Source organism: Haemaphysalis longicornis, unplaced genomic scaffold (genome assembly GCF_048455015.1).
Source record: "Haemaphysalis longicornis isolate Haplotype H1 unplaced genomic scaffold, Haemaphysalis longicornis Haplotype H1 scaffold_1, whole genome shotgun sequence".
Classification (NCBI taxonomy): Eukaryota; Metazoa; Arthropoda; class Arachnida; order Ixodida; family Ixodidae; genus Haemaphysalis; species Haemaphysalis longicornis.
The window spans coordinates 418,278,163-418,350,251 of NW_027526203.1; the positions used below are offsets into that span (position 1 = coordinate 418,278,163).

A 72,089-nucleotide genomic window follows, 5' to 3' on the forward strand; every position below is an offset into this window, starting at 1 on the left:
CTCAGCCCGTTAAGGAGTACCACAAGTGCGCGCTGTTGTCACGTTGGGCTGTCTTGTCGCTGTGCTCTTTCGCCGCGCTGCTATTTGACGCGTGCTCTGATATCGGTGCCTTCCTGTCGTGTGCTGCTATGTCGTTTTCTATTTTAAAGCTAACTCGTGTGTTTTAACGAAACCAGACGCCCCACTTCAAGGCGCGATCGTTTACCATGTTCATAAACGATGGCTTCCGTAGGCGGCCGCCAAACGCACAAACTAGCACGTCCGGCGTCATAAGGAAAGTGCTGGGAAGTGGCTGGTGAATAAAAAGCCTTCGGTCTGTTTTTCTTGCTATGCAGCCTGTTTGAAGTTTAGGATAAAATTGCCGTGGTTGTCATTCCGACGTAACAATTTTTTCGAGTGAACCAAACTTATCTTCGTGCTCGCTTTAATGAGGAGCCTGCACTCTAAGAAAAAAGGGTGTGGTAGTTTCTCCCTTAATGGTGAAACAGGAATGTATCATATATTGCTCCCTAAAAGGTAGAAAGATTCTCCCTTTAAGAGGGAGGAGCGCGTTTCTCCCTTTAGGAGTGGAGGAAGATTTCCCCCTTTCGTGAGCTAATGGAGGAGCGTTCCTCCCCTGGCAGCGTCACCCGAGCAAGGCTTGTCATGCGAGAAAGGCCTAGCGAGCTGATCGGTTTGAGGATCGAGGAAGTACAAATACGTAGGTTACTGTGGTTGTGTGCGCTTAAAATGCGCTATAATAACCAAGACATTACCTACCGAGCACCAGAACTGCGGTTAGCAAGCGATGTCGCCAATCGTATATGCGCGACTTGCATTCGTCTCGCTGGGCGCCCCGCCTACGCGTTCAGAGCGAACGCGCCGCCGTAAACACAGTAGAAATCATACCGATTGCTTTCAAAATGCCGCCTTTATTTCTGAAAGGCTTGTAACCCCGCCGTTCACCGCACACGAGATCACAAGCATCCAATACGGCCGTTTGAGAACAACCAGTTGTTGTTAGTCGCCTTACCTTGCTACAACCGATGCATCAAAACGCGGATCGTCTGCAGTCGTAAATCTCAGCGCAAATGCAATGCAGGCAACAGGAAAAACGTATCCGTCGCTGTCGCATCCTCGACAATGCTCGCCCTCTAGCGTGCTCGAAGTAAAACAATCGTAAACGTTTTAAAATGACCGATAGATGACGCAAAAAAAAAAACAGTAGGGGTGGGGAGGGGTAGCTACTAAGCATAACCATCAGTGGGCACTTACCATAGAGTTTCTCACTACTCTATGGCAGTTACATCAAGGCGTTTCCTTGGTTTCCTTTATGGATAACGTATGTTATTATAGCCAACATCACGGAGGCCGCATGTGGGCGGGCACATATTAGGAAGAAACATAGCACAACACAGCGACATACACTCATTAAAGGCACTGCCAACGTACACACGTATACACCAACACGTATAGTACACTTTTCACGTGTCCGCATGATCACAAGCCACAACTAAACATTGAAATGGCGACAAAGTATTTATAACCCTGATCGCCGAGAATGCAGGTAGGAACAGTGAGATCGTTGCTTGAGGTGGGTTTTGTTATTTCATCAAATGTAACCCGTGCAATTGCAAACTTTTATTAATTTGAGGTTTTGTAAGAAGCAGTAAAATAGCTCAAAGAAGAAAAAACGTTTCACGATACAGTACGGCAGGTATGTTTGGGTAATGACACTCATTGCCTCGCCTTCGCTCTTTTAGCATAGAGCGCACCGCTGGTCTGGCAACCATTCAGCCAAAATGTTACCGAATGGGGGCCTTTTGTTGTTGGTTACTGATGCGTCAATATGCTGCGGTCCGTGCTCGTTGACGAAAAAAGGGGCAGTTTGCTATCATCGCTGACCTCTTTTACCCTTGGGCGTGAGTATAAAACGTCCACAAATGCAGTGGTAACGTTGAACAGGGCGCAGGCGAGTCGCCCACAGCAAGCATGCAGCGGTGCCCACAGAATGTGCTTCAAACACACGGCTGGCGAGCCGTGCGTTAGCGTGGCGGGCACATGGTAATAATAAAAAGAAAGACAGCGAGAAAACAAGCAAGCAGCACACCGCAGGGGCGGTGTTGCTCGTAGCCGTCGTATGCGCCCGATCGGCGAAAGCCACCGTGTAACGATGAACGGTTTCGTTTTCGGCGTCGGCGCCGACAGCAGATTGCAGACGACCGTGGAGAATATTTCCTCCCCCGTTTTGGTATTTCGTAGAGGCCGTGCAGAGCGCGCTACGTGTAACGAGCTAAAGGGAGAATCTCGCTGGTCCGGGGGAGAAAACCCTCGATTTCCTCCCTTTTTCTACCCTTTTTTCTTAGAGTGTGCCATTATCTGGTTAGGAAGGAGGAGGTAATGGTGTTGATGATGACTATGACGATGCGTCGTGCTTTACGTGCACACAGAGAATTTTTTTCTTGGAGCCAGGCGAAATTCATGAGCAACATTCCGTTTCCACGTAGGTACACGCCCGGAACTGCCGGCGTGATGCAGAACGTTAATTAAACGTGGTAATAAGCCGCACCTTTCACCAAAAGATACGAAACCACCCTATACTTACAAAAACATCAGGTAGAATTGGTCTAAGAATATTTTTTAGAAAAAAAACTTGTCAGAAGTTGTAAGAACCGCTGGGGCTTGAACCCAGGCTGCCAGCGTCAGAACCAGCTATTCTACCTCGAGGCCACAGAGGCGTAACTGCGGGCTCTTTCAGAGTTGATCAAGAGAGTGGCGGAAGTGTTCAAAGTGAATCAGTAGGTGGCACTAGGTTCTACACTAACTTCCTGGCTTGCAAACACATGGGAACGGAATGTCCGTTTCGAAAGAGTACGTTTTATGCATTCGTAGCGCAAGGAGCGTGGCGTGGCCCTGGAACTTCCGGAGACCCTTTCATCTCACCCAAGCAATAGCGTCTGGCGCTCGAAACTGGCGCTCTTGAAAGGTGTTAAAGGGAAGCTGAAGCGCTTTCCAAAAAAATTGAGTTAGATTAACAGTTGTATAGTTTCTTGCGCGCTGATTCCGAATATCACATTGAAATTTATCGTACATGAGTCCAAGTGGCATTTATCTTGCAAAAAGCGCGGCCCCGTTTGAAAGACGCGCGCTTTTCGTCTTTTGACGCCCCTGATTGGTTGCGCCCGTCATGACGTCAAAGGAGGACACCCTTCGGCCGCGCGGGTTGTCGGAAGCATTGGGAACGATCGTACGGTTGCCTTTGCGGCAATTTACCTTGCAGTTTAATTTTCGCACATGACTGGAAGTTTGTTTTATAATTTCCCGTGCTGTTGGTTCAATTATCTCGGAGCTTAAATTTGCTTTACACGACAGAGAACCCCAAAGCAGTGACTGTGACGTCGACTAGTGGGTTCCATCAAAATATTTTTGAATTAGGCAACCAGCATAGGGGGATTTTATACCTTATGTTAATATTAGGTACTGCCTTAACTCTTTCTTATTATACACAAAACCATTTATGCCGAAGATTAATGGGCGTTTTATAAACAATCTACCAGCGAAAAGCACGTACGTGCACTGCGCGAAAAAATAGCGTTCATGCGCTGTAAACGTATATGAGAGACACATCTTGCCGGTACACGCATAAACCAACAAGCAGACTCTGCTTCCGCATTTCCTTTGTTCGTTGTCGCCCACCCCAGCCCCGTTACTCATCCCCGTACACAGACCCACACGCGCGCGCCATTTCGGCAGCGGCTCTACGGCGCCTCCGCGATTGCTAGCTGCACTTCGATGAGTGGCGTCTTACTGCTTCACATGCATTTGTTCTGAAAACACTGCAGCATACTAGTGCCTGCTCAGCATTATTGGCTGTAGTGGGGCTTGATTTTCGCTTGTGCATTGCGCATTCTGCTACAATATTACGGCCACCTCGTTATAATTAACAGACCAGTCGGACAAGGCAGTTACGTTGTAGTTACGTTACTTTAAGTAACAATCACCAAACGTTTGTGATAATGAATCGTTGGCCTGTTTCAGCAGTTCTAGATTTAAGCATTTACCGCGCTAGTCGGACAGAGGCCGTATATTTACTCTTCGCTCCTATTTTTTTTAGTATCATCATTATATATATATCACCGACTATCACTGGAGCACACTTGAGGTTCAGTGACAACAAGTGCTTGCCAGGTTATAATATGCAGCCACACGGAATCTTGGGCAAAAAATTAGGCCCCCGCAGTCAACACAAATTATGGCACGGTGGTGGTTCGGAGTGGTGTTTTTTTTTTAATTCCAGACAAACATCACCTTATCGTGACATGTATACTTGCTAAATAAGTAATCTGGTTGTCTTGGTTCTTTTACTTTGTAGGAATATACTGTTTACCTCTTAGCCGGGAGAGAACTTCTATCAGGATTGGCCCCTTGTTTTAGTTTCGCCAAAAAATTGTTTTTTGAACACTGCCCTGAGCCCATAGGGAAAGAAAACCGACGCGTTTAACGAAACAAGTATTTCCTGAACAAATGTGACTTGGTTTCTGGAATGGAACGAAACATCCCCGGCCAATGTACAGCAGTATTCCCCATCCTTCCTAAATCTAGAATCTAATGTGAACATTCACGTCCGTCGCATAAAAAAAAACGCATTAGAGCGGTTTACAAAGTATTTAACGTAGTGTAGTATATTCTCTGTCATCAAGCACAGCCACCTCGGCTGTCGCTTCCGTATGTTATCAAGCATCCCGGAGTGGCATTATTCTGCTTAGGAATACGGCATGATAACGTATGCCTCGTTTGGCGTTCGTGCATACTTTTTGAACACGAAAATTGTACAAATGAGTGCTATCAACCACAAAACAAAAAGTATCATTCACAAGGAAACACGGCGAAAAGAGCATGGCCGAGGCGGCCGATCCGGCCGGAAGTCCAAGTATGACGTTTTTCAGCCGGTTTTCGCCCGCGCTCTTCGGTCTTCCGGCATCGCGCGGCGAGATGGGGGCGGGGCATCGGGCCACTTTTGTTTGCTCATTGCGCCGCTTCTATTGCATGTATTGCGAAAATATTTCGTACACATGAACTATTCAATGTGTACTTGCTGCTAGTCAACTTTTATTTTAATTCTAAAACCGCTTCACCTTCCCTTTAACACTCAAAATCGCCTCGCAAGCATGAAAACGCTTCCGCCATATGAACTAAAAAATTACCTTAGGTGCGTATTCGGAAGAACCGTTTCGAACTGGTTTGTTTGCGAGTCCTGCTTGACAAGTTTTGACAATCCACACGTTGTGTTGCATAAAACATCAAACGTCCACGGCTATTTGGCGAAATATCCCCCCCCATGCATCCACGGAGCGTGAAACTGTAATCTGGAAATTGCAACACTTTAGGAATGGGCAAAACCACAAGGTACTCCAAGGTGTTTTAGGTTTGCTTACTGTTGTAAAACGCGAGTGATTGTTTTGATCTATTTCACTTGTGTTATATGTCGCCTTTCATTTGTACCCACTTGTGCATTTTCCAGGCTAACCTCACCAGTACCATACAAGACTATTCTCTCTCTCTCTCCAAGAGATGGCACCGTCAATAAATCATTAAATAAATAAATTAGTCATGGACGGCTGCCACTGTTATTTGCCACATAAAGCAGTGTACTCTATTGCTATAATCTGGTAGCTTCAACGCTAAATTTTACGGAGGCTTTCATTAGAAAGTAAACCAATTTTGGTCTCTTTGAACAGGATAACAAAACAGGGGGGTCGATACGACCTGATTATTGATACTATGATTACACCTGTTAAGCAGCAACTCCTACAGCCAAGACTGCTGGAGAACGTGTCATGATATCCGTGGCTATATTAGTGTGCGGGGGCTCGAATAAAAAAGCTAGAAGCAACGTGCTTAGAGCAATCCTATGTCCACACAGGTGAGGTGAAAAAACAAATTGCGTCTTACCGCCTCACAATTGGCAAGTATTTCGGATGGCAAGGGGAGGGGTGAGGTCACAAGGGGCTGAATATTGAAGTTTCCGGGTTGCTCACCATAATATATTTGCAACAGCCCTCGCCACCTGCCAACTGCAGGCGCCGCCGTCAGCATGCAAAAGAAGACAAGAACAGACGGAACTGTTACATGAGCTTACGGCCGCATGTTATTGATCGCTCCGAGAGAGAATGCACAGTGGCGCGCCTTGGAGGAGCTTCCCGGGCACAGAGAGTAGCACGGTGATTCAGCGGACCACGAAGACGGCGCCAAGGAGGGCGAACATACGCCGCAGCAGGAAGACGCGGTGCCTGCAGGCGAGGATCCAGACCCACACGATGAACAGGAGGAGGCCCACGAGCTTGCACATGGCGAAGGCCCGGGAGATGGGCGGCGCGTTGTCGGGGAAGATGTCCGGGAGGGGCGGGTACGCCTCCCTGTCGGTCTCGCGGTCGCGCACGATGGCCATCACCATGGCCGCGCTCCAGGCAACGGAGAGAAAGTAGAGCACGCCAACGCCCATCTTCCGGATCTCGGGCTTGAAGTCGCGCGCCCTGGGCCCTGTGGAGGCGGCGGCGCCCGCCGAGTGGCCGTCGTCGGATTCCTCGTCATCCTCGGAGTCGGAGGAAACGTCGGGCGACGACTCGGGGCCGTCTGAAGATCCGCTTTCGTTGTCCATCGAATTTCGAGGGCTACTGGTCTGCGCGTCGGTGAACGCAGGCAGCGGCTCGCTGGCGCCCAGAAGCTGCCGGACGGCGGCCATGTTCTGCCGTTGCAGCTCTCGGATGCAGATCATGATGTTCTTGATGTCCCCAAGCAGCCTGAGCTCGAGCGGGGGCTTCCGCAGATCCGCCTCCGAAATGGTCAGCAGGGCGCGCCCATCGATCAGATGCTCGCCGAACGTCACCTCGTACTTGTCCAAGCCGACGGCACGCAGCCACTCACCGACGTCGCCGACCGTCCAATCCTGCACGGGTACGTCCGTAATCATCGTGACTCTGCGCGAAATCGTCTGTCCTGAAGGATTTCCCGAGTGCGAGCGGTGGCACCTACCCGCCGACGACGTATCGCGCGATTGCACTGCTTCACCTACTTCATTGTCTTTGCCTACTTCATCGTCTTCTCGCAGCCAGGACCACGACACCGCGCGTCACTGACCATTCCCTCTTGTAACTATATACGGACACGGTGGCTACACGCAACCACTAATGTAATGCGAGGCAGAATATTTTTTTGTGGGCGAGTGTGCAAGTGTCCCTCCAGGGTATTCCCCTTGGATACCAACCACCCATTAACGCTAGAGACATGCTCTTCTCACCTGTGTGTGACTTTCTCCTTACAGTTAACGACGAAAAAATGGTTGGCACCAACTATTTTTCAGTACCCTTGAGAAGTAAAAGTATGAACTTTGGTGCACTGGGCTGAACTAATACATCAGAAGAAGGCCCTTGACAGGGGATTGAAGATGCTCAGCTGAACAGATGCATAAACTGAAGAAAAAATACTGGTTACATTACAGTGACAATTTCATTGCGTTTTTTTTTTGTAGCTTTATCCCTATCAGCGGACAACAGAATTACATTCCTTACGAAAAGAAGTATCTACTTTCCAAGCGCGACCAGAGAACGCTTCGTCCTTGCTTTTTAAGGGGGACTAACCTGTTAACATTCCTATGGGACTTGCTACTTTGCGACCCATCGTGCACCAATACCAAAATCTTTATAACTGCATACCAATGTTCACAACGTCCTAGTTCGCTTATATTAGAGATACGTCACTTTTGTACTGAAATAAAGAAAATAAAACTCTTGCTTGCTTGACAGCTAACGCCATCTAGTGAAAACTGGATAAACCAAAAATGCGTTTCTTGTTTATTTTTCGTCTCGGTAAAGAAGCGATGATAGGTCGGCAGGCTCACTCATGAGTGCACTCCCTCCCCCCCTTCTCGCCACTCATGAGTGAGTGGTGAGTAAGCCTCGTCATTGTTTTGGACTGGCGAGTTGGAGTGCGAGTGTGAGTGCGAGTGAGCGCGAGCCCCACGCGCCGTCAGCCCCGCTGTGAGCCCTACTATAGGGACCGGAACCTGGAGTTTGCCGCGCGACACTAGCGCCATTTTTTTCCCGTAGTGGCGGAAAACGGAAGTTATGGACTAAAAAAAAAAGAACGTGCCGCAGCTGTGAGCGCGATGCCCACAGCTGCGGCACGTGATTTTTTTTTTTTACGCGTGAGCGCTTTTTTGGCTTGCCGCGAGTGTTTCCCGAGGCAGTAGGGCTCGAACGTTAATTACCTCATTTATGTTAATTAGTTAATTATTGATTAGTCAGATTGGGTTAGAAGTCAAAGTGATGTCAATAGGGGTTGTGAGGTATCAAATTAAAGGTCTCGATTAGTGGAATCACGTGGTAATAGTCATGAGGTAATCACGTAAGTCATAGATCGGGTTAAAAGTAAAAGTGATGCGATAAGGGCTTGTGAGGTATCAAAATAAAGGTCTCGATTAGGGGAATCACGAGGGAGAAATTAAAAACTGCTTACTGGTTATGGTCACGAGATAGTCACGTGAGTCACGAAGTGGGTTAAAAGTCAAAGTGGTGTCACTAGGGAGTGTGGGGTATCAAATTAAAGGTCTCGATGAGGGGAATCACGGGGGACAAATTACAAATTGCGTCCTGGTCATAGTCATGAGATAGTCATGTGAGTCATACATTGGGTTAAAAGTCAAAGTGGTGCCACTAGGGCTTGTGAGGTATCAAATTAAAGGTCTCGATGAGTGGAATCATGGGGCACAAAGTAAAATTCGCTTACTGGTCATAGTCATGAGACAGTCATGTGAGTCATGGATTAGGTTAAAAGTCAAAATGGTGCCACTAGGGCTTGTGAGGTATCAAATTAAAGGTCTCGATGAGTGGAATCATGGGGTACAAAGTAAAATTCGGTTCCTGGTCATAGTCATGAGACAGTCATGTGAGTCATGGATTAGGTTAAAAGGCAGTGTGAGGTCACTAGGGCTTGTGAGGTATCAAATTAAAGCTCTTAATGAGTGGAATCACGTGGGGCAAGTTAAAATTTGCTTCCTGGTCATAGTCATGAGATAGTCATGTGAGTCATACATTGGGTTAAAAGTCAAAGTGTAGCCACTAGGGCTTGTGAGGTATCAAATTAAAGGTCTCGCTGAGTAGAATAATTGGGGACAAGTTAAAAATTGCTTCCTGGTCATAGTCATGAGACAGTCATGTGAGTCATGGATTAGGTTAAAAGTCAAAATGGTGCCACTAGGGCTTGTGAGGTATCAAATTAAAGGTCTCGATGAGTGGAATCATGGGGCGCAAAGTAAAATTCGCTTACTGGTCATTGTCATGAGACAGTCATGTGAGTCATGGATTAGGTTAAAAGGCAATGTGAGGTCACTAGGGCTTGTGAGGTATCAAATTAAAGCTCTTAATGAGTGGAATCACGTGGGACAAGTTAAAATTGCTTCCTGGTCATAGTCATGAGATAGTCATGTGAGTCATACATTGGGTTAAAAGTCAAAGTGGTGCCACTAGGGCTTGTGAGGTATCAAATTAAAGGTCTCGCTGAGTAGAATAATGGGGGACAAGTTAAAAATTGCTTCCTGGTCATAGTCATGAGACAGTCATGTGAGTTATGGATTAGGTTAAAAGTCAAAATGGTGCCACTAGGGCTTGTGAGGTATCAAATTAAAGGTCTCGATGAGTGGAATCATGGGGCACAAAGTAAAATTCGCTTCCTGGTCATAGTCATGAGACAGTCATGTGAGTCATGGATTGGTTTAAAAGGCAATGTGAGGTCACTAGGGCTTGTGAGGTATCAAATTAAAGGTCTTAATGAGTGGAATCACGTGGGACAATTTAAAAATTGCTTCCTGATCATAGTCATGAGATAGTCATGTGAGTCATACATTGGGTTAAAAGTCAAAGTGGTGCCACTAGGGCTTGTGAGGTATCAAATTAAAGGTCTCGCTGAGTAGAATAATGGGGACAAGTTAAAAATTGCTTCCTGGTCATAGTCATGAGACAGTCATGTGAGTCATGGATTAGGTTAAAAGTCAATGTGGTGCCACTAGGGCTCGTGAGGTATCAAAATAAAGGTCTCGATGAGGGGAATCATGGACAAATTAGAAATTTCATCCTGGTTATAGTCACGAGCTAGTCACGTGAGTTATAGATTGGGTTAAAAGTGAAAGTGGTGCCACTAGGGCTTCTGAGGTATCAAATTAAAGGTGTCGATTAGGACAATTACGTGGGACAAATTAAATTTTGCTTCCTGCCTATATTCATGGGATAGTGACGTGAGTCATAGACTGGGGTAAAAGTCAAAGTGATGCCCTAGAGCTTGTTATCGCCCTCCCGAATGTAAAAAGCAAGTTGCACATTCGAGATGGGGGCTGATGGGGTGTTGAAAAGTGTGCTAGGAATGTGTGTTCGCGCTGGTAGTGAAAGCGACAATAGCATATCTGCACAAGATCCCGGCATCCCAAAGTCTAAAGTCGGTCATGAGTCGTTCGGGGAAAATTCGTTTTTTAAGCTCGCCGCGAGCAGACTTGTTCAGTTTGTGCTTCCTTCAAGCTCCCCTATTCTAAGGGAAGATTTTGTGCGTCTTCAATATTACTGGGGACTTTCTGACCCGTTTCGGAATGAGAACAGAATGAGCTCTGCATGCTGAGTGGTCGACGCAGCTCCGGTGCTTCCGAATAGGACGTTATCTACCGGGGCCCGATCGCGAAAGGAAGCCACATCTCTTACCGCACATTGGGCAGGGGTCGTTTGCTTTCGCGAAAAAAAAGGCTGTTTGGTCAATAAACACCTTTTCCTGATTTAGCGTCAAGAAAACTATAAAGGAATGCTACCAACAAATGTTTTGAAAAGCTCTTCAGCAGCCCTTTAAAAGCATGTCGAGCTTTTAATATGTTTGGAATCGTGTTTTTTCGATTTCCGATATTTTTCTAAAAAAACATGAAAAGAAAATTTTTTTCACGCCTTCACTATTTGATGAAAATTACAACTCTACTGTGGTGGCATCTCCTTGCAATTCGAAATGAAGCTTTTGTCTTATATATAAAAAATAAATATATTCATTTGTTTTGTTTGTTTATTGCTACTTTGTTACTTGCAATTGTGGCTGATATGCCATGTGAAGCAACGTACGTAGCACCAACACAATAATTTACCAGGATGGTAAACATATCTATGGTGCTTTACTTTTTTATGGTAGTAAACAAATATACACATGACGAACCAGCGCGCTTCGGAAGCCTTTTACATCCCCTGGCAGTCTTACAGCAGTAACTGAAAATAGCACCCGCTGCAGTGGCTCAGTTATGCTGCTGAGCCCAAGGACGCAGGTATGATCCCGTTCGCAATCTCTGCTTTTCTTATGGAGGAGAAAAAAAGGCGATCGTATGTCGAGATTTCGTCGCGCGTTAAAGGTGCGCAGGTGCTCAAAAGTAATCCAGAGCCCTCGTGGCCCAGGTGCACAGCCGCGGCGTGTAAACTCTCATAACTTGAATTTAAAAAGGCCCTATATCTCCGTCATTTGCTGCAAATGCCATCAAAAGACAGTAGTCGTCTGCCAACCGAGCCTGTAAAACCCCCTTGTGTCCCCCCCACCCTGGTCTCTTCCGCTCCCCCTCCACCACCATAGATGCAGTCGAAGTTTGCTCAATTTGATCCTACTCTCCTGCGTTCGCTGCATCTGTTCAGAGCTCTTTTTTCTATGGCTCTTTGGCGCGAATTAACAGCCCCCCAAAAAATGCAACACACAGCGCCTCAAGAAAGCAAGCAGTGCTTGCTCCAAAGTAGTGGATAGGAAGCGTCGTGCTGCTAGGGGGAAAAGAAACTCGAGCCACCGTCGGGAAAAGAGTTGTCAATCATGAAGCTGAGGAATTTGAAAAGCGGTGAAGTAAAAATATAATATTTTCCAGCAGTCCCATGACGGCACCTGATTGCAGCGCCAGACTTTCCTGTAGTGAAATTTGTTATAAACGACTTCATGCTCTAGAGAGTATGTTGCAAGCCACCGACAGAACGAGTAACGCCAGTCACGTGATGCGCCGTCCAGAATGACTGTCCCCAAGAATACTCGTGGCGACGTCACCCACTTCTTAGGGAATGCGCGGTGCAACAGCGCCATGATGCGCCCTGCAAGACGTTTCGAAGGGTTACTCTTCTAACGTGACAGCACTATACTGTCTTTTCTGCTCCTTAAAAGTGTAATGAATAAATCGACATGCATGTATTCCAATATACAGATACCTGTTTGTGTCGTCTCGGTACAACTATTCACAACTATCTGAACACTGGCACCACGATTTGTAAACTATTCCACCATAAAAATAAGGAAAGTTTAGGAGAGGCTGTGACCACCTCTTTCGTGCAACCAGTAACGCCATCTTAGGAGTGTTCACTTGTTCTTGTATTTTGAGCCCATTCTCCCTTTGGTTCTCCTTAAGTCGCTTCTCGCTTCGTCTTCTCCAACTGTGCCTCTGAACCTGTGGAAGCAATTTTGTAGCTTCGGCAGCAACGAAAATTGATCACTTGGATTGTTTCAGCTTGTCCCGCAAAACGACATATTGCCGCACTAGCGACGCCGCAGCTGCGAATTCGTTTGTCAATTCGCACCATATAGAGCCGGCTTATGGCACCCTACTTGCATTTACGCTTAGGGCAATAGATCCATTTTTGCCACAAGTGTGGTTCCAGAACATGAATACTCATCCGCCCACTTTCATTCCAATACCGTATCAATTCGAGGCGCAGACAAAGAAGTGGCTATGATTATCATTGTAACGATCGTCCTTCTGCAGCTCCGCTAGACATCTTGTACCTCATCACATAGCTTAGCTTTGAAACTCACTTCATTCGACTGTTACAGTATATATGCCCAAATCCGAGTAACGGTTTTGCAGTGGCTCAGAAAAATCAGCCCGCATTTAGAAAGATCCCCGTACAAATATTTTCCGGGGTGGGCTGACAGCAACACATGTGAAGTTCCCACTGCGTTCCCTCCTCACCCTTGTGTTACTTCACCATCGCGCCCCGCTTGGGCCAACTACAGTATGCAACCGGCCAGCGCGGACGGTGTGCAAGCCGTGTATTGGCACGAGGTGTTCTGCGAAGGCCGCATTACCTTGGTTACACAAGCGGCTGCCATAGAAATGCTGCACCTTATCAATATTATTTTATTTTATGAGCAATAATATGGATTACGATCGAAACTGTGTAGCATATGTTATACAACTCCCAGACGGCAGATCAAATTATCTTTCGAGCGAATGACATTTGCTTTATGTCAATGTTTCAGTGCTACGACAACACCGAAGGACGTTTGAGATGAATGATTTTTAGCGGCGAACCGTGGTTCGGGAGCTCATTCAGCGGCGAATAAAGTGGCCTCGGCAGCAGTGCCGCATGTACAGTGACGAAAGTTCACTAATACACCAAAAAATACGGTTTCTAAAAAGTGTCAGCAAACATATTTCCCCTTCATATTGTGTTTAAAATAAAGAAAGGCAAACAAGTACTATGTAAAGATAAAATCGCGCCCACAATGTGCGCTGTACCCTAATACGGATTCTTCGCGGACTTATGTCGGCTTGTAATATCAACTGATGTCACCTAAACTGGTGATCTTTCTAACTTTATTTAAAGATATTCCTTCGTTATCTTTTCAAAAAATAGATTGTATGAAAACATTCTAGATGGAGACCTTTCATTTGATCTCCCCCAAGCCCCAGTAGCGTCACACTCATGTTTAACCCAACCTATGACTCACGTGACTATCTCATGAGTATAACAAGGAAGCAATTTTTAATTTGTCACATGTGATTCCCCTCATCGAGACCTTTAATTTGATACCTCACAAGCCCTACTGGCACCACTTTGACTTTTAAACCAATTTGTGACTCACGTTACCATCTCATGACTATAACCAGTAAGCGACTTTTAATTTGTCCATGATTCATCTCATCGAGGCCTTTATTTTGATACCTCACGAGCCCTAGTGGAACCACTTTGACTTTTACCCAATTTGTGACTCACGTGACTATCTCATGACTATAACAAGAAAGCAATTTTTAATTTGTCCCACGTGATTCCCCTCATCGAGACCTTTAATTTGATTCCTCACAAGCCCTAGTGGCACCACTTTGACTTTTAACCCAATCTATGACTCATATGACTGTCTCATGACTATGACCAGGAAGCAATTTTTAACTTGTCCCACGTGATTCCACTCATTAAGACCTTTAATTTGATACCTCACAAGCCCTAGTGACCTCACATTGCCTTTAACCTAATTCCTGACTCACACGACTGTCTCATGACTATGACCAGGAAGCGAATTTTACTTTGTGCCCGATGATTCCACTCATCGAGACCTTTAATTTGATACCTCACAAGCCATAGTGGCACCATTTCGACTTTTACCCCAATCTATGACTCATATGATTGTCTCATGACTATGACCAGGAAGCAATTTTTAACTTGTCCCACGTGATTCCACTCATTAAGACCTTTAATTTGATACCTCACAACCCCTAGTGGCCTCACATTGACTTTTAACCTAATCCATGATGATGATGGATTGATTTTATTGGCGCAAGGCCGACATGGGCAAAGAGCGCCAAACACAAAGTGATTTGATAGGAGAGAACACGAAATAAAATCAGTTAAAAACAATGAGCACAGCTGGTGTAAAGGGCCAGGGTGAAGAACAAGAGTGGTTAAAAATTAAATAAGGTGGCTGGTTAATAGGACCGGGGGTAAAGCTATGGGTGATAAGAGATGAGTTGTAAGAAATGAACTTCAGATAGGAACCTTAAGGTTCGCTGAACAGAGAACATGGCTTCATCTCCTAAGAAGTATGACGGGTGTGGTGGAATATGTCGTGTGTGTAGTTGTGGGAAGTGTTTTCGTCGTGTAATGTCGAGTGCCTTACATTGTATGAGGATGTGGATCACGGATAGGGCCTCTCCGCACCTGCTGCACAGAGGTCTTGGAGACCCCGCGAGAAGGTGTGAGTGCGTTGCATGAGTGTGCCCTATCCGTAATCTAGCCAAGGCGACTTCAGTGTATCTATTACGTGTGTCGGTGGTGTATGGCCCCAAGTGTGGTTTTATTACGTGTAACTTGTTGTCTGTTTGTTCACTCCAGTGCGTTTGCCATGTTTTGCGAAGTTGTTGTCTGATGTGTGGTTTCACGTCGGTGTAGGGTAATGTGGTTATGTCTACTGTATTCGAGAGTGTAGCAGCAGCAGCCATTCGGTCCGCTGCTTCGTTCCCGGCTATACCACTGTGGCCAGGGACCCAGCAAAGAACCAGTTCAAACTTGCGTACATACACCGACATAATACCCTTGACTATTAGATTTACAACGTGATTTTTCGAAGACTTTGTTGACGACAACGCCCGCACGACACTGAGGGAGTCTGTATATATAATGGATTGTGGGATGTGACTTTGAAGTATATGATTGACAACAAGAAGTACACCGTAAGCCTCTGCCGTAAATATACTAGTATGACTATTCAGAGTTTTGGTGACACTAAGGCCGGGCCCATGCGCCGCGCAGGACACAGAGGTGGAAGTCTTAGAGGCATCCGTATAAAATTCAGAGCACTCATACTTCTGGTGCAAATACAAGAAATGCTGCAGAATTGCACATGTGGGAGCTCGGTTTTTATCTACATGTGTGAATGATGTGTCGCATGAGACAGGGCGGAGATGCCATGGTGCTATGAAATCTGTTACAGAACTTTGGATGGTATTGAAAAAGGAGACAGCAAGCTCTGACGCTTCCTCTCTAACTCTGTAAGAGAAGGGCGCAGAGAACGATGGTCGATTTAAAAGGAGTTCAGTCATGGAGGTATCATGAAAAACTGATTTAAAAGGATGGTGAGGCATGGATGAAATTTTAAAAGCATAAAGGAGGTCTGTGTATTCTCGCTGACGTTGTAGGTTCCATTTGTTGCACTCTACATACAGGCTTTCGACTGGACTAGTCCGAAAGGCGCCACACGACAAGCGGAGCCCTAGATGAAGCACAGGGTCCAGCATTCTGAGGGATGTTTTAGTGGCTGACCCATACACAACGCTGCCATAGTCCAACCGTGAACCTATCAAGCTGGTAAAAACACGCAACAGAAGTTGTTTGTCAGCACCAAAAGAGATGTGCGAGAGAACCTTCAGGATATTCATTGTTTTTAGGCATTTATGTTTTAGTTGTTTTATGTGTGGGATGAATGTGAGCTTTTCGTCAAAGATTATACCTAAAAACTTGTGTTCCTTTTGGACAGGAATAGAGGCACCGTGGAGTCGAATGTCTGGATCCGGCCGAATGCCACGCCTCTTAGAAAACAGAACACAAGTGCACTTTCCTGGATTAAATTTAAAACCGTTGCGATCTGCCCAGACGGCTAGCTTGTTCACACCAAGCTGCACTTGGCGCTCGCAGATAGACAAGTTACACGATTTGAAGGATAGTTGAATATCGTCTACATAGATTGAACAGGAGATCGATGGTGGCAGTGCCTTCTGAAGAGAATTCATTTTTACAATAAAAAGGGTGCAACTTAAAACTCCACCTTGCGGCACGCCGTTTTCCTGCACATGAACCCTAGAAAGTGCAGTTCCAACTCGCACGCGAAACGTTCTTTCAGACAGGTAACTGGCAAGCGTGTTCATCATGTTACCCGATATGCCAAAGGTCTTCAAGTCGCTAAGGATGCCGTACCGCCAAGCAGTATCGTACGCCTTTTCAAGATCAAAGAAGACCGTCATGCAGTACTGCTTGTGCAGGAAGGCATCTTTGATATAAGACTCTAACGCAACGAGTTGATCGTTGGTAGATCGCCCCGCCCTGAAGCCCGCCTGGCAGCCCTCGAGAAGACCATTGTACTCTAAGAAGTACACAAGTCTCCTGTTTATCATCTTCTCGAAGAGCTTACACAGGCAGCTTGTCAGGGCAATGGGGCGATAACTGGCAGGAGAGGAAGGGTCCTTCCCTTCCTTTAGGACAGCCACTACTATGGCCTCCCTCCAAGAGCGAGGAATGTGCCCCGAAAGCCATATTTTATTGTATAGGTGTAAGAGTGTTTCAAGAGTGTCTGGGTGTAGGTGTTGTATCATGGTGTATGTGATTTTGTCTGCACCTGGAGCTGACGTCTTACATGTGCTCAGAGCAACCTTCAGCTCATGAATTGAAAAACAAGAATTGTAAGAAGTGTGCGACTTGTTGTTATCACGTAGGGACTTCTTTTCTACAGATGTTTTGTGTTTCATGAAAGTGTTTGTGTAGTGTGCTGAACTGGACACGTGTTCGAAGTGTTGTGCAAGTGTGTTAGCCTGGTCTTCCAGTGTGTCCCCTGTTGTACTAACCGGGGGCAGGCTGTGTGTCTGTTGTCCTTTTAGTTTTCGTATTCGTGTCCAGACTTTGTGTGCATCAGTGTATGAATTGATGGAAGTGAGGAAGGTGCGCCAACTCTCCCTTTTCGCCTCACGACGCACTCGCTTCCCAAAAGCCTTTGCCCGTTTAAAAGAAATTAGGTTGTCTGACGTGGGGTACCGGCGAAGGACACCCCACGCCTTGTTCTGGGCCTCTCGCGCCCGCCTGCAGTCCTCGTTCCACCAGGGCCTCCTTGGGCAGCAGGACCCACTGGAGGCCTGGGGAATGGACTTTTCGGCGGCGTCGAGGATGTGCGCCGTGACGAGTTGGGCGGCTTCCTCCACGTGTAGGTGTTTTATGGATATTTGTGTGAATGTGCTCCAGTTTGCTTGTGATTCATTAAACCTTTTATGGGAAGATGGACTGCTCGGGCCTATACCTATATATGTTAATGAAGTGGGGAAATGGTCACTACCATATGGGTCTGTGCCCACACCCCAATCAAGACATGGAAAGAGAACTGCGGAACCAATAGCCAAGTCAAGATGCGAGTATGTATTATGTCCTAAGTTATGGTATGTAGGCTGTTTTTTGTTGAAAAGGCATGCTCCGGAGGATGTAAGGAACTTCTCTATCAGGCGACCTCGGGCATCCGTTCTGGTGGAGCCCCAAAGAGAGTTGTGCGCATTAAGGTCGCCTGTTAGTATGTATGGTTCGGGCAGCTGGTCAACCAGTGCCTCCAAATCAGAGCTCAGAAGTGCAAAATCAGGAGAGATGTAAATAGAGCATACCGTTATCAACCTGTTAAATATTATGGTACGGATCGCTACAGCCTCGAGGACAGTGTTTAAAGTGACAGGGTGGCATGCTAATGATTTCCGGGCGATAATGGCCACACCTCCTGAAGAGTGGGTGCAGCCAACCCTGTCCTTTCTGAATACCATGTACCTATTTAAGAAATTTGTTTGTTTAGAGTTGAGGTGGGTTTCCTGGAGACACATAATACTTGGCTGACTGGCATGCAGAATCTCATACACATCGTCAAGATTTTTAAGGAGACCTCTGCAGTTCCATTGGATAATATTTTCTGTTCCCATTATTTAAATTTAAGAATGACTGGAATGTGTGTGTTCGTGTGTGTTCATGTGTCGTCTTTCGGGGCTGTTACTCTTGGATTGGGCTTTTTGGGCCTTTCTGTAGGCTTGGAAGTCGGTGGCCGCTCCTTGCGCTGCGTTGCAGGCAGGAACGGCCCGACGTCCATCTCGTCGTCGGATGTCCGAGGGGTGCCCGACGGACCGGACCCCCGGACTTGGCCCCCCTTCAGGAGCCCTTCGTTTGAGCCGCCACCGTCGGGGGCGCCAGAGGTGGCACAAGCGGTGCGGTGGCGGTGGGAGCCGGTGCGGGGCCCGTGGTGTCCATCACCTCGGTACCCTCCAACGCACTGGAGGACGGGGAGACAGAGGCGGGAGCGGCACCGGTCCCGACAGGAGTGGTTTGCGCCACAACCGCTGCTGCCTCAGCAAGCGGCGTGGTGCCGGGTTGGGCTGCGTGAAGCAACCCAGCGGGGGGCGGGGGCGGGACCAGGTCAGACTCGCTGAACTGGGTCCCTGTGGACACCAGACGCCGCTCCGCCCCCCGGCGAGCCGCGTCAGCGTACCTCCCCAGAGGGAAAGAGGCGAACCTCTTTCTCGCCTCCGGGAAGGTGATGTTCTCGGTTACTTTGATGTTGATGATCTTTTTTTCGAGTTGGAACTTTTCGCACTTGCGGGAGTACGCTGCATGCGGTCCCCCGCAGTTTACACAAGTGAGGGTATCGGATTGGCAGTTGTCACTAGGATGATCGTGCGCCGCGCATTTCGCACACGTCGTTCGGCCACGGCAAGAGTTCGTACCGTGCCCGAACCGCTGGCACTTAAAACAGCGCCGCGGGTTCGGGATGTACGGACGTATTGAGCACCGGATAAAACCTGCATATATATGTTGTGGGAGAACTGCGCGGTCAAAGGTCAAGATAATGTGCTTGGTGGGAATCTCCTTGTCGTCTCTACGGATAGTGATGCGTCTCACGGCAGTGACGCCCTGATCCTTCAAGCCGGCAAGGAGATCCGCATCGGTTTCGTTCAGGAGGTCTGTCTCGGATATCACACCCTGCGAGCTGTTGAGGCTCCGATGCGGTGTGACCCGGATGTCAAGATCAGCCAGTCTAGTCTGAGCTAGAAGCTTTGCAGACTGTTCCTTGTCATTTATTTCAATTAAGAGTACACCAGACCTTTGTTTTTTGCATTTATACGATTTTCCTACTATGGCTTCAAGATACTTGGCGATCAAGAAGACTGACTGAGATGCAAGAGGGTGGGTTGGATTGAGCGATTCCATGACAAGAAATCTAGAAAAATTATCTGGTTCAGGAAATGTCAAAGATGGCAATGGGGGAAACGATACTTCGGTGCGGCCCCTTTTAGGGGGCCGATCACGGTTGGAGGGGGTTTTAGACAATACCATAAAGCATAGTATAAAAGCAGGGAGACGGGGGTACTTTCTCCTTTGACCTTACCCTGGTAGTCAAAGAGGTCCCGGAGCTCCCTGCCTGGTAGACAGGCAGGGAGCCCATCGGCCGGAGCTTGACCAAGGCTCCGACGGCCACCGTTTACGGCTTCTACCCTTCACCTTTAAACACCTCGCCACGGTTGGACACGGCTTATGTTGGGAGCTCGGGGTCCGCGGTGTCGCTGCTCACCGTCACCATGAATACTCAAGGTGCCCCGTGCGGGGTTAACCTAATCCATGACTCACATGACTGTCTCACGACTATGACCAGGAAGCAATTTTTAACTTGTCCCACGCGACTCCACTTATCGAGACCTTTAATTTGATACCTCCCAAGCCCTAGTGGCACCACTTTGACTTTTAACCCAATCTATGACTCATATGACAGTCTCATGACTATAACCAGGAAACAATTTTTAACTTGTCCCACGTGATTCCACTCATTAAGAGCTTTAATTTGATACCTCACAAGCCCTAGTGACCTCACATGCCTTTTAACCTAATCCATGACTCACATGACTGTCTCATGACTATGACCAGGAAGCGAATTTTAGTTTGTGCCCCATGATTCCACTCATCGAGACCTTTAATTTGATACCTCACAAGCCCTAGTGGGACCATTTTGACTTTTAACCCAATCTATGACTCATATGACTTTCTCATGACTATGACCAGGAAGCAATGTTTAACTTGTCCCACGTGATTCCACTCATTAAGACCTTTAATTTGATACCTCACAACCCCTAGTGGCCTCACATTGACTTTTAACCTAATCCATGACTCACGTGACTGTCTCATGACTATGACCAGGAAGCAATTTTTAACTTGTCCCACGCGATTCCACTCATCGAGACCTTTAATTTGATACCCCACAAGCCCTAGTGGCACCACTTTGACTTTTAACCCAATCTATGACTCACATGACTGTCTCATGACTATGACCAGGAAGCAATTTTTAACTTGTCCCACGTGATTCCACTCATTAAGACCTTTAATTTGATACCTCACAACCCCTAGTGGCCTCACATTGACTTTTAACCTAATCCATGACTCACATGACTGTCTCATGACTATGACCAGGAAGCAATTTTTAACTTGTCCCACGCGATTCCACTCATCGAGACCTTTAATTTGATACCCCACAAGCCCTAGTGGCACCACTGTGACTTTTAACCAAATCTATGACTCACATGACTGTCTCATGACTATGACCAGGGAGCAATTTTTAACTTGTCCCACGCGATTCCACTCATTAAGACCTCTAATTTGATACCTCACAGCCCTAGTGGCCACACATTGACTGTTAACCCAATCAATGACTCACATGACTGTCTCATGACTATGACCAGGAAGCGAATTTTACTTTGTGCCCCATGATTCCCCTAATCGAGACCTTTAATTCGATACCCCACAAGCCCTAGTGGCACCACTTTGACTTTTAACCCAATCTATGACTCACATGACTATCTCATGACTATGACCAGGAAGCAATTTTTAACTTGTCCCACGTGATTCCACTCATTAAGACCTTCAATTTTATACCTCACATGCCCTAATGACATCAATTTGACTTTACCCAGTCAATGACCACTAATTAATTAATTAACCAAATTTTACGTAAATAAGATGAACGCGCGTCGCCCGGACCCAGTTTCTGGCAAAAAATGTGCGTGTCACGTGACCAACATCATCACGGTAACGAGCGGTTGAACTTTTAACCTGCACGTAAACACGGTGCTCCACATTCACACGCCAGGAAATACCCAGTTCAGTTTTGCGATTTTCTTCCGCTGGTGGCGCTGTTGAACGGCGCCAGCAGCGCCACCTGTCCCACGTTCGGGCCCCTATTGCGCTTGTACTCGCTGTTGGCTATTCGTCGCAGGAGCCGCTCGGTGTGATGGTTGTTAATTTGTTAATGGGGGGATTCCTTTCAGCTTCGGAAATATGTCGTCACTGAGCTCCTGCTATGGCGCACACTAGAATTAATTCTCTGGTGGCGCGTTGACTTAGGAATATGATTAGGATGGCCTTCTGGCGCCGTAATGCACTAATACTGTTCGGTTTCATGATTCATGGAGGGTCGTCGACGAGCGGTTAGAGCGAGCGCGAGTGAGTGCGTCTGGTGACGGCGAATGGATGAGCGTGAGTGAGTGCGAGTGGTGATGTCGAGTGGTGAGCGTGAGCGCAAGTTAGTGCGAGTGGTCACGGTGAGCGGTGAGCGTGAGGGAAAGTGGGTGGGAGTGGTGGAGGGCGCGTAGTGAGCGTAAGTGCGAGTGAGTGCGAGTGCTGAGGGCGACTGGTGAGCGTGAGTGTGAGTGAATGCGGCAAAAAAACATAATTTTTTGTGTGTGTGAGTGAGTGGCGTCCAGTTTTTCCGAGCTATGGAAGCGATATATTTCTAAAAGAAGCAAAAAGGGCCGTTAGGAACATTTCTATGAATTTGTAAAATTTCTATCGGTACACGATGCCTTTTATAAGTCCCATAAGATTGTGATCAGGTGTCCCCTTTACTGACATGGCATCGTCCATCCAAAAACGCTTCATCATCGCTTTTGCACATCGATTGAGGAGCATAAATAAAAATTTAACGGTAGCATTCAAACTTTTTCATCTTTAAATGTGGCCTATACAAGTTACGAGCAAAGGTTTTTCAGAGAGACGGCCTCTTGTTCCATAGGGCAGTATTTGCTTTTGTCGATTAGAAACGATTTATGTGTTTTCTTCATGCCTGAAAACACTGCAAAAGCTATAGTTATCCGCAGCACACAACCGAACTCCATGATCTGACCGTTACTATACAATACTTTTATTGCTGCAACTCAAACGACGCCGGCCAATAGCTGCGATATCGCTTCTGTAACGTTTCGTAAGTACACAAAGAATGCCCGTACTTCGAAGAACGCGAGAAAAAGATAAAACCACTTTGAACGTGCTTCTAAGTTATTTCATGTGCGTAGAGCATAGGCTGGAGCATTCAACAACCACCGAGTTCCACGCCCACGGGGTACTGGTCGCGTTCTGAAATGGTTTCAAGTGTTTGCAAACAATTACGACGACACGTGAGCGCTCCCTATTATTCCGTGATTGCGGAAGCCTCAGCGCCCAATTCCCGAACGTGTGTCCTATTATTATAATAATCATCCTTCACCTTCGCGTCATTTTTTTTTTCTTCACTCTGTTAATACGACTCGGCACATACCCGCGTTCGCATCGCCAAGCGAGAAGGTCATCTGACGGGAACGTACTTTGCTACCCGCTTAAATACTTCGCGAGTGATTAGCACGCTCAAATTATTCATTTAAGCGTCAGCACGAGTGTTTATCGCACGCGTGTTTCCAATTAAGTCGAAGGATAAAACGCATTTACTGCCAAGACCACCGTGCAGTGGTGGAGTTGGGGATGTGGGCTCGTCTCGCGTGCGGCGCGCACCTAGTAGGAATTCCACCCAAACACAGGTATACACAATCTTGTTTTCAACTCCACTACTTAGCCCTATTTACAAGGTCTTCCCTGCAAAATATGACATGAATACGAGCATGCTTTCACGTGGTTATTCTTTGAGCCGTTGGAAATTTTTGGTGCCATTCAGCGGCCATTTTGTGTGCCATCTGTGTGCCAGCGACGCCAGATTTTTGGCCTACCGAGTTAACCGATGCTTTGGCATTAGAGCAGCTGAAGACAGCGTTACAGGAACCTTTTAAGGGGAGAGAGAGTCTGAGATAGACGGTGCCGCGCCTGGTTTGTTCTTGTTTTTTTCAGTGCACTACAACGAACCTCCCGATAAAACGCTATCGACAGTCGAATATTGCCAAAGTACCAATATAGCATTATCGATTGTAGAGTGGCGCGAATTCATCGGCATAATGGTGCCGATTGGAATATACACTAAAGCTACCGATGTCCATTTTGATGGGCTGCGAGGAATGACGGGAGACCCTCATTGAAGCCTCGTCTCACAGAAACGCTAAAGCAAGAAGAACATTCGCGTGTTCTTCGAGGAATATTTTAAAAAGAATTCCACTTGAGAAGCGATACAAAATTCTGTTGACGGACGATTGCGATAAGGTATCTTCTAAAAACCATCGCTGGTTGATGTCGAACAGTTTGTGGTAGATTGCGAAAAAATTATTTGACAGCTTTTAAGGCCGTATTCTGAGTCTGTCCTCCCCTACATGTATTTCCTCGACTCGGCTGACTGGAGGGCAACGCCATGCTTTTACATGCGAAAATCGCTTTCAATGATCTCCTCGGCTGGAGGCTGGAGTTGAGGAGGAATACCGGGGTTAGACTACTTACCAGTAGTAAAAGTATTACTCCAATGAATGGTAAGAAAACAGTAAAACAAAACGTCTTTTACCCCTTACAAGCGAACTATGCATCCTCGAGAGACGAAGGTTGCCCTGAATACAACGCTAACCCAAGCGAAAGTAACTGATCTCATCTCTGAAGAGATAATGTTACAATAGCCAGAAATCATGGCGTGTCTTTCGGTAATTTACATTACTGGAAAGAAGGAAAAAAAAGTTTACTCCCTGATAACACGCTCATATATATTGGTGTCACGAGTGAGAATTTCGTTTTTACTTTCATGCTGAGTCATTTTGCATAATCTTTTTAAACTTTTGCGCCGAAACACTACTTCTGTCTAAAGACTTATTCGTATTTCATCCCAGCTCGGAAATTATGCGGGGAGCGGAGGGGGATGGAGAGACGGACGACAAGGACGGGGTCACGAAGATCTTGGCGGATGGGACACTAACTGCTTCACTCTGAAAAAAGCCCCAGGAACAGGCAAAAATGGCAAATCGTCGTGCTGACAAGGGGAAAGCTAAGAATAGAAGAACAGTCCCACATTACCTCCGCGGTGGCCCTCGAACGACAATGGGCACATAGCGACATCCAGAATGATTAACGAGACGTAGTTGAGGATGGAAGTTGGACTCCGCTACTCAGTAAAATGGCTCGTTTTTTCCTCTTTTTTTTCCTGTGTATTCTTACAGGTCACGCTGGCCATCCCTAATTATAGTGACCACTTGCATAACTGGCATCCTGACTTACAACACTATCACAAAAAAAAAAGCCTCTAAAATCGTTTTTCTCGGGTTATCCGGTGCAGAATGCAATAGGTGATGAGGTCTTTTATCTGTTTCATTGAAGTCAAACGATAATGACTTTATGATAGCAGACTGTACAGTGTGGTTTACTCTACGCCTTAGCCACCCCAGTGAGGAAAACTGACTTTATGCTGTGAGTGGTTTTAAAGCTGATAGCCTTCGTACAGTGCTCGCAATTGAAGCAAAGTGACAGAGCAAGAAAGAGAGTGAGAGAGAGGGAGGGAGGGTGGGAATGAAAGTGAGAGAAAATACGTACAAATCTGTGCCTATGCGCTGTTTTAAGCTTGTTCCTTGTGATAGCCAACGTAATGTTTTTTAACGTAGCATCAACACAGCGGGGGGCCGGAATTCCCGTCTTTATTACGCCCGTTCAAAAACGAAACGTATGTGGGCGATGAGAAGATATCTACTTGTATTCACATGTGTAATCGGAGGGGATATCCACGTAATTCAGGTATTGGTTATCGCTTTGCAAACTTAGTGAAGCAGCCCTATAAAAAACCAACACAGACGTCAGGATCGGCAGTCGAATGTCTACAGCGGCGTGATGTTGAAACGTCTCGAGTTGGTCTCTTTCAGGAGCTAACAACCCCTCCGGCCAGATTGGCGGCGGCAAAGCGAGATTGGCAGGGGGCGACTTCAAAACATTCTACCAAAATCAGCACCTGACAAACGAGAATTCGCAACGACTCAGTGGCTTTTGGAAAGGGAAAGCAACGGTTGGGGCAGCTATAAAACCGGAGCGCGGAGCGCAAACCAATTCATCCGCACCAGCCACTGCCGACATTGCAAGCATGGTCGCTCAGGTGAGGGCAGCGCTCGCCGGCAGCCGTGTTTTCCAAGTCCGTCACCGTTCACAGTGCCCGCCGCTGAATTCACCGTCCAGAGCCCAGAGCGCGCGGCCGTGGGCGGGCCGGTGCGCGGTAGGAAGTTTGCTCGACAGTGCGTTTCCTCCGTTGCTCCACTTAGGCGTGCGCGAAGGCGACATCGTGGGTTCACTCGCGTTTTTCACTCGTTCAACGGCGTACGCCGCTCGCTTCCCGCCGGCCAAGTGCAGAATTTGTTGAGAACAGGCCTGCATCTACAAAATCTGCAATTGGACCGGAGGCAACAACACCCTTGCGGGATTCAGCTCCTTTTGTAACTGCAGTGTCACGCCAAGAATTAGTATACCGCGAAGGTAAGCGCTGTAGTAGTATCTAGGGGGCTGTCACTTATCGCTATGAGAGTAATTCTTGTGGCCAACCGTTAACTGAAAAGAGTAAACTTCGTGAGGTTAGTCAGTGTTAGAGACAGGAAGTGTGAGATACAAATTTATTATACGGTTCCCGTCCGAATCCTGGCAATTCCGTAATAGGACGACGACGGTGGAGTACTGTGTTAGAACAAGCCAGTGCAGAATGAGCAGGTGGCGAATAACGCAGCTGTGGTCGAACACAAATGTCATCTATGCCACGCGTGTGGTATATGGCTTCGTACGGAAATTTGCAATCCCAATGACCCCCAGGAATACGAGACACCAGGAAGAGGTGTAAACGTAGAGGTCGTGTGGTAATCGCGTGGACATGACAGTCATGAGGCCGAAGTAAAATTATTTCTAAGACCAGTTTTGAAGAATTACGTGGCTCTACTGTCGTTTATGGTATAGGTGCTAGCAATTCCTTATTGCGCGCGGAATTAGGTGGAAAGGGCGTTTGTATAACTCTAGTAATTTCATTGCATCTATACCTTCTGAGGCAATCCCGTGGTTCGGCTTCACCACAAAGCACTTGATTGACCAATCCCAGCATCCAACAATGAAATTTCACCTAATGAAAAGCCCCGACGGCGCTGTGGCGTCACGCAATGCAAGCATGACGTTCTGCAATGCGCAATGCATCACAGCGCAGGCAACATTTTAACGTTAACGCAGATAACATTTTATCATAGCCTTGCTGTCATTCGACGAATTTGCTTTCTTGGCTGCGCGGATTGGTCACTCGAGTGCATTGTGGGGAAGGTAAACGGCGGGATTACCTTAGAGTGTAGAAGCAATCTAGGCCGAAAATGGTGTGCTAACATTATGCTGAACACAGTTTTCTATCGCACTTGCTTCATCGTTAGCACACTTGACACATGATGCTTACACGCAGTGATTTCTTTTTTTGAGAAAACACGTGTTATAGCAAATTACTTCCTCGACCAGGTCTCATGAGTTTTTCTCAGTTCGTGATTTTCGCCGGCGCAGGATAGCTGCCGTAAACTCTATCTGAAGGTCCTTTCTCCAAGAAATGGAACCCGCTAACACTTCAATAAATGCATTAATAAAAATCTTAAGTGATGATTGTGACTAGGGATGCTGAGGGCATAAAGTGGGAAAGCTGAAAAAAAAAAAAGGAAGTTGCTGCGGAGACGCTAAATGCCTCAAACCGCAACTGGTGTAGTTATCTACCCACAAAACTGTTCCGAGCGTCTGATAATTTTCCAAACGAAAAAATAATCAAGTTAGTGGGAGTTATTGATCCATTAGTACGTTACTTACTATCTATTTACCTATTTGCCCTTGAGGTGAGCTCGTTTTACCAGCGGCTCAACAGGCCTCCCTGGAAATCTTCCTGGAAATCCAGGAAATCTTTCTATAGCGATAGATTGTCCCTCTGGAATAATAAAATGTCTCTACTGGCCAAAACGGGAATTTCGTGACTCGGAGAATAACTAAAAAGTGAAAAGGGGAAGCATTGAAGGACTCTGTCGAAACTAAAGAGCTGATACTCTATAAAATCTTACCCCGCCAAGGTTAAATGTTCAGTGTTTCTATCAAGCTGACTGAACATCTTGTTGCTCCTTCGGAGGAAAGCATTAAGCGCATCATCTGGCAAGCATGCTAAATAGAACATTACTCTGCCGTCCTTCGCTTGTTCGCCCTTTTCGAGCCCAGAGAAGGTCTATTGAAATGGAGGATGTTCTTGGTGACAATGGTGTATCAGTTCCAGGAGTTCTGATTGCTTTTTATTTAGGAAGAATACCTTGGCGCACCTCCAGAGGTTTTTAGGTTGGTTGGTTGGTTGGTTGGTTGGCAAAAAACTTTATTGAATGCGTGCAGAGCTTTCGCTGACCGGGCCTAAGTCACCCGCGTCGCCGATGGTTCTCTTCGTCCTTTTAGGGACGTCGAAGTCCTGCCACTTCATCGCCTCAGAGGCCTGCTGGACGGCTTAGAGTTGATCGTCGAGGCTGGGGCTGCACATGGCAGAGGACAGCCGCGGCGGGAGGGTTCCGGAGTTAGCACCGTGCGGATATTTGGTACAATCCCAGGGCATCTGGGCGTCGCTTGCTTCAGACTCAATGTCACTCATATATTCATAAGTTAGTACAGCGTTGCGGGAAAAGAACTTGACTGTCCGTGTAACTTCTAAACGTCAAAGCAAATGAAATTCAGTTCTTAGCTAAGCCCCTTTCGAGTCTGTTCGTACAAATTTCTTTTTCAGTTCGTTTAATGTACCGTTTTAAGTGTACTCCCCTACAATTATATTCCATCGGCACGGCCGGCAGCAGGCTTTTCTGAAAGTGTGTTCCCTTAGAGCGATATGAGGAATCTAAAACAATGCAAGGTTTCACTAAGCCGCTGAAGTCAAAGCTACCTTTCAAAATCGTTTGAAAACGACATTCGTTGTTTTTTGCCACTTCTCCAAATGCATCTGCGTAAGGGGAAAGGAGCACTACCTCTCGCTCTAATCCGCCTACCTATAACAAATTTCGTCATGTTTGCCCGTTAAAATTCGTATGACCAGGTACTATTCTATTGACATTTGTAAGTTACAAATGCCTGTGATAACGGCTTGCAAACGACGTTAGTTTCAATCCGCTTGTAGACACAAACGCACTTTCGAAAACATTGCGAACAGTGGTAATTGTATATGATTCCACGAGCGATCTGTAAGTCTCTTTGTAACGCTCCTATTATATGTAACGCTCCTATTATAAGTTTGTACACTAAAAACAACCTGTTAGAAATGGCTTTAATAATCGTTTTTCCCCTGGAAATATAGAATTATGTGATGGGCTGCTACGTATGTCTCATTAAAAGGGACGGTGTTGCGGGGTTATTATGCCCTCTGAATTATTTTTGTTGTCTCAGTTTCAGGCTATAATTGTGCTTGCCTTGGTGGCGGTTGCTCTTGGGGGCTACCACGGAGGTCACGGGCACGGAGGACATAGCAAGCAGTACCGAAAACAAGATGTAAGCCTACCTTTCTAATTTTTCAATGTTCTGCCCCATGAAGTGTACGATTAACTAAGAGTTAACAGTTATACCATGTTGCTGCCATTTTCGGGATGTGGACTTCTTTCGATTTGTTTTGATAGATGTGATATGCGTAATGTCGATGTGTTAGGTCGCCTGAAGTGTCGAGTAGTTTGTCCAGGTAGCAACACATGTTTCTTTCAGCTGATCATGGCAACAGCTGCCTTACCTTTTAGTAGAGTTTAATGTAGGGAGCATCGTTATTATGGTTACCTGGGCTTACATTGCATTAATGTCTTATTTCGTGGGGAAATCACTGACACGTCATGCAGGACCACGGACACTATCGCTTCGGCTACGACATCGTCAACGGCTACGGCGCCGTCAACGGCCGCCACGAGGCAGGCTCAGCGTACGGCCCCGTGCATGGTTCCTACTACCTGGGGGACATCGACGGCCGCCACCGCCAGGTGCATTATGTCGCCGACAAGTGGGGCTTCCGAGCTATGGTCAAAACCAACGAGCCTGGCACCAAGACGAGTCTCCCAGCGGCCGCGCCTTACCACTCGGCCAACGGAAAACACGTTCCTGCTTACGGCGTCAGCGGCGGTCATGGATACCACGGCTAGAAGCCCGCCCGCCTAACCGATGGCCCCAAAGTATGCTCTCGCGCGTTTCAGTCACATCGAAGCGCTGCCGCAGCTGTTGGTGCAAGCACGTTGCTTAGTTTTCCGGTGGGCCAGACAGTTGTTGTTGGTCATAGTCGTTGCGGGCAGGCCATCGCGAAGGGTCTTGGAAAATATGTTTTCTTTAACGTCCATCGACAACAGGAAAAAAAATGTTTTTTTTATAACCGTAGAAGCAAGCTGTCTATATCTCACGTATTCCAACGTTTCGCGTTCACTCGATGCGATCCTTGAAAACTGAAATGCTGAATTTTTGTCAGATAATGGTTGACTGGATAATGGATAATGGAAACTGGATAAGTGGCTGAATAAGGGTTGAAACGTAGCTTAATATTTAGGTTTTATAATCTAAGTATTTTTCGAATTTAAACACATTACATTTTTGCGAAATAAATATTAAGGATTCCATTTTCGAGATTCCCAAATAGCGAAGCTTTTGTGGAAATTTCGTTAATGCCATAGGTTTTCTGACCCTTTAAAAAGCGGGAAAACTGACGAATAACCTAAAACAAATCGGCCGCAAGTGCGTTTGGCCTATTAAAGGCGTGCAAGTGGGACACCTGCAACCTGACCAATACGTTAGCTAGCTTATGAGCCGCATATTGTAATAATACACGTATGCTCGTGGCTATAATTTGACAGCTTTATTTCGAGCGCGAAAAATACTTCCGTATAAAAAAATTCAACGAAAACTGCCGTCTCAAGTTTCTTCAATATCCTACCACTTCGTAATTGAATAGAAATTTAAACCTGCTGTTTTTTTCTCTGGACGAGGTCAACTAGTCTTAGATAATTGCCTAACCTTTCGAATGCCGAACCCTGGGTGTGATCAAAAGCTTAATAAACAATGATTATTTTACTCCCACCAAAGTGACCTCTTATTATATTAAAATAATGTACTGAAGGCGCAGAAGACACCTTGCTTGGGTTTAAGCATACACTGATTAAAAAAAACATCCGTTATACAAAGTTTCTATAAAAGTAAAATTAACAAACGACGGGAACTTTTTGTGATATGCATGGAACACCCATTTTACGCGTTGCAACAGGGCCATTGAACAAGGGCGTTTAGAAGAAAGGAGAAATTTATACGAAATCTGACAGCCCTTAGTGGTCTGCTGGAAGGAAGTGTGAAAGGACTGATTCAGTTACCAGGTTATTGCTTAGAATGCGGCTTAGAATCCTTAGAAACTAGCAGACAAAATCAACGCATAAAACTGTTTTTCCATAAAGTTCAAGGCCAAATCAAAATAGATAAAAGAATTTACCACAGCCAGCCTCCAGATTAGCTGAGCAGCCGCCTAAATCATCACGCGGCAGTTCGCCCTTTTTCTCTATCTCTCTCAATAAATGTAATAATGATGATAACGTCTTTCGCAAGTCGTTTTTTTTTTTTCAGATTTAATCGAGGCATGGAATGGAACACGTTGCCGCTTTACAGTGTTGAGAGCTCTGATGCTAGAAAGTTCATGTTACCTTTACTTCGCACAGCACTGAACGTGTGATTACGGTTTTTTTTCCAAGTTGTCGAAAACGTCAATGCTTGTATTTGTTGTGTCTGTCTCTTTTTCCTTCTCTAAAATGACCTGCCATTGGGGTGGACAGTATAAGTAAGTAAGTAAGTAAATAAATAAATAAATAAATAAATAAATAAATAAATAAATAAATAAATAAATAAATAAATAAATAAATAAATAAATAAATAAATAAATAAATAAATAAATAAATAAATACATAAATAAATAAATAAATAAATAAATAAATAAATAAATAAATAAACGCCATAGAGCCCTCTGGCTTTTTTTCCTAGCATGGCTGCACTGTACGATAATACGATACCTACTAAACATTATTTCACCCGATACTTTTAGCATCTTAGTAGAAGCTCTGCCTTTAAATAACAAAATAACACCCTTCACAACTGACAAAATACACAGTTAGCACGGCGAAGACGCTGTGTTAGTTTTCTATATAATCGAGTCTTTCAATGGTAGTTCGACCAAGAAAGTCTCTTCACTGATGTTTTGTACTACAAAACTCTGCGAATGACATTAGAGAAGAAGACGGCGTAGCATGCGATTTCTGTTAACAACCTCATCTGCGCCGTGGCACTGCGCGCAGCACTAAACGTCGCGCTTGAAATGTCCTATACCAGGTCCAATGTTTGGTAAAATTGCATTCTGGGCCCCATCATACGGCGGATTTACTCGATTGACCGTTCGTAGGGGAGAAGCAAATCAGGGGTGCGCCACTGACTGCTAAAATAATAAAGACATTTTTGTTATGGCTCATAGCACCTGATTGGGAACCTAATTCATTTGATTTTTGATTCATTTTTGCATTCTGCATGAGGGGTACAATAAATGCCTTGTTCAGCTCTAACTATTCTTAGATAACTGGTAAAGCGATAAAGGACCCAGTACGTCGCATTTGTTGACTTCAGCTACTGCAGTACATGGTTTGGGATTTTTCACCAAAGGGGCGGTAGATGTATAATTGGGCAGTGCTATTAATGTCTGGCGTCTTCTCTTACAGGCCTCCCGAGGTACGAAACTGGAAACGGCCGACCAGTGGCTTCGCTTTTGCGTGTGAGCATCGTATGTGCTGCGACTTCGTGATTCCCAGGAAGCATAAGGTCCACATCTGTCCACCCTTGTTCAGTCCTTCGTTCGTCTCCGTAGGTGCTCAGCGTGTAATATACATGTATATAAGTAAATTATTTCCTGTTGTTGCATCGAAAACAGCTCCTCTCGTTCGTTCCTCTACTGCCCTTCACGCGGACATTCTATTTTTTTAAAACCTCTCGCCACGACTCTAGACAAAGAGGAGGAATAAATGTTTATTGGAGCAGCCAAAGTTGTTTTCTTGAACACCGGGTGTGGAGCCTCCTTAGTCTAGGAGGCCCTCGGTCTGGGTGGCCTGACTCGCCCGGTCCCCAAGATTTAATTTATGATCCGGGTTTGAGCTAGTCAGCCGACTCTTCCACCGATAAAATTGTAGACAAAAACAAAAATAGAAAATAGACGAATATTACGGCGACTACAGGCAGTGTTAGAGCTGAAAATGTTCCGCCACTTAAACAAGCGCTTGCCAGCCTTGCTCACGCCTGCCTTGATGTGGGTGTTAAAATTGAGCTGAAACTCATGGACAACGGCGCTTCAGTTTTGGAGAATATTTGCGGCAAACTGATGCACATTAAAGAAATGTCTTTATTTTTTGGCCGTCGTGCTGGTTGGTTTGTTCTGCAGATGACTTTATCAGGCCTAATCCTCCGTGAGTAAGTGGTTTAATCAAGAGATTATTTTTTTGTAGGAATCGAAGGATCATTGGCAACACTGGTCTGCGCCTGTTCGCAACGAACGATTGTAAAGTACTGAATTAATGTAAAAGACGTGCGGGAGCAAGGGAAATGCGAAAAGATCTAACCACAAAGCAAAATAAAAAATGCAGACCCGTAAAACCAACAAGTAACAACAAGGAATGAAAATCACCACACTGCATATTAAAGCTATCTGAGAGTTATTACGCTCTCACCTACATTTTTACACAACCTATGCATTCCTGGGTGCACACACACGAAAAAAGAGAATTACTAACAAACTTGAAGGCTTGAAAATAGCGGTAACGGAAAAACACAGAAGAAGTTCCAAGCATAGACCTGACTTCTGAGTCAACTGACCTGCGAGTGAGTCGTCAATCCGCGCTGCGTTTTCTTCTGCCTACGCCTAATGCTGCTTTGAAGTACTCATGACATGTCAACTAGCCCAAGGCTTCACCCTCATGGATTTCAATACACACACATTCAAATGGAGGCGCGCGACAAAAATGCACATCCAGCACCAGTGTACAAAATAGAGGAAAATTATTCTAAATAAAGCCCAAGCTTAGTAATAAAGGAATTGACCATAAAGAAACATAGGGCAAAATGCGGCAAAACGCGTCACCACATTTGTTTAACAATGGCGGGTTTTAAATGACCAGCCAAACTACTTAACAACAACAATAACCCGAGAAACTACGGCTAGGTCTTCCTACATGACCACCTACAACAAATGGGAAGTGCGGCCGCCAAGTTGATTCAGGTAGTTCGACAGCGTGATCTTCGTTGCTGGCACACAAGACACTCGAGGAGTGGCAGGAAATTTTCCCACAAAGCGTCACATGCACAGAAGGGTATATTCCTCTAAAAATGTGCGAATTTGGCGATGACGAGGCCTAGCGCGCGATTAGAGTAAAAAAAAATAGCAGTGTCTTAGCTCGGCTATGCCAGGATATACGTAGCGTGAGTTAAGGTTCAGCTGGTTATTCCTAGCTTTCCTGGTTGTCTAGGATTGGCTTGATTATCATGCTTACTGCTGCTTCAATGACACACACACGGTATACGCATTATGTGACACATGTATATTTATCTAGCGGCTCCGGCGCAGCGTCACCAATCACCCCAGAGCTAAGCTGGTTCCACAGGCACATGCCGGTGTTGCTGCGACGTACGAGCCATCGGTTCCACACCCGGCCACCCCTCTCATGATCATCAAGCGGACCGGGCCGCCACGTGCGGAACGGAGGTCGTCGAAGACGCTGTACGCGTGGGGTGCGGTTCCACAGCCGCACGCCGGTGTTGCTGCGACGCACGAGCCATCGGTTCCACACCCCGCCAACCCTCGCGTGATCATCAAGTTGACCTGGCCGCCACGTGCCGCGCTTGCGCAGCAGGGTGTTGCTATGACGCACGAGCCATCGGTTCCACACCTGGCCACCCCACGCATGATCATCAAGTGGACCGGGCCGCCACGTGCAGCGCTTGCGCAGCACGGCTTTCCAGGAGCCACGCGAAACTGCTCAACCTCGGCCAGTGTAGCTCACGCTACAAAACAGAATCTGCGCTCGGATAACAGCGCATATGTATGGGGCGTTGTGGTGAAGCCCACCTGCGGAGATTTCTTAGTGTGACGGATGGTCGACGGATACCAACATAAACGTGTGCAGGCCACTTCTAACAGTCGATAAATAAGGCAGCCTTCAATTTCCAGGTTCCCATCGATGCGTATTGAGAAACGAAGATCAAGTCCTACACGAAAAGCAGACTGCAGACGTATCTGCGCTGGCTGACGTACGGCCATTATAGACGCCTATACAAAAAATACTTCCTCGCTGCAGATCTGTCCGCATCAGCAATCCCGACGTTCAAAGGTGTGATTTGGACGGTTGGGAGAGTTGGTGGTGGCTATTCGTGATTTCAGAAGCGATTATATACTCGCTTTATTAAGCAAGAAAAAAATCACGGAGAGTATCTATACGCGACTGAGCAAATATATGTTTCGCATTCACTGAGAAACTTTCGCAGAGATCTCATTATTTTTTTAATTTTTCCCCTCCTGAACGGGGACGCCACACACCTTCCTTTCTTTTTTTTTTTTTTGCTAGATAAAAAATTCGCCTCCTCCTCCCTCTCTACAAGTCACCATCAGCGAATTCCTTAAACCAGCTAGAAATATGAAGATCTGTAGCAAGCTAACAGGGAATTAATATACTTTTTCCCTCATAGTATTACATGCTTCAGTGTTCGGCAGTGTTGAAAAGTTCTCTGATTTTCCCGAACAAAATAACTAAAGAGATTGCTCAACAGCTTCGTAGAAGCAGGCCTTCTCATTTACGACAGCGCGCTCACATTTAGATATGGAAGGGTGTGGCTGTCGAAGACGACTTGCAAAATAAGAAGAAAGCCGGGGGCCTGGGGGTGGGTGGTCGAGGCAACAGAAGGGGGACAAAGTGGCAAAGTAGCTAGGAACGAATTTAGGTCTGGGTGCCTGTGTGGCGCTAGTGATGAGACAGACGTAGCACCCCAAAGACGGGGACACCGTATTACAAAATTGCGGTAATTCTGGATACAAAAACTAATAAACAGCATTATCAGTCATAAATATTAAGATTCAGGAAATGTACCTACAGGCTACAAACACTTCGTGGCTCTGCATTCCAAAACGCACCTGTATGGCCAATTGCTGCATCTAAAGGCGCAAAGTTAACAAATTACCAGGACCGACGTAAGATTCAACTCGAAAATGGGGTCTGAGATGTGACACCGGGCAGAACAAAACGTAAGGCTTGCACTGCCTAAAATGCCTAGCCTGGTTCACAGTTTTCGGAACAAATCGTAAACTAGGCGTCGACACTGGCTGGTTTTTTTCTCCCTTTAAGCCACCAAGATTGACAATTCAATGCGTTTGCGCTAAAAAGTAGCGGACTTTCTGAAAACCATATTTTATGCGCATGACTGTCCACCCCAGGGCGGATTCAATTATCATTATCACCGATTATTCCCACAATCATCGCACGGTTTTGCTACAAAAACAAACCTCCACTAGGTCGCAGTGCTCATTACCATGACGATTAAGAAGCGCGTGTAAGCGTGCAAAACTAGCACACGCCGGCCGTTTTCATTTGAGCGCATCGACACATGGCTTTCGCGCTGCTGCAGCTCAGAACATAGCACGCTCCACCGCTCGCCGGTTGTTTGCAGCGCTCGACACTTACGGAGCACTCGTACGAGGCCCCCGTGCTGTTTCCATGGGTGGCTGCGCGCCACTCCGCCTCGAACTGAGTTGGCGCGCGCGATTCGGCACGGCAGAATTCTCATCCCATCTGCGGTGCGAAAGTTTATAACGCTTCGAGTATTTTATATGACACTGTCAATTGCTCTGATACAGCCCCGTTGTCACTCACCCGGCGCGGTTTTTTGCGGATTTAATCAGCAGTGAAAGATCACATTATACGGATTGATAACCGCACAAACTCGGTTATTAGTCAGCGCCGTGTCTGTGTGCCCATCCTGTCGTCTTGTTTCCCGCGCTGTTTGTAACTCACATTACAAAAGCTAGTGTCCACCTAACAACTGTAATCTGAAGATCTCTTACTACGTAATGTAGCCTTAGTTAACGAAGTGTTAGATGGTTGTCCTACTAAGGCTGTGTGATGCGGCCATAACAAGCAGCTTATGTTACATCTATAGTGAACAAAGGGACGATGACACAAAGGGCTATGTGTCGTCACCCCCCCTGCCATTGTACCGGGTTTAAGTTGGCACTTTCCAGAAGCATCAAGTTACACCACCTCGCCCAAGCAATCACACTTGCAAGCGTATGTTTGCGGAGCTTCACAGGACCGAGGACACACAGCAATTTAAAAGATCTACATAACAATATGCGCTGAGCTAAGAAAGACCCACACAGGGACAACTTCATCTTTAGTACTTGGAACAGCTTCCCCGTCTATGTAACATTTTATTGAGATAGCATTCGCCTTTAAATGACTCTTTTGTTCCGGCTAATCCTCGACGCGCTAAGAAGAACGCTTGGAGCTCGCTAAGCATTGTATTGTCCGCTGGGAACGATTACTGTTGCGCCATTAACTGTGCCCGCCCTACGACGGGAAGTTGAAGTGGCCCCCGACGGCATGGAACCTTGGGTCATGCAGCGTTCTCATACTTGTCAGGTTGTAAAATTATCGCTGTTTTTGTTCAGGGAGCAATCCCTGGCAGAAGTAAAGACGAGCTGTGGCACGTTTATATCGAGCGATAAATGCTGCACGTGAAGTGACACAGCGAACTCAGGGAAAATGACCCCGTCGGTTGTGTGCCGTATAGGTGAACGGTGGTCCGGTGTAAGGCAGACGTCTTTATTCACTGCAGCCCGACCCCCATTACACCAAGTGGTCTTGGCACTTACCTACGTGTCGTTTACACTGCCCTGCCTACCGCAGTGATATCTTGCGCGTTGTCTTTTTTTTTTTTTTTTTGTTTACCCGCCTCGTGTATATCACAAGTAATTCAGTTTTCTTTTTTTTTCGGCTTGCGCGCTTGCGCGCTTGCGTTTCAGGTCCTGTAAAGCCGTGTACATTCTCGAAGCGTTCTACCGTATAAACCGGAATATAGGTCGAGTTTTTTTCCAAAAAAATCCGCACAAAAGTCACCCCTCGTCTTATATAGCGGTCATTGGCAGAATGTAAATCGTTGTCTGGCAACAATGTGCAAGCGCAGTCCGTCGCCATCGCCATTCGTGTTGGACTGCTCTCTCGCACTATCAGGCCTTTATTTGATTTCGCTTTTCTCTAGTTTTTCGTCTTTTACTCGTTTATTGTGCGTGCGTGCGTACATTTCTGTACGTCTCTGTTCCGAGATGAGTGGCGGCAGTCGACGCCAGTTCACCGCGGCGTTTAAGCTGACGGCGATTGAGTCACCGAGCAGAATGGAAATATGGCGGCGCAACGCCAGTTAGGCGTTTCGGAGAAAAGTGTGCGGTACTGGCGAAGCCAGAAAGCTAAGCTGTGCGCGTGCAACCCCCGAAACCGATCGTTCCGTGGACGTCAAGCGGTGCACCCCGAGTTGGAGAACAAAGTGGCGGACTTCGTCCGGGAACTTCGTCCGGGAACTTCGCTCACGATCGCTCCGGAGGCCATGCGCGGACGGTCTCCGCGAACTGTACAATGAATGGATAGCCGGCGACAACAAAAGACCTATACGGGCCGGTTGCGACCGTGTCAAGCTGGGTGTCCTTCTCTGGGCAGTCGCTGCCCGACGACATGGTTACACGAGCGTTCAGGAAGTGCTCCATCAGCAACGCGCCTGATGGCATGGATGATGACAGTGCGAAGCAGTCATCCTTGGACGACTCTGAGAGCTCGGACGAGTGACTTCGGCAGGCATAGTGAGTGGCAGTGACGGACAGGAGTCGAAAATAAATATAGACATTGTGAGTGCGCTTCTGTGCCGAATTATTTTTTTGTCAACTTTTCCCACCTCAAGGTAGGGGGTCGACCTATATACCGGGTCGACCTATAATCCGGTTTATACGGTACCTCTTCTCTCCTTGTAGTTTGCAGCCTGAGGCGTTCATGAATCATTGTTATTACTGTGTCTTACTTCATTCGCACATTTCATTTTGTTATCCCATATTTATTATATTTTTCATTATAGCACATTAAATGCTTCAATGTTGCGGAGAGGCCCACGGCAACACTTGCCAACATGCTCCCATACAATTGCAAATAAATTCAGCCATCCATCCTCCAGTCCACCTTGCCTAGTAATTACGCAGATCGAAGTGATACGAGCAAACGATACGTGTGCGTGTCAAGGCGAGCAATGACAATGTGTGCAGCTCATAACAGCGCACAGCTGGAAAGGGGCCACCGCTAAACTCGGCGCCGCGAGCAGAATGAACGCAATCGCCGCGCTACTTAAAGGGGTCGTGAAAACAAAATATAGCCTCGTTTAATCTGAAATAAGTAGCCTTAGGTATCCCACTCAGCTTCATTTCAGCCGCGTAATACATTTTGTCAACCAAAAAAAAAACGCAATAAATATTTTTAAAAAACTTTCAAATTTCGCGATGCATGACGTCAACAGTTACGCAATAGAGATAATGCTGAAAAAAAAACATTTATCGGTGCGTTAACTTCACGTCAGCATTCAAGTGATCATGTCAAACGGAACTAGAGGCAACACTACAATCGCCCAGTCATGTTTCTAGGCGGTAGCTTTGGCCGGTGGCCGCCGATCACGCAAACAAATCGCTCTTACGTCTTGAGAGCTGGGCGAGAAAGCTGCTGGCGAGTAACCACTGCTTCACCTGTTTGCCTTGATATCTAGCTCAGTTGTTGGATTTTTGCGATAAACTTGAATTTTGCGATTGGCGCCTGTATATGTCTTACCTTGTTTTCTTCGTCCACGTATCTGCGGTCACGTTTTCTTCTTTCTTAAAGTATGTACCAACTAGCTCAGCGACAGGTTTTGTAAACTTGGTATCATTGCTGTTAAGACAAAGAGGAATTTTAACAGCGAAGCTGTTTATCAAATCGTTATTTTCCCTGCCCGCAGTTAAAAATACCGAGAAAATGCCGAGCGCATGTGAGCGCGCACCTCGCGGCGACCGCCAGGCAATTAAAAAAACAAGGAAATGTCGCGTTCGTGTGTGCCTGCCCCGCGGCGACCGCCCAGCGTCCCCGGCGCCTGTTTGTCAAGCCAAGCATATATCTTATGAAGAAAAACAAAACTCCAGCGTTCGCCGCAATCGTGGCAACAGTTTGGCTATCGCAATCACAATTCTCGCGACACTCGCTAGTTATGGCTCTGTCCGCGATATAGGGCTGTGCGTTCGTCATTCGCATGCGCTAGGAGGTAGTAAAATAGTCCGTTTTAGAAGTGTGCCGGCTCAGTCGCAGGGATGGGTCGGCCACGGGTCGTCCGCACGCCCGATGCGGAGGCAGCTCGCTTCGACGCTCATCGCGCTAGGGATCGAGAAGGGAAACGGGTACAGAGAGCCAACACGGACCGTGTGGCCGTGCACAAAGAATGCATACTCACCCAGGGAGATTGGCCAAGATTGCGGCGAGAGGCCAGCAGTTAAAAAAAAACAAGAAAATGCCCAGTGCTCGCGTGTGCGTGCCTTTCCGCGACCGACCAGCGCCCCCGGCGCGCGTTTGTCAGGCCAAGCATACTCACTTACGGATGATGACGATGATTGATAGTTGTTATTGGTTCCCCTTTGTAGCGAGGTGATGACGTGTCATCTTACAAAAAGGACAAATATACTTATGTTTTATACTCTTGGTTTAATACTAGCGCTGCTTAGGGCAGGAACAAAAAAATTTACACCATCTTCCCGCGAGGGGAACCATGGGGTAGATGCGACGCATCGGGGGTTGCCGTTGCGTTTCCGTTATGAGTTAGGCATCACGAGCTCTTCGCTTCGCAGCTTTGTCTTCGCTGGTGCTAGCATTTCTGTTATCGGGGTGGCCGGTGCTTGTTACGGTTGCGACGACCATCGCATAGCAGAGCATGCGCATGTGTTAACCGAGCACAAGCTGCGCGCTAACGCACAGCTGGCACGGCGACGGGAGCGAGCGCAGCCGAGCGCAAGCTGCGCGCTGACCGCGCTGACGCACAGATGGCGCTGCGGTGAGAGCGGCGGAGCGCGCAGCTGCCGCGGCGAGGCGAATGGGGGAGGGATGCGGACTACGCCGCGACAACGCGGGACAAGGCGAGTTAAAGAGATGCCTTGCATCTAAAAACTTATTAGGCACAAAATACTTTTTTTTTCCTGTTACAGGTCGTAACTGTCCTAGGCAATATTCCCCTCTCTTCTTTTCGTCCACCAGCATTCTAATCTTCTTTTCGTCCCCTCTAGAGCCTTGAAGTTAACTTCCTCTGTGCTACCCTTAAATCCTAAGGCTTCTGGAAGCCGAATATTTCCCTCATGGAGATTTGGATGGATACCCTCGCATTTCAACACTATGTGCCGCATAGATTCCGTTTCTTTTCCTCAGACCACGTATACCCCCTCATTTTGTGAATACTTCCCCACAAAGCTTCGCAAGCAAAGGTTCGCAAGCAACCTGCTATAGCCTCAAAAAGCAAAGCACTGCCCTGGAAATTATCTTAAAAATTTTCCTTTCTGATGTCCAATTTCTCAGCCCTGTACATTTCTAACGACGTTTTAGCTTCCGTTTTTTTCTCTCCATTTGTCCGTTTCTATTTGCCTTGCCTTTTTTTTGGTTGCCTTGGCTGTTTTGGATTCTCCACTGTTCTTTCCGTATTTCATCGTTAGCCTTCTAGTCTTCCTTAACCACTGCGTGTCCACGCTTTTCAAGTATAGGTACCTAAAATCCTTAGCTGCCCACCTTCGTTGATCCATTGCCCTCAACCTCATCTCAAAGCATATTTTACTCTGTGCTTCTCTAACTTCAAACGACGCCCAGCCCATATCTCCCAGCACTGCTTCGTCAGTTGTTTTTCCATGCGCGCCTAAGGTCAAACGGCCTACAGTTCTCTGGTTCACTTCAAGGCCTGATAGAACGTTTGATTTTAAGCAGGGTACAGCATTCGCAAATGTGAGACCCCGAACCATTACTCCTTTCTACATTCCTCTCACTACTTCATATTTGTTATACCCCCACAGAGCTCTATGCTGCGTTTCGCTTTCCCTTACCCTTAAGTTGCTCCTCGTGAGTTCTTAAGTAGTTATCCCCTTGGTTTATCCACACCCCCAAATATTTATATTCCTTCACTCTGGGTAATTCGCCTTGCTGGATAGACACTGCATCAGTGGTAGCGTCATTGAAAACCATTATTCCCGATTTTTCTGCGCTAAAATTTAACCCGAGGGAGATCGGCCAAGATTAGCCACCCCCTCCCAAAAGAAAAAAAAAAAACTCTAGCGTTCACCGTAATCGTGGCAATACTTGCTTGGAACGAGAAAGACTCCAAGGAAGCTCACTCTTATAGCAACAATGATGGAGTAATGGTCGTTGTGGCAGCGAAGAAGAAGCAAATGGGCTGCAATCATGCACTTAAACCATCGTGAGTCGTGATGGTTGCGTACAGCTTCGCTACCTTCAAGTCCTACGCGTTAGTGTGAGCTTCCTTTATTTTTTTAATTAACCAAAATTGTATTTCGTCTACATAGCCCTTTAAAATGCTTAGTGCGGTAAAGGAAATAGCGCATAAAGACGATGTGGACAGGAACAAGGGCCAGGCTCCGCCCGCCTTCCATGGTGACCGGATAGAGGTTCAACCCCCAGAGTGATATGGATGTGCAGGTTTTAAAGTGCCTTGAGGTGCACATGGCACCAAGAAGACAGACATTTTTTAAACTACTATGTGTTTTTTCAGAGACACTTCGTATTTTTCGCAGGGCTTCAATTATCCTAGTGTTTAGTTGAACTGCTATATACCTTGTTATTTGAATTGGACAACAGAACAGACTATATTAGGTCATCGGTCTCTACCAACGACTTTGCAGAACGCGACGAAAGCCCTTTTACGCTTCCTGAGCGAAACGAATTTACATGATCAACTGTAGGGCCTAAAACGGGACTAGAGTGCACTCCTTGCCCCTTCTATTTCTTCATCTTCGTTTTCCCTCTCTTTTATCCCCTGAACGCCGCTCCCCCAGTGCACGGTAGCAAACCGGGCTATGCCCCTGGTCAACATCCCCGCCTTTCCGTCCATCTTTCTCCTCCTTCGGCAGTACTTTTGCATGCACAAAAAATATTTCGTGGAAACTATGCTTTTCGTGCTTTTCGAAATCTTCTCTTCTTAGTCTCTGCAGAAAAAAAATGTTCGAGAGCCCTGTTTCCTTTCTTTCATACAGCACTACTTGAGAAGCCAGCTGCTGTTTCTTTTTGCTTGGCAATTTTTTTTTGCTCCTCGCTTGTTTGCAACAGTAAAATAAACAAGCATTAACAAGTCATTGCTTTGCTTACAGGCAAGCGATATGATCATATCACAAATTTAGAGCCTTAAGTGCTCAGGTATTTTTGGAAGAATGGAACGTCGTGGCCCCCTGGCTCCCACGATGTCCCTTTTTATGGGCTTTTATTTATTTATTTATTTAATTAATTAATTATTTATTTATTTATTTATTTATTTATTTATTTATTTATTTATTTATTTATTTATTTATTTATTTATTTATTTATTTATTTTACCCTCAGGGATTACAAGAAGCGTTATAGAGGGTAAGGGCTACATCAATAGTGGAATAAAAGTCACCTAAAAAAAGGGAACTCAAAGAAATTAATCAACAGCAAGAAGGCATGAGCGAAGACACGCATGTTACGGTAAAATAACAAGTATAGAGTAAATATGATCAAAAACTGAGAAATACACTGCTAACCAACAATACAAGTATTAAGAAAACATAAGCAAGAACTCACAAATACATTGCTGTGCAAAAATTCGGAGGTGATTTTAGTGCGCGCGCTTTCACGTCACCAACATAAAGGGAAAAACAGTTAACTTAAGCAGATAAGGCTTAGGGGTGTACGTTTTAGGTAAGGTTTGTAAGCGCAACGCGAGAAAGATGAGTGTCTGTGATAGTAACCGATGAGGCAGGCAGGCGATTCCAATCAGCGCACGTCTTCAGAAGAAATGAGTTACTGTATGTTGTAGTGCGTTGAAATGGAATGCGAACTTCATGATGGTGATCTACACGGGTAGAAGTATAAGAAGGGGATGCGATGAAACGTGATCGCAGCAGATAATTCACCACTATATACGCACGAATGGACAATCACGGCGACCAATCCATCAAGCTCAATGAACAACGTCGCCTAGCCTACACTTTCAATAAAAAATGAGACTTCAAATGGGCGTTATGCAATGAAAATTAAGGCCTATCATTTTGCATGGTTTAATATGACAAATCAAGCATCATCTTTAATTCGCTAGCGTTGATCCATCGTTGTGGTATGTTGGGCGAAATCGACGCGCAAGAATTCGTAAGATCTCCAATTAGGCTGCACTATAAAATATCACTGCGGGTCTCCTTGGCCACAACCCTCAAAAATGAAAAATAACTGAGATTAGCGCCGGTAATTTAGATAAGTCTAGTCCTGCCATGGAACTAGACAAGAAAAAATTTGAATACTCGGTGCAGGGCCCATAGCAAAAAGCCAAGCAACCTGCTCGTTATATTTAATGTCCTGCGCAGATGACATTTCTTATTATCATTGTACTCTGGGCCTCAGATTTGCGAAATTTCCCTGCCTATTGGAGTGAGAGATCATTCTGGAGCGCTTCGGGGAAGGGGAGTGGGGGTATTTCGTAAAGGAGCGATGTGCCCATATAATACCAGCCAGGAACAGTGGAATTTCAGGAACAAAGTACGCGCAAGACGTCATTAAAGCTGGTGCAAGGCACTTCAAACGCTGTTTTGAATGGGGCGGTTGAATCCTTCATACTGCGCAATCTCCTCGTTCACAAAGTTATTTAACATGATAAACCCTAAACAACGAAATTTCACTGGCTCCTAATTGTCAGTCGTGCTCCCGCTCTAGAAATAGCGTTTTATGTGCCAAGGTGTAAGACATTCAGAATTGTGGCCGCGAGGGAAAGGGCGTCGAACTGTTAGGGCTATTCAGAATTTTATCCCGTTATTCCTCCAACAAAAGCAGAAAAATTCCTGCGGCGAGCAACAAAAGAACGTCTTAGCTACTGGTCAGTAACCTTCCCCATGCGTCGAAGGTCGAATTCATAGTTCACATGCCCAGTCTACAAGAACGGCGGTTTATTCGAACTTTCGGCATGCCGTACCTCCCTCGTTCAATCATACGGTCAAACAAGGCGCGTAAAAAGGGGGCAGAAAAACGGCGACACATAGTCCAAGCTGTGACCGCTGTCCCGAGCACTTTTGGAGCCACGTGCCACAAAACTCTCCAAAGGGCGCGCAAAACTTTGGCGGGTAATAAGGTCACGCTCCTGTCGCAAATTGTCCGCTCCAGGCAGGAAAGTGCCCAGCGCCGAGCAGTTGTGAGCAGCGACATAACCCGGTCCCGGTTATGGTCGCTCAAATTTGACTCAACGACGCTGCGCGTCATGTAAAGGTGGCACAGGGACGCCTGGGTAACGACCCTTCTACGGCTAAGGTCACTGGAAATAAAGAAAAAATAAAGGCACGTGCAGCCGCTTGCCACACCGTTCTAGTATATATATAAGGTCTGCGTGGCCGGACAGCATGTCACTTGGGAGTAGCAGCACTCGCGGCGCAGTCATGATTGGAAAGGTAAGCGTGGCTTTCCTGAAAGTCCGACTCTGCTTTCTGTTCCACAGCTTCGGAACCGCTCCAGCCTTGGATATCTTGTCAGCGAGTTGACTTGTCGCGAGGGTACAAGCCACCCTTGGATAAACCAAACTCAAGGCCTTTTTAATGGCAGCAGGTATAGCTGGAAGCCGGTGTAGAGTCCCATTCCAATGTCGGCAATGTCCCTGTTTTCAACGCTTGGCTGCCGTTTCCCTGAATGACCTCACCTAATAAGGGAAACCGCAGTATATTCGCTGGAAACTACGAAATAATCTTCATTCCGGGCCTCATAAACCCGCAGAATGCTTTCCAACTGGACTTTTTCTAAAAGAATTTGCAAAATGTTTTAGCGATTCCAGTCCTCGGCATAATTTAATTGGTGTGTTTATTCACCAGGTTTCCACACTGGTACGAAGCACTTCATAGCAACGCTTTTACAGCGGTCAAGTTTACCTTGGTAACCGGTGTACTGCTTATGATCACGTGCACGCCAGATGCTGTGCTCTGTAGCTGCTGGCGGGCCTCGTTTGGCAGTTTTAGCCCGGAATTTGCGCCGTACTGCCGTAGTTACACGTGGGGAGGTGAGAAAGTCATGCATCGCCAATGGTAGATCCGATGTAATCTGTGCAGTCCACGAGTAGCGATTATGTAATTCGTCTTCCCCGCTCGAGGCAGGTGACCTTTGCACTTTGTTGTCTAAGCCTGTTCGTGTGGTTCACGCGTCTCACGGCCTAAGAAAACGCGGCAACATTAACCGACGGCGCTTAGTCGACTCAGAGATCAAGTCGCTCTGCCGACCTTCTGAAACAAAGCTTGTGTACGAGTCCGTCTCCTCAAACAGCCGTTGTAAAAATATGGCCTCCATTCATGATAATATCTTGGAACGCAGGTCCCATGTACTGGCTCTAGTTTGTGTGAAGTACCAACAAAGTGGACCCTTTCAGACACAGAGAGAAAGAGAGAGAGAGAGAGAGAGAGAGAGAGAGAGAGAGAGAGAGAGAGAGAGAGAGAGAGAGAGAGAGAGAGAGAGAGAGAGAGAGAGAGAGAGAGAGAGAGAGAGAGAGAGAGAGAGAGAGAGAGAGAGAGAGCTTTTATGAATAGTGAAGAGGTTAGCTAGATCCTTTCATGCTTGCTTTCTCCGTGTTATATGGGCATTACAGCGTTTATTTAGGCGAGTGGTCAGCCATCTCATTTTTCTTAATTCTCAAATGTAAGTGAAACACGTTTGTGTGTGTTTGTATCCCCGCAGTCTCGACGAATGCACTGTAAGGTGGGCTTTCACCCCGGGCAACCACCAAAGCCTGGGGCTGACCAGAGCTTTTTTCTTCTAGGTGAAGCGGGCAGGACAAAGAACAAAGGATACACAGGACACGCAATATTTTCTGAAGTGACTCTGCAAAGCCTATGATCTCTCTATAGGCGCAATAGCCACCGTCGGTGCTCCCCCCTGTCAATTGAACATCAACAAGCGGGCCTGAAGATCTGTCATTATGATCCCTGTGTATGGCTTTAAACAGTCTCGATGAACGTTGCGGATATGCTATAAAGACAAGGAATAACGGATCAGAGGATGGCATGATGGTGCAAGTGGTGTCCTTAAGGTTTTCGTTCTCTGTCATATCTACGCTTTACTATACTGTATACGCTCCAAATCCCATTACGCTCTTGAAAGCACCCTTAGGTTTGCTTCCCCAGCAGTGAACCTATTTGAAGAATTATTGCGACAAAAAGGCAAAGTACGCCAATGAGGAGACCCAGCGTGCGATTGAACTCAAATATTGAACTCAAAATTAAACTCAATATTTAACTCAACATTGAACTCAATTTTTCACGCCCTGCGACACCACGTAATACAAGCATGACGTTTTCACTGCGGGATGTCAAGGCGCATATCTCAATTTTTGGGTTAAATCGTACGCCTATTCTCGCTCTCCTTCAAATTTGTCTCCGTAGCGATTTGTCTTTGAGTGCAATGTTCAGTGCACGCGTACAGAAAGTTTGTAGGGTGGACCATGTGGATTGCCCAGCAATCACTTCTGGCAAACCCGGTGTTTTCATTAATTTAAACCTGGTGTCGCATATAAAATAGTAAAGCCCTACCTGTGGAACAAGATGAAAGTACTTCGCTGTGATTGGCTTAGGATTGCATTTATTGTGTTTAAGGCATCGCCTAAGTTTTTCCTCTGAGTTCAAAAGTACTGCGCGAATTCAAATCAAATTTGAGCTCATAGCATGAAGTTTCAATTGATTTTCTGGAAATTCGTTGCAGGTTGCTACCATCCTCAGCCTTGCGGCCCTTGCTGCAGCCGGAGCCATAGCGCCGCACGGAGGATTTAGTAGAACGCACAGGAAGCAAGACGTAAGTTCGGCACCTTGACGCGGAATGGAAACAACAGCGTACGGCTACTTGCACGCAAAACAATTTGCATACGCTCTATATGCACCCGTAGGCCTACTTCACTACAACGCACAAGTATAACCAATCACTGCGCTCAACGGGACAAAGCCGGCAAACGACGAGGCCGAGCATTCAATTTGAATCGAAAAATAAGGTCTGCTTGCATATTGCATCGCATGAGTTCACCGCACCAACTAAACATGAGTGAAATTGTACGCCTGGAGTTGGTGTTCGTCAAATTCAAATTTGCATCCTCGTGCTATGTTCCAACTGCTGGCGGTACGGGCATATCAGAAACTATAGACGTAAAAAAAAAACGGGGGGGGGGGGGGGGGGGGGGGGGCTTAACGTAATTTGACTGTCTGAGATGTAAGATAACGTCGTTCCCTAGAAACGCCGAAACAGTTCCCGACCAGTCTGAAACTGTCGTTCGATGCAGCGATCGGTGTCTCAGGGCCATTGCGGAAAAACCGACCCAAGAGTTTTGTTTTTACACAAATAGCTTTGTAAAGAACCAAGCACCTTTTTTTCTTGTTACATGAGTACAAATTTATTTGGATTGCAGTTCTAATAGGACGAGAAATAAACGCACACGTCTCCGTGCGTGATTAGCGAGTTTTTATACAGCAAACTCGAAAGACATGGGACTTCAAAGGGACTCGAGCGCCGCAATGCTCTTGCACCATTCAGCCTAAAGCTACTTTTTCCTTAATTTATAGTTTTCAGGGCCCCTTTGGTCACCCACTCTAAAGCTTCCCATCTTCTCAGGACACTTTAAGATGAGTCAAACTACAATGTTTTGCGCGGTCACATTGGAGGCATTTTGTTTGTATCTGTATGTGCGATCTGCCCCACAAAGGATCCCAATTGAGGGCACTTACTCTACCGTTTCTAAATTTATGATTTGATTGATTGTAGGGTTTAACTCGCCGACGCAACGCAGGTGATGAGGCGCGCCGTAGTGGAAAGTTCCGAATTAATTTTGACCACCTGGGGATCTTTAACGTGCACCGAAATATACAACACACGGGCGTTTTAGGGGCGAAGCACCTGAAGGCCGAGTCGACGCTTTTCCGGAGTCCGGCGTCCATGCTCACGGCACAGCACCGTGTAAATCGAAACATCTGTGAACAAAAGGTTCACAAAAGGTTAGCAAGAACAAAATAAAAGGTTCACAAAAGGTTAGAGAGAGAGAGAGAGATAGGTTGAGCAGTTTCGCGTGGCTCCTGGATAGCCGTGCTGCGCTGCGCATGCGTGAGGAGCATTGGGTTAGATTGGATTGGATTGGATTGAATTTGATTTGGATTGGGATGGATTAGATTGGATTGAATTTGGACTGGATTGGATTGCATTAGATTGGATTGTATTGGATTAAATTGGATTGGATTGGATTTGATTGGATTGGAATTGTATATACTGTACACACGCGTTGTCACTCATTTACATGCGCGAGTGGGCAATGTCACAGGTGATTTACGGTAAGAACGATCCCCAGTGCTTCGCCCACTCGTCATGATTCACTTCGGGGAGATGCGTAAACTTTTTGCTTTTCGCCTCCATCAGAAAAGCGGCCGCCGCGGCCAGGAATCGAACCCTCGTCCTCGTTTCTAAATTTCTGCAAGACTCTTAGAACGTGTCTGGGCCATCGTGCAGCAGGAAATAGTATACTTATTTGCAAGGTGACGGCACAAAGCACTGCCCATGACGCAATAAAATTCACCACGGCGGAAACCTTGAGTTTGAGGTTGCACAGATTTACATTTTAAAAGCAAAATCTCGAAGGTCCAATCGTGCCTCAAATTATTCTTGGTTGCGTAACAACCAAAGAAGTTTGTAACCTTTTTTAAAGGCTATGTAGCCGCGACTACAACGCCTTTGTTAAGGGAAAAGAACTGTATTTACAAGATATGACAGACAGGACACGTCCGATAGCCGTAATCGTTTGTCGTCTTCGACATCCAGTCGTCTTCGTGCCCTCACTACTTTGTCCCCGAGGAAAAAAGATTCAATAACCACCCCCGCGGTGAAAAAAAAAGAAAAAGCAGTGGGTTCGTAGGTGTCACCGTTGCGCCGGTCCTTTCGCTCGTACTTACAACAGCGGCGGGTCTTCCTGCACAGTCAGTTTACAGTAGTTCCGGAGATCTGGACAAACGGTAGCCTCGTTGAAAGTTCTTGCGCCTGTACTTTCGAGAGTGGAGATTAACGGGGGAAGCATTTCTTTAATTGTGGTCGTTTACTGCATCCTGCACCGGAGAGTGGTCGTTGGCATGGTCGCAGCGATGACACCGGTGTCCGCGTAGTACGGCTCGTGCGATGAAAATGTGTCGTTCACGTTCGTGTGTCAGGTTTGAGACAAATTGAATCCAGCGCCTGTGCTTCTTGTATACACCATTTTCATGTCTTGCCTTCTTTTCCTCTGTCAGATTATCCAGCATCGTCGTAGTTAAGGCTTTCTTTGATGAGGCTACCTTCTAGTCAGATCGATACCACAACTTTCTCGGGGATATATCGTTAGCAGCGATGGCTCCAGTTCCGGCTCTGCTGCCGCTCGTTGACAAAGGTTCGTCGGACCAATCGTGCTTTCCCGTGTGATCGCCTGTATAGTTGCAGTTGTCAGGAAGGAAGTAATTTATTGTAGCTGTTGACGTCTTCTCCTCCAACCTGTATACTTTGAAAAGTGATATGCAGTTTGGGGTTGGAAACATTTTGATTTTGGGAGCCCTCCATATTGCCTTGTAGTTTTGTTACGGTCATTTCACTGTAGGTTGGCCCAGCGAGGTCAGGTACGGCGTCAGAGCATGCATACTTCCCCGCAGGCGTACGTTACGCTTCCGGTACAGGTTGAACGGTACCTGTCGGAATGGGTTCATTGAACCCGGTGTCGTTGCAACAGCCCTCGAGGTAGTAGGATGAAGCTTGAAAAGGCGTATTGTCCAGTGATGAGTTGTCGTGCCAACTGACGCTTCGTTGGTCGGTAGGTACGTCAAGTTGATCTAGATATCCGAGACAAGTGGCAGGAAGATGACTTTGCGGAGATTGCGTGGCTTCATTTAGGATGGAACGCCACGTAAAAACTTTGTCGCGAAACTCAGCAGTGTCCATAGACTCTTGCTCTGCATCAGTACCAGATAGAAAAGGTTCGACGTCGCCATCGGTCTTCCGGAGTTCGCTGGACTGTTGGCCAAGGAGAACGGTAAAGTTGAAAACATCCTCGTTCGTTGTCTCCGTCCTCAGAATGGCAGCCTTCGCTTCGGAGATCAGTCTCGCTTAAGCTCCGTGTTGAACACTTCGTTTTCGGTATATGCTTGATTTCTGCTAGGCCGCGATCGTAGTTCTGTCATGATGAAGTTTGTGTCAGTTCTTCTGAGGCATTGGTCGCAACCGTTTCGTACATACCAGTGTTCGTTCATTCCGCGGGATTTCGGCACCACTGTGTCGCGACTACAACGCTTTCGTTGTAAGTGAAAAGAACTGTATTTACAACATATGACAGAGAGAACACGTCCGAAAGCCGTCAACGTTCGTCGTCGTCGTCTTCCACTCTTATGTGCCCTTACTTTTTGTCCTCGAGGAAGACAGATTCAACAGATATCGTGCTCCAAGTTTGCTGGAAGACCCACATAGGCACGCGGACAGGTTGTGCCTGCCGGAAAAATTTAGGCTAGCATACCGTACGCTAAGAAATACTTGAATTGTTAGATATCTGGAATACTAGTCATGGCACGACCTTAAGGGGCCCCGGGAGCACTTTTTGTCTACTTCTAGTTGCTGCGACGTCTGAAAGGTTAGGTAACCACGAAATGTCCGAATCAGATGTTGCTGCTCTACGCGCATCTCAGGTTAGAAACTCACTCATTTCTCTCTCTCTCTCTTTTTTTTATCGCGTTCTCGGAAGTCTCTGCATTCCTTTCGTGTTTATGCGACGTCACACAAACAACATAGCCGCTATTAATAAGCTTTCTTTCAGCTGCAACATTTAAACGTTATACCTAACCGGTTTATGCGAAAAACCGCACCACTTGTATGGAAAACCACACCACGGGCCACTTCGCCGGGGCGCTAATTGAGCGTCCCCGCGGCGGTGTGAGGGATCCTCTTCTTTTCGGTTGTTTTCCCACTTTGGTTTTTTTTGGTCACGCAGGTCGCGTCAGCAGCAGCACTGCTACTGCCTCGGGTAGATCACAGCCCTTTCTTTCTTGTGCTTTTGTGCAGAAATGTCGCCTCTTTCTGGCGCATTCTTTTCTTACACAGATGCGGCGACTTCCATTTGTTTTTGTAACTAGCAATCCTATGCCTATTCCTTATTTAAAGAACAGTGTTAGCATCGATTATGTACTTACGTTCTGCCTCAAGTGTGCTCAAGGTTTTCTTTGCGCTAAACGATGTTGACGTATATGAACCGTGCCGCCAGTGTTAGCAGTTGGGAAACGTGTTTGCCTTGCTATCTGTTACCTCGAGTTAAGCGGTGGTGGGGTGCGGTTAGGAACGCTTCACGCCAGAGTGTTTGCGAAAGCCAATCACAAAGGGCCGCTTTGTGTGCCAGAGATCTCAGTAGCCTTCGGAGAACTTGCAGGTACGAAGTAAAAAAGGGAAGCATTAAATCAGCCACAATGCAGGGCTTCCTTGAGGTCACATCGCTGATGCCCCTGTTCCTGATAACCGCCCCTTATAATTTACTCTAACAGTATTTGTTGGATGAATAAAGGTCTTCTTGCGACAAAATATTCTCGTTAGAACAAGAAATCGGCAGAAAAATTCTCACGAAACCATAGCATTCAAAACGGTTATTCTGGTGATAACCCGTGGACGCCTTTAGGATTGTCGCAAGAACAGCCCCTCTCGCATATAACATACGATGACTATGCCGTACCTTACCGCTTTTGGCGGTAAGAGCAGCCGGCCCCGAAGAGCCACCGCATTTGTCTTCGCAGGACTTCGGCCGGTACAGCTTTGGCTACAATGTGGTGAACGGTCTCGGCGCCGCGAACAGCCGGTACGAGACGGGCGCTGCCTACGGGCCCGTGGTGGGCAGCTACACCCTGGCCGACATCGATGGTCGGGCCCGCCGCGTGGATTACGTGGCCGACAAGCTGGGATTCCGCGCCGTAGTGCGCACAAATGAGCCGGGCACCAAGACGAGCCTGGCTGCCGCCGCGCCCTACGTGTCGGCCAAGGGACCCGTGGTGCCGGCAGGATTCGGCGGAGGATATTTCCCCTTCGCCGGAGGATACGGAGGAGGCTTCGGTCGCGGCTTCGGTCGCGGCTTTGGCGGCTTCTACGGCTGAGCACGGAGCCGTTCCCGGTCGCCGTTTCCTTCCCTTGTGATTGTGCGTGTCCTTCAGTATATTTGTCGTGACGTGAATAGGAGCTCTCAGAAGATGAGGTCGGGCCAGCGTAAATGTCACAATGGTCAGCATTTTAGTATAGCACTTCTCCGCGGGTCCTTGAGTCTCACGTACAGATGAATGCCCAGGGGTGATACGCTAAAAAAAGCTGCGGGTAACATTTAAAGATGCATGTCTACAATAAAGAAGGCATTTGACAAGAAAGGAGTATTTTTCGAAGTAGTGCCCTCTGAAAAACACCCGGCGGATGAGCAGCAGTGTAATGTATTGCATGTATAGCGCGTAACCTAAAATAAATTAAGGCTCGAGAACAGATTTCTAAGACCCGCACATACATTCCTTTCTTCATAGCGCACCCGAATTATGTAAACTTTGGTAAGTGTAGCAAATGTGGCAAGTTACAGGGCCCTGGAAAATGCAATCTTACCAGTGACATTGCGCAATGCAAAACATTATTCTCCCACTGCGCAGTTCCAAAACGCAGACCACAGTTTTTATTTTAATCATTGGCTAGGCTTTGTCATCCGTGGTCTGCGCTTCGTTCGTCGCAGGAGTTCGACATTTGCGGCGATTTTTGCGGCGAAGTAGTCCCGCTGGTGCTGTATTGAGTGCTGCTACGGGTGTTTTTAATGTGCGGAGTTCTACTACTGATACTTCACTGTGATTGGTACCATTCCTAATGACGAAAGGGGAAAGCATTAGCGTTTTAAAATTATCCTAACCAAAACCAAATAAAACACCAATGTAAATATGATAATACAAAATCGAATACATCTTCAAATTATGTTTTTTTTAGTTTAATGGCTAAACAGTTGACAGCGGACACTGCAGTGCCTGGGAACATTACTGTGCCCACTTTTCCCGTAAAAAAAAAAATATTTGTAACGGTAGAATCGGTGAAAAAAACATCTGGATAAAAGACGAGGGGAACCAAATCGGAACGCAATTTTTCAGCCACACGTCTAAAAAGTCCTGTGCGACTGTGTTCTTACAACGCCATTTGAATTATCAATCACAGCAATCAATGAGAAAGCTAGGTCGATGGCATGGTACAGCATACAGTTCAATTCGAAAATTGTGGCGTTCTTTGTAACATTCCGCATATTACCGCAATGCAATACAAGATAGTTATAGGAGAACGGATGACCAGTGCTTGTCCGGTACCCGGTCTACCGACGCCACTGCGCGTGCGGAGAGGGAGCGAAACCGGTTGTACCCATTCGCATGTCAACCGACCATGCATTGGGCGCCGTATAGGAACCTGTTTTCGCTCTTCTGTGACTCTCTAATGACGTCTTCGCATTGCGTGATGTAACAGCACATAACATTTTTTTGTCTGACTTTGCTCCTTTGGACGATCCGATTTGTGCTTCTGGTGCATTATGGTGACTCATATCTACGAATTTCTTTAGATAACAGCAGAATAGGCATCAAGGGTGCCTCTAAGCAAGGTTTCAACATCTGAAAGTAGTGTAACTTGTATAGATAACAAATTCCAGAAAAGCTTAGAAACAAAATAGCGAAGACACAAAAGTACTTCTTATCATGTAGTGGTTGCGGAAGAATTGATGCCCAATTTCCGAACGTGTCCTGTCTGTCATCATTGTCATCATCCGTTTTCCTTTGCATCCTTTCCTTTTTCTATCCGTTATTGACTGGGACCATGCCAGCATTCGCAGCGCCAAGAGAAGTGCGCATTTGGCGGAAACGTACTACTTTGCTACTTCTCTAATTGTTACTTCTGCAATTAGCATGGTCAAATTACTCGTGAAAGTCTCAGTACATGCCCCTAACTCGCGTTTCGCAGTCGAAGGCCGCGACGCATTCGCTAGGTTTACCTTTGGTCAGCTACAGTCACCGAGCTGTGGTGAGCTTGGGGATGCGTGTTCGTCTCGCATCCCGATAACCTCTGGTGCGAATCCCAGACAGACTCAAGTTTGCCGATTTTTCCTTTCAACTCGGTTAATTAGCTTTGCTTACAAAACCTTCCCTGAGAAATATGGCGTCAATCCAAGCCTTTTCTGGCCTGTTTTCTTTTATTCTTTGAGCCGTCTGTCATTTTGTTTGCCATCTCTTTGTCCCGACGCCGGATTGATGACCACCTACCGAGTTCAACTCTTTCGCATTAAAGTCAAAAACGTGAAGGGGAAGCCTTAGTGACTTCGTACGACGCAATAAGCCGCTATGTTGTTGCTGTGCATGAGCAAAATCGTGTGTTAGGAAATGTCAACTATTTGGAAATTATTTGCACCAACACACACTTTATTTGCACCAACATTTGCACCAACATTTATTTGCACACAGTTTATTTGCACCAACACCAACACACACCAACACAACTCACTTGTTTCATTGCATAGTCGAATCGGGAGGGGGGAGGGGGGGGGGAGAAAGGACAGAATATGATGCTTGACGAACATTACGATGTTTTTTCTTTGCCCATATACAAGAGAACCATATCTCACCTTGCTCTCATTCATTCAATACTGCAGGATTACAAAGCTCAAGAGACATCACGATGATAATTGAGAAACCTTTAATTGTTAATTTCTTTTATCGATAATTAGTATCCTTGTCATGGTACCTAAATATATGCTTATAATCCCCGCTGTCTTCACCATCGACTCTAAACCTTCCGCGCCGGATCGGTTGCAAGCTCTAGAAACGTTGCACAACGGCAGGTTGAAAATGCATGAAATCGTTGGTTGGATGGCAGGAAAACTTGGCGGAACATTGACAGCTGCGGGTGATAGCTGTGTTAGATCATCTGTCTAGAAGGAAGAATTTTGTGTACGTGTGCGCTGCGTGTCCCTGTTGGGATGTATATTGATACTGCTTATTCTAACCTTAGAATAGTTCATCACCTCTACAATACCCCTCCCTATACCGGTACAGAAGACTACGCTGCTGCTTATAAATCCAGAAAGAGATGTAATACCAACAGTCTGTGTTGGTTACGGTCATCTGTTAGAGTACTTTTGAAGGAGCGCCGCTCACTTAATGGCATACATACTCGCAAACATGCCGATCAGATGGCATGCCACTGGGTCTCAGTTCAGACCTTTGTGTACTTAGCACATTTGTGTATGGGGCGTTTTTTTCAGCCCAAGTTTTTATCTACCAATAACTCACGACGTGACAGATTTCATAAAGGTCGTGTACAAAGCCCGCCTTGCTAGTATATGCCCAGGTCGATTTAAATATTACATCATAAGAAAAGAAAGAAGGATTGCTACTGCTGTTTCCATATTACAGAGCGCTTAATAACATAAAGGAGGTGCTCGCAAAAATCATTCGCTTACGTGCGCCAACCTGAGTTCCTGAGAATGTCTATAGGTCAGAAGAATGAATTCTCAATTTGTCATGTTCCATGCAAGTGTAAAAAAAAAAGATTAGCAATTGACGCGATTACGTGGGATGACATAAAATGGTATACTTTGGTGATACTGCATCGGAAATTAATGGCACACAAGTTGGCGCAGAAAGTACGAAGAGTAATGATATTTTACTTTTTCCCCAATCTCCCTGGTTTTGCAGAATCTGCGGGTTCCAGCTACTGCTTCGCCGTGTTTGTCCTGGTGATGCGTCCACGTTCTTCCGTGTCTCCTGTCACTGCTCGCTGCTGAGGCTACCTGTTGTCCTGGTGTCTTGTGCTATCTAGTCCTGTTTGTGCTTTGTTCTTGTTTGCCTAAAATGTTTCGTCTAGATAGTGCCCCCCACACCCTGCGCTAGAATTACTGGCTTTGCTAATATCTATCCGCGCTCCATAGCTGTCCCAACTTTACCCACCGCTAACGCTTACATGTATGCACACACACATGCGCAACCAGGCAGACGCCCGCGCACACATATTCGTATATATGCCTAAGCAGATGTACCACGTAATATATTGCTGTAGAGCGAACGAACACTTTACAACGACACATCGCTTAATGTTTCCATTATTGATATTATGTGTAAATAAATACTTATTACGCAAACATGAAACCATGGTTCATTTACTCGACCGGAAAGAAGTCCGTCGCTACACAAATACGGCAATATCGTGCTTTGAAGCAATATGTACACACATTCCTGGATGTGTACATTACTGCGAGTTTGACGTCTTCTAGACTTCCATCCGGCGAGTTGACACAGGGAAGACCATGAAGTACAAGCTTTGCGAACACGAACGGCCCGTTTGTGTTGACCTGCTTCGTGTTGTAAAAAACACAAAGGAAGCTGTAGGCATTCGCGGATTGTCTACAGTTCTGCTCTTGACGCTATTCTGTCGGCCTTCGTCAGCGATTCCATCGCCTAAATTCCTAGAGGTTTGCTGCCGCCGCTATTTTGACGGCAGTCGCAACTCGCAACCGATGTCATCGCCCCGTTATTCCCGTGCTGCCGCGGGGTGAAGTAGATCTACAAGAAGCTGCTTACGCCATTGACTCCAGTTACCTGGCTCTTCACGCTTTTATGGGGTTTTGAACAGCAATGCAGCAGTTTAATTATGTGGGCAAAGAAACAAAAAAAGGAACAAATAGAGTAGCCGCGGAGCTCTGGTGGCACACAATATATGCAAATTGAACGCATCCGCCAGAGACGAAAATTTTCTGTAAGAAGCAGGACAAAGCCGCATGCAAAGTACAAATGCATTTGGAGTTAAACATCGCTTCAACGATCACCACTCGTACGAATTTTGCGTTTGAATAAGCTCCTCTAAAATATCTCCTCCCCGCCGTCACTCAGATAAATCCCACCTTCACTAGGTGGTCTGTCCTCCGTCATATGTCGTAACGTCATAACGTGGTCCTGTAACATGGACCACGTGGTTCACGTTACATTTAACCTTAAAAGGACCCTGCAACACTTTTTCAACTTTTATCTAAATCTTAAATGCCTGCATGACGTAGTCAACGAACACATCCAGTACTGAAATCATGGGGTCACAAAGTGACTCAGCCAAAAATTACTTCTTTATATGCCCATCAGGTAGCTTAGACACTTGCTCAAAAGATTTTACTCTCTTTCCCGGTCTTGGCGTTCTTCGACCGCTGGAATTACGTCATTACTGCGGTGTAGCAGCTATTGGCCGCATTTCTTTCAGTTGCAGCAATGAAAGCATTCGACAACTACTTTAAAAATAAAGCCACAAAAGCAAAGCGGAAACGGAAGGCGTATCTGCTGCGACGAACAAATCATGCAGTGCCGCTATGTGCTGGCGATAACTATAGCTTTCGCAGTGCTCCCAGATGCAAAAGAAAGAGAGAAAGAATTTTTCGGAAAATGTTGCAGACTCCCTGTTGCAGAGTGCGTGCATCGATCGTCGATTTTGGTTACCTATAGCACCAAGCAGGATAAGTCTACCAGTTTGACTGTGTTCTAGTTTCCCGTACGTCTGCGACATTAGTTAAAGATCGTAGCGATAAACCCATACTAGGCATGTCACAAAGAGTCGCTTTATTTTCGACGAAACGAAAAATCTCTCGCGGAAGGCACCTTTGCACGATTGAACAAAAACGTGCTTCCAATCCCCCAAACAACTCGGAAGGATCTGCTGCAATTTTTGTCAAAGTGTGTTTTCCGCACACTTTAACGAGATGGCGGTCAACCTCTCCCTACATTGCTCATGCCTACTGTAATTTTCACTTCATTTATGGCTCAATCTGCTACTCCTTTAGAAAAAAAAGCCCGGGCCACCTCCACTAACGTGAAACCTGGTGAGGGGTGAAGCATGCAGTGTATAAGTGTATTCTTGGCGCCTTGGCGTTTTTGCCCACAGAGATGAAACCGTTGGGGGGTAGAGGTGTGCGCGAGGCACTGGAAAACGAGAATCCTGGTGTGTTATTTTAGTACGCGTTTTTACCACGGAGATGAAACGTTCTAGCGTGAGGCGTGGGAAAACAAGTATCCCGGTGTTTTAGTGCCATGACTACATATGCTAGGATGACATGAGACGCCGACGACATGAGACGCCGGCAGCACGAGCCCCTAAGGGGCTTCGCCCCTAAAAATAGCACTGAGTGCTCGGTACAGCCAACATGAGCTGGCAGCTAAAGCTGACAGTACTTCGCGACACCACTGAAGTCTAATAATGAAATGTACAAGTTCTTACAATGTTATTTTAGGTGCGCAGTACCTTAGCACAGCACAATGTCGGTCCGCGTCCGTGCGCATAGCATTTACAATCGCAAAAAATCACACAGGCACCGGCAAGATACGAGCCTGTGTCTGGTATACCAGACAGAGTTAGTGTCAGTCGTCTTACCCATTGGGCTACGACCCTGAGTTAGTACCCGAGAGTCAAACGGCTTACTCCCTCGCCTGTAACGCTGCGGGGTACCTTAGGACCTCCCAATGTCCGTCCGCGTCCATCCGTGAGCACACCACCATCAAGCCAAAATCAAGCGAAATTCGATTTGAGCCGTGAGTTGCAGTTTCATTTAGGGAATAATCAAGGTGCAACTCACGGCTCAAATCGAATGACGGTCGGGGCGCAAATCGGATGTCACTCGGGGCCCAACTTGGATGTCATTTCGAGTCCCCGTACTCCGCACCCTCGCCATCAAGTTGTCTTCGGGGATGCAGACGAACTACCAAGGTCAAGTAAAATGCATTAATATTGGCTAAACAAAGATATCCTCACAGCACGACACAAGAGGCGGAGTGTAAGCACCCCCTTTCATTCTCAGGTCCCCCACACGGCGCCTTAAGCTAACAATAGACTTCCGCAAATAAACAACCTTTAGCTGAGAGCTTTCAGCACTCGCAATTAGCCGCCGGGAAACGAACCTGCGGCAGGCCTCCGTGCCGGCCGCCGCACTGAATTAGAAACGTATCCCACGGAGGAAACTTGTAAATCCCGCGCCCATTATATAAGCCCACACTCGACGCCGGTCCTAACCGAACGCTGCTAATCTTAGTAAATTCAACAAGGAAAAAGAAAATGCCGACCATCGTTGCACGCCTGTATATTTAAAGCTCACGGAATATTTCGTTGCGTAAGGAAGGAACAAAACCGAATCATGGAGCGCCGAGAGGCTGCCTTAACAAGGAAAAAAAAACAAGCATATGCATCATACTGCGTAAGAACTTCGAGGAATATAAGTGCAACACACTAACTATACTGGGTTATTTCGTACTTATTTCGTTGCAGTAGTTAGGATAAACAACGTCACCTCAACGTGTCGCAAAATATTTATTAAACGGACTCTGTAACATTTCCGATAAACGCTTCCACTCTTTTCTTCGCGTCTGGAAGCATTGTGAAAGTTATAGTTATCGCCAGCAAGGAGAGGCACTCCGTGGTTTGCTCGTCGCAACAGATACGCCTTCCGTTTGTGCTTTGCTTTTGTGGTTTTTCTTTTTAAAGTGGCTATCGAGTGCGTTTATTGCCGCAACAGAAAGAAATCCGGACAGTAGCTGCTACACCACTGTAATGACGTAATTCCAGCGGTCGCAAAAGCCAAGACCGGCAGAAAACTTTCCTTATCAAGTTTCTAAGTTATCTGATGGGCACAGAGCAGTAATTTTTGGCTGAGGCACTTTGACCTCGTACTCTAAAAGTACTGCATGTGTTTGTTGACTGTGTTCTGAAAGCATTTAGGATTTAGAAAAAAAGTTTAAAGAAAGTGTTGTAGGGTCCCTTTAAAAGTGTACGTCCCCCTTTAATTCCTATTGGTTCAATAAATATGTACTAAGCCCCGAATGGGTGCCATTAAGTACACATGGCATCTGCTAGTCCACGCAGAACATTTAAATTGGGGGAAGTTGCATTTCTGCCAGACTGCATGGAGGTGAGATCTTTGACTGGGCCCTCGACCTAACATCGTGACGTCACTTTATGGACTCGTGGAGCTGCCAGCCGCAACAATGCGGCTGAGTATGCCTGCAGTAAATGTCCCCCGTTGAACCCTTCTTTTTTACGCTTGAATGCCCCTGCAAAACCTGCATAACCATTGCGTAAGTCACATCTCACCATAGGATACTTAAGGTTTAAGGGACGAAATAGTCCTGGAACTGTGGTTCACGGCTTGCTTGTTCTCAGCTCCTCGGGGTAACGGCGCGCTTGCTATTTCCCTTTCCACCAGCTTCCGCTAGTTCTATGCACAAGACGCGTGTACAGAGTGTTGCAACAATTAATTAACGTCTTTAAGCCTTTTTAAATCAAACCGTTGGTTTTTGTGCTCAACGTACATGATGGTCGCATTTGGTGGCCCATTTTATTTACAGAGTTAATAGAAACGCTAACAGGCTGGTTATTTGGAAATGGAATGAAAACGATTTCTGCCTTGCGAACGCCGACTGCCACGGCCGAAAAATGACCGCTGCGGAACGGCTGCGCCCCCTGGGTTATTCCGTGCCGAATGAGCCAGCGTATTGCTGACCCTTGTGAACTTGTCAAGAAGATTTTAAAAGTAAAATACGGTACATCATACTCCCACACGGTGATATGCATTTTGTTCTGCGCCCATTAAGAATTTTAACACTAGAATAATTGGAGCGGTGATGTTAAGTATTTTTCTTACTTGCCAGAACAGTTAGAACAGCAGATTTATTTCTCCAGAACACATGCAATAGAAATCAGTCAGCTGCGTCCTTCGCTATAAAAATCACATTTGGTACTTTGTGAGCGTCTCTGCGGGGAAAATCAAAGCGGCGCGAAACGGTGGGAAAAAATTCCTATGCCAATAATAAACAGGGGCATGCTATTTCACATCGCCTGAATACCCGGCAATTTTTCTGCCAAATTTACAGAGGTAAAAAAAAAAAAAAATCTCTGGAGACTTTCTCGTGGAAAGACCCAGTTGGCAGCGCTGTTCCACACGCAATTTTTTATAGTTGCAGCCAAGGTGCCCATGGATATATTTGTTATTCGATTCCTCGCTAATCAGCTAAATGCCGTCACCAATCTTGGCATTAAAAGAAATAAACCATAACATACGACATTCGTGCAAATTTAAGCGCAAACGACTGAGTAGAATGAATGAATGGATGAATGAATGAATGAATGAATGAATGAATGAATGAATGAATGAATGAATGAATGAATGAATGAATGAATGGATGAATGAATGAATGAATGAATGAATGAATGAATGAATTTATTGTGTTAACAAGAGTTTTAAGGACGCCCCCCCCCCCTCCCCCTTCCATTTTTTTCTTTTGCAAGGCTCTGTATTCGAAAAGTTCACGGTTAACTGATGCATGTCTGCACAATTAAACAGAGATAGGTTTCTGCAGTGCCAACGCCGGAAACAGGGCAAACAACACTGTGGCTTTCGTAGGCTACTTGTGTACACTAAATCGCGATCGTTTCTTTTGTTACTATAACTAACAGCGCAGTCAAGCATATTTGACCAGCGTAGAAAAGACGAGACTAAATTGGGAGGTGCCACACAGGGCGAGCGCTGGTACCTGCGTGGTCTCCTGCTTTTGTTTCGTCTTCGCTGCGAGCTGCAAACATCTTTCATCGCTGCTCAAATATGCACTGGCAACTATAACCAAAAGACTTCTTCAAGCGATCGCGCATGGCGACGCCTCGATTAAAATGGAATATTTATCATACGGGAGCTCTTGCGAACACATCCGAGAAATAGTACGTCGGTCAGTTACCTTAACAATAACAAAGAAGTGATACTAGCTTAACTTTAAAAGGTAATTTCTGAGGGCCTACTTACCTTTCCCATATCGGAGGATGACGCTTGTTTGTAATTTGCGATTAAGCATAATTCCTAGCCAATTAGCTAAATAAAACTTAGAGTGACCCGAGCTTTAGTCTCGCGGACAAACATGGATCTCTCTGTTTCACTCCCGCATCTTAGGCATCTTATTGTTTGTGTAACACACCAACCCAATCCGCTTGACCACTGATATGTGTTGCGACGTTGTCATCCCACCGCTGACAACCCGTTGTTGTGTACGGGAAGGCCGACCCGAGCCGAACTCTGTCGCCTCCGACATACGTGTGGTAGCGTGGTTTGAAGCGAGCGGCCAGCGAATGTTGCAGCCGTGAAGAAGTCCAGAAGCCGTATTCAAACGTAAGTGTTTACTTCATAGCGAGAGATGAGCCGAAGCCAAAGAACAATGCCCCGACGGGCGAGGTTACAGTACAGGACTCGAGCAGAGTGACAGCATTGATTCACTGCTCAAACAAGAATGAACTACAGCGCTTGGGGGGTCTTATTTATACCCAAAGCGACAACGGTCAAAACAAGCGTTCCCTCTAGATTGTGCACACGTCACGAACGGCACAGGCACACACAACGCTCTTTCCAGAGTTCGTGAGCAGTCGGTAGTAGCGGCGCACGCTGAGTCCGAGAGAGGGGAGAGAGGAGGTCTCCGCAGCGGACGCGGGGCATCTGCGTCCTTGGGGCAAGTTGAAGCGTGCCTCGTCTGCCAACGTCGGTTTGAATCGCGCCGATAGATAGGCGCCAGAGATCCAGGCAAGTCGCAGCTTGTCTGAATTGCCGGTTGCAAGTGTGAGTCACCGACAGGGAGGGCCTGCTTGAAAGGCGCACGTAGTGGAGGCTTCGCCGCACAGCCGACGAGTGTTGAAACAAAGCCCAGCGGCGGGCTCATTCGTAACAGAGGACATTGGACAGGTCGCATTGGGCCGTTTGGCGTCGACGTTTAAACCTCCCGCCTGCACAACGGACATTCATAAGTAACGGGCATAAAACCTACAGCTTCGCGTGCATGCCCATCCCACCTCCCAATCCGTGCAAGCAGACAACTGGTTATGTGCGTGCTTAGAAGTCAAACAAACCGTCGAAAATGTCACTCTGAAAGCTTTTTAAGCTGAACAAGTAATACTGGCCTACATCGCTGTTCGACGCTGGCATGTAGCCGTTCATCCGGGAGGGATCCGCAGCTACTCGACGAGCTGGAACTTGAGGCGGCAACGGCGGCGGCAGCGGCTTTTTGTTGTTTTAGCGCCTATTCGCGCCTCTGTTCGGGCCGACAATTCTTCAATTCCCAATCTTCTTCAAAGCGAACGACATGCGTCCGCCTCAGAGCGAGTTAAACCTGAAAGGCCTCGAGATTTATTCTAGCGAACAAACATGTGTGTCCGTTTCCCTCCCCCGTTGTAGGCCTCTTACTGTCTCTGTAACACACCAACACAGACCCAAACCACTCGATTACTGAGAACAGCTGACGGGGCACACAGAGCCATGAGACTTGCACGTTTAAATCTCCCACCAGCACAGTAGACATGTCATCGGTAGCGACATGAATCTCAGCTATGCGTGCACGCCCCCCGCCTTCCACGCCGAACCCGTGTACTCATAAACGGGCAACCGGTGATCGGCGCATACTTAGGCGTGAATTCATCGGCGAAAATATCGCTCGGAAAGCCTTTCAAGCTGAAGAAGAATTATGGGCTCACGCCGGCGTTCCAACCGGGCAAGTGGCTCCTCAAGCGGGAGGAATTTGCACCTACTCGGCGAGGTGGAACTTAAAACGGAAACGGCGCCGGTGGCTTGCCCTATTTACGCCCAGCGGCGCTTCTGTGTATTCTCCGAAATCATCTGATAACGGCGCTACCGCCGTTGTCAGCTGATTGTACAATTTGTACACAGCTTATTGGGCATCCGTGGTGGCGAGGGGAATGACAGTGATAGAGGGGTCGGTGGTGGCGAGGAGGATCCCCGGAGCAGCGCAGAGTAAAGCGGCTTCACCGGAATGAAAACTAAGGGGGGGGGGGGGTAGAAATATACTGCTTCGCAGTAAGAATGTTTCTCTTGCCAACTTCAGCTGCCGATCTAATTTTTATAAGACAATCCAGGTGTCTTTGTATCATTTATGCGCAGTATTTGATAGCTTCGTTGTGATCCTTATAAGCAAAGCGTCAAATTACACTGCGTGTCGTCATAGCTATTCGTGCACACGTCACTGATTGCTTACGTCTTGCTTACGCGAAAAACATGGTGAATTCACGGTGAATTTATGAAGTCGAGAATAGGCCCGTTATTTCATAAGAATTTTCTGAGGGATTCTGATCAACTTTTTTTTTTCGGCGCTCTTTCTTTGAACGCGATGGCATATTGTTGCGCACAGTTGAGAAGGCCAACAGCCGCACGGCAAAGGCAATTTCCTGTCATGTGGTTCCTGTCACTGCGGGACGCGGGCAGTGGCTCAAAAAGATATCCCGAAGATTACGGTTCTCATCGTAGAACCTGACTGGAGTGAATTGTTGTATAGTGTACCCAGCGTGGCATTTGCAGAGCTGAAAGCTTCCTCGAGGAAGCCCCTACAAGCGTTGCACAACGTTTGTTTCCGCGCAAGAATGACGGCGCTGCCACACTCAAAATGGCCCGATTGGAGCTGCTTTAAACAAATCCAAGCACTTCTGGTCAAATTTTGCATGTGCGCGAACGAGCTTTACGCAGAAAAAAAAAGCTCCTCGACGTAAAGCCGAAGTCTGTAAAGGTTCTAAGTGTTTGAATGAACGGAAATGCTTAAAAATTGATAATGCTAGTGTACCAGGCAGATATGATACCGCCGTTGTTTGGTTGTGTACGTTCACTATTGCACTGAGCATCGTGTCCGGACGGGCCAGTATATTTTAGGTGCTGACCGGTAATATGCATACTAACTGGAACGGTCGGTAGTGATTGGTGCGACGGCTACATTCTATACCAGCAGTAGCATGGCGTACTGCGAGCGACGTGAAGCTTCGAGTGTGGGTAGTAAATTTAGCACCACCTTACGGAGCGCGCCATCCCCTGCCATCCCTACCGAGCAATATTTTCGCACGCTGGCGCCTATTGTCGCCGGCTACTACGGACAGGTCGCTATCTATAAAACCGGTCGTGGTCTGACCAGGGATTCAACCAATCGTCTGGAATTGGTCCCTGATGCGGCTAACTTTCTTCACGGATTCACGTAGCACAGACAGTCACAGAGAACATGTAGAGCAGTCGGTAGGCACGCCTCATAGTCGGGGGTACTTACGGTGCCAATGAGGGGCTAACAGCGACGGGTAATGGCTACGCCTAACCGCAGTCGGCGAAACAGCGTCGCGTGACTTCACTGAAATTTACGCTGAAATAAAAGATAATCAAGTGCTAATGGCATTCATAAGTTATGGTAGCGCAACACAGACAAACTTTGAACATAAGTTTAGTACGATGAAGCATATTGGTTATATCGAAATAACTTAACGATACAGACGACCGCTGACTTCTCCTGTTTCGCACGACAGTTTGTGAAGCAGATGATGATACCTTGACCTGTTAACAACAACAAAAAACTGCGAAGCAGACATCAACAAATATTTGCAGGATTTGAAGTTTACGCTTTGGTAAATATTGCTCATAAATAAAGCCGGGAAGGAGGAAGTATGAATTTTTCCGGTGAACGCGAAAAAACCGCAATGTAGCGGACGTCAAATGCCCTAATTTATAATCTGACATCACCCGAGCGCTGTTCCCGCCCACTGCTAGTGGGAGGGAACAGAACTTAAAAGTGGTTTAAATGCCGCAGTCATTAGGTTGAAAGCTAAATTTTCGTAATTGGCATCCAAGTTATTAATGCCGTACACATTCATAAGTCCCTCGTGTGCTCCCATACTCCCAAAAACGTACTTATTCTTGCGTGATATACGTTGGTACGCTTTTGTTTTTTTTCTCACTCTTTCTGTTTGTTTTTTGTTTTGTTTTTTTGCATTGTCCAGTCCTGGTTAAAGCCAGGCATCCCGGCTGTTGAAATAAATAAACAAATAAATAAATAAATAAATAAACAAACAAATAAATAAATAAATAAATAAATAAATAAATAAATAAATAAATAAATAAAAACCTTCATTTAGCAATTTTATTAACATGTAGGAAATCAATCATATTGAATTTCGCTACGTATACAAATACAAATGGGACGCTAGCAGGACTTGGACGAGGCGCAGCCCTGTTAGCGTTCCATTTGTCTTTGTGTACGTAGCGAAATTCAATATGAAACATCACCGACTAGCCCCATTCTACGTCCTTAGAAAATCAAGCCCAGTTTAAATGCGCGACGGATTGTTGGTTGCCCCACATTAGAAATTAGAATTCGAGTCCAAGTAAAAATACGCGACATTTTTGAGGCTCTCGGGGAACGGCCGCGACGCCAAGTGAAAAGGCTGAGCCACGCGCCGGCACATCCTTCATGCGTAATAACGACGGATAGAAGCGGCACGCAACCGGCCGAAAAGGTAGCGCCGACGGGATAATCAACGCCTGTAAAGGGAAGTAATCGCTTGCATTTTGTCATGTGGGTTCTTAGAAGCGTGCGGCGGCGACCACTTCACGGTTCTTTAGGTGGAGAAAGCGGGAAGTTTTGGGCTTGGTAACTTTGCAGTTTAAAAAGCGGGAAATTCTGGGCTTGATAACTCGTAGTTTTTTTTTTTTTTTTTTTTTTTTGCAAGAACTCATTGGGGAATCACCAACGTTTGAAACGGTCTTTATTCCATTCGCGAAAACCTGAGCCGCAAATATGTTGTTTTCAAAGATTATTACCAAGTTTTCTTTGAAAAGGATGTAATAGCACCCTTTTACCACTTCTCGTTGTTTATATAAGGCAATAAGTCAGTAACTGCAATCCATTTTGAAAAAATTCTGCACCGGTTAAAAAATTGCAAATACCCTGGTACACAAGACATGTATGATTAGTATGGTTAATCAGCTACACTTTGATTAGCGTCGAAGAGAAGGCGTTTCTGAATCTTCTTTGCTTGTCTTAGTCTCTTCTCAACTCTATGATTCCGTAGTTCTGAAACTACTGCTGGGTATTTACACTGTAATACACTAATTTCATGGGTGATGATTTCAGCGGACGTGTATGCGGCGTCGTAACCGAAAGGGGGCAAACCTTCTAGATACGCTAACATATGACGTCAGTTGGTAAACACTTTTGCAACCAAGACGTAGAAGCTGCGATGTAACTATTCAGACACGCGATATCACGGAGTGCGCAATAAACTTCTCTTGTGCAGGTCTTCAATCAACTGCTGTAAATTTCTTCTTTTTCAGAATAGCTTCCCACTTGGTGCTGAATGCACTGGAGGAGGAGACGAACAAAAACGCTACTGTGGACGAGATTTAGGCGTCGTTCACTATAGATCCCGAGGTGCTCTATATTCACAAGGGCATGTCTCAGAAAGCAGGCGTTCCCTCGGTGCGTTAAAACCCTGCATGTAGTATAAAGGAAAACCCGTCAGTCGTTCGTCACTTCTTGAACAATATGCAAATCGATCCAACTATAGCCTATTCACTCATTTTCCTGACTCAACCCACTCTAGAATTTTTAAAATCACCTGTGCACCATCTTTAAAAACACCATGGGTCTTCCTCTTGAAATTTGTTCCTAATTGGAAATATTTTGGTCCTCTTGTGAAAACATCTGGTGCCGCCTGCGCTTTCGTTGAATTCTATACCGCCCAGCGCCTTTGCGTGTGTGTAGGTTAAGATCTTGGTGGCCCAAACAAAAGCATACACTAAATACAAATCTTGGTTTATTCCGTGCGGCATTATACCCACGATGGATAAAACGCTGGGATTCATAAATAAGACCCTCTTGTGCCGCCCCTTAAAAATTAACAAGGATGGCTGAATAGAACAAACATTTCGTGCGTTTCGTCAATCCGTATTTGAGCATTTTCTGTAGGTGGATTAAAATTTCTCGCTGTGCGTCGTGCTGTTCAAACCTGGAATAACAAGCAATCAGTTATTTTCGGGGCAAAATGATGCTCTTCATCGCATGGCTATTCACATTTCAGCTAACATACGTGCCCCTGGTTTAAATGTTCCTCCAACAGCTGCTGCTTCCTCTGGAGCTTCCTCTCAGAGACCACCAAGCGACGATTAATTATCGATGCTAAACTCCAAAGATACTTGCCCATCGCTGGCAATATCCGATTCGTACCTCAGATTTAAAAACGTCGAATAAATACCGCTCGTAAGGTCCACGCAAACTTCGACTCAAAAAGCTCTAAGCTCTTTTTCTTTTCTTTTTTCTGAGTCGTGTAAAACCCAGTAGACGTTCTCGACTCGACTTCAGTATCAGTCATACGCGGATGCACCATGACAGGCCAGAAATTAAATTTTCTTTCAACTAGGGTATTTGTTGGTTATTTAGTGTGCGCCGTTATCGATTTCGATTTCTCAGTGTTGTTTGGGGTAAGCATATGTATAGAGCAAAAAGGCGGGCATCGGAGAACATAACTTGACAGCTGCAAAGGATGTGGATTTTTTTTTTTTTTTGCTCTCTTTTTTCAACGTTAACAGGATCAGCTTTGCCGATACACTCATGCGGTAATTCGGCTTCCCTGTCTTCCCTATACTCTCCCAACCTTGCAGGCAGTAAGTGGTGCTAGCTTTATTTCCCCAAATTCGCCACTTTTTGTGCTCCAAATCGTACATATCATAATTCTTGAGTATTCAGCTTTACTGCTTTTAGTTATTGGGAACTCGCAGCAATGTGAATGAGCATGGCTTGTGTGTTTTTTTTTTTTTCTCAACTACGCGATCTGCTTCGAGACCTCTGAGGCTCCTATGGTGCGTCGGCAACCGCGTCGGAAGCTTGGGGAGTCCAGTGTTCGATAAGAACTAAATCCGAGGGGCTGCCGTGTCCGGAGCAAAGTGGACACAGCGGCAAATTTGAGCCGCGTTCGTACAGTTGTCGTGAAGCACGTTACCACCCACACATCAAGGGGTGCAACTGGCTCAGTTCTACACTGGTGAGTTATCCGTCCTTTTTATAGCTTTCAGGACGGCCAGCAGTTTACGGCGGTAGGCTTGAGTCGTTCGTAGCCAGGGCAGTCGTTTCCGCATTCGACCCCTGCTTCGAAGCGCCGAGCTAAACTGAGCGGTAAGTGAAGCGTGGAACGTAATACCGCGCTTCCAGCGAAGCGTTTCATGTTCCGGTGGTTTATTTAAGACCAAAGCTTTAATCTGCAGCTCACGAACCTCGGCGAAGTCAATAAAGAACCTTCTGTCCGTTCAGAAGTGTGCTGAAACGCTGGCGCTCTTTGTTCTCTCGGTTGTCGCCGTCGCCGTCCCCGTCACTGTCATCACGTTTCCTCTTGTGTTGCCTGTTCACCTGTTTCTAAATAATGAGCGGCAACTCCCCATGAAGGGGAGCGAAAAGTTGCCAGGTCTTTTCTCGGCGCTCGGCATCCGAATTAATATTATGTGCGTCATGATACCTCGCAACGAAGAGAGCGCTGTGTTTATCACGCCCTAAATATTACTGCAAATAAGGTATACGATGTGTACTGAAACGTGTAAATTAAAGCAAACATGTTGACACAATATACGGATTCAGTAATGAGCTAGATATGGTCTAAAATCACAGCTGTTTATGCAGGATGTTCTCAACGTGGTGCTGCTCACTCTCTTTAAAGGGACAATCCTTTTTTTTTTTGAAAGAGTTGGCCCTTGATAACTCGCTCAACTCTACTTTGCAACCGAAGTACGTTGCTTTCATCAAAATTGATCATAAATACTGACTAACTCAAATTTTTGCTCCACACAACATTACCCATGATGTATGAGGAACATACCGGAAACAAAGTAGTAAGTATGTTAGCTATAGCATTCAAGTGGTGCGCTGAAACGGCACAACATGCGCAATTACACGATAATGTTTTTTTTTTTCGAGGTAACTTTGTCGGTGCCTGCCAATGACGCGAACTACCCGCCGCGGTGGCTCAGTGGCTAAGGTGGCGCTGCTGAGCACGAGGTCGCGGGTTCGATTCCCGGCCGCGGCGGCCGCTTTTCTGATGGAGGCGAAAAGCAGAAACGCCCGTGTGTACGAGATTTCGGCGCACGTTAAAGATCTTCAGGTGGTCAAAATTAATCCGGAGCTTTCCACTATGGCGCGCCTCATCGCCTCCGTTGCGTCGGGGTGTTAAACCCTACAATCAAGCAATCAACCAATGACACGAACTAGTTTCTGGGATGTCGTAAGGGCAGGCCGAGAAAGTGGCTGATGAGTGGCCACTATTAGCTGGTTTTTGGGGCCTGACTTACCAAGTTCATTCAGAACAAGTACGACATATACAAAACTAAGCACTTCGCATTATCACTCGTAGCCCATGCAATGCCCATGTCACACCTCTGTATCAAGAACTTGGAATTTTCTCTCTAGATAGGCTTATAACTTTTACTATAAGTATTACGGCATACCACCTGTTCAACAACCAAAATCTCCTGTATATAATAGGTATTGATTGATTGATTTATTGTAGGGTTTAACGCACCGACGCAACTCCGGCGATGAGGCGCGCCGTAGTGGATGGATCCGGATTAATAATTTTGACCACCTGGCGACCTTTAACGTGCACCGAAATCTCGAACAAAGGGGCGTTTTTGCTTTTCGCCTCCATCAGAAAAGCGGCCGCCTCGGCCGGGAATCGAACCCTTGTGCTGTATATAATAGGTAGAAGGGATCTGGCTAACCCTAATAACACCAGATTTTCGGAATAAAATAATTTTATACTCCCAAAAATAAGGACCAACTACAGAAAGCACACTTTTGAATTTGCCGCAGTTAAGCAGTGTAATAACTTGGCGTTGAGCATCAAAGCCTCCCGATCTCTCAACTCATTTAAGCGCACCGTTTCGTTCTTCACTTTACCCATCGTCATGTTTGTTTCACCATACGATATTCTGGACCTTACAAATATGTGTATGTGGCCATGTATTTGAAAAGATTTCAATTAGCTGATGAAAATACATAAGACCATGTAACTATAGATATGTATATTTCTGTATATGTGTGTCTAAATGTGTACATACATCTGTAAGTAGATTAGTTTTTCGCCCCTCTAAGCATTTCTTTACCCCTGCTTTTCTCTGACATATCAGCTTTGTTTTGAGAGTTCG

The 72,089-nt window shown here is 46.3% G+C and overlaps 2 protein-coding genes and 1 pseudogene across 2 annotated transcripts; 2 read left to right on the plus strand and 1 right to left on the minus strand.

Annotated features, from left to right (window-relative positions):
- Positions 1 to 6,127: 6,127 nt before the first annotated feature.
- On the minus strand, positions 6,128 to 6,949 carry LOC144161627 (sphingomyelin synthase-related protein 1-like; annotated as a pseudogene).
- Positions 6,950 to 25,812: 18,863 nt separating this feature from the next.
- LOC144172717 (adult-specific rigid cuticular protein 15.7-like) lies at positions 25,813 to 29,890 on the plus strand. Its single transcript, XM_077701333.1, has 3 exons — positions 25,813 to 25,824; positions 29,139 to 29,234; positions 29,570 to 29,890. The coding sequence occupies exons 1-3, from the start codon at positions 25,813 to 25,815 to the stop codon at positions 29,864 to 29,866; spliced, it is 405 nt and encodes a 134-aa protein (XP_077557459.1). The 3' UTR covers positions 29,867 to 29,890.
- Positions 29,891 to 45,471: 15,581 nt separating this feature from the next.
- LOC144161638 (adult-specific rigid cuticular protein 15.7-like) lies at positions 45,472 to 53,205 on the plus strand. The gene is made up of 3 exons (XM_077692272.1): positions 45,472 to 45,483; positions 47,771 to 47,860; positions 52,831 to 53,205. Exons 1-3 carry the CDS (start codon positions 45,472 to 45,474, stop codon positions 53,182 to 53,184), a joined length of 456 nt encoding a protein of 151 aa, XP_077548398.1. The 3' UTR covers positions 53,185 to 53,205.
- Positions 53,206 to 72,089: the final 18,884 nt, after the last annotated feature.

Excerpts from the sequence above, each read along its gene's own strand:
- LOC144172717 (XM_077701333.1), top strand. Across the intron at positions 29,235-29,569 it reads AGCAGTACCGAAAACAAGAT|GACCACGGACACTATCGCTT; the intron begins GTAAGCCTACCT and ends CACGTCATGCAG.
- LOC144161638 (XM_077692272.1), top strand. Across the intron at positions 47,861-52,830 it reads GAACGCACAGGAAGCAAGAC|GACTTCGGCCGGTACAGCTT; the intron begins GTAAGTTCGGCA and ends TTGTCTTCGCAG.